At 40.8% G+C, this 72,089-nt stretch overlaps 1 protein-coding gene across 1 annotated transcript; it reads left to right on the top strand.

Moving 5' to 3' along the window:
- Window positions 1–34,610: 34,610 nt before the first annotated feature.
- LOC110686575 lies at window positions 34,611–36,113 on the top strand. The gene has a single exon (XM_021863186.1). It carries the CDS (start codon window positions 34,611–34,613, stop codon window positions 36,111–36,113), a length of 1,503 nt encoding a protein of 500 aa, XP_021718878.1.
- The last annotated feature ends 35,976 nt before the right edge of the window (window positions 36,114–72,089 follow it).

Raw genomic sequence — 72,089 nt, forward strand, 5'->3', positions numbered from 1 at the left:
GAGTCGCCAAATTGTAGGCGTCGCTCGAAGTGCGCCTACGTTAAAGAATGTGTGAATATGCTTGGTACTCATAGGAAGTGGGAATTGACATTATACGATTAGGGACAAGGAAAGTAGGGAGCCGCCAACAAGTTTTTAAGGAACTTGTAAACCGTTCACGGATCATAAAAGGCAACCACGAATAAGAGACAACAAAGGCAACAACGATTGACCCGTGAAGGTTACACCCCATTCATAATCCATGAGATTACTAACTTCATATGGTTCGGAACCACGAAAGGAGGATCGGGGATGATGGTAGGAAGTGAGTTATGGAGTCACATTCGCCCGTATTGGCCTCTACTCGATTCTTATAGTGAAAAGTGATTCCTGCGATCTCAAAGGAATACAAACAAAATATTCAATTTTTTCCAAATTATTATTAAGCTAAATTGGTTGAACATTAATGCAACATATAATTCTAAAATATTTGTGATCACTTTAATTAAAAACAAGATTAAAAGGGATCCTAAACCGGTTGTCCAAATTATCTTATTAGGCGTGATTTTCAATTACATATTCCCTTTAATATGCAATATGGTGATCATAATAACAATAGATTAAACATTAATATTGGAAGCAATTTAACCATGATATCGTTAGTCAAAATAAATATATAATAACCTTATCATGACGCAAGCAAAAAGAATAAAAATGAGAGTAATCAAATCATTAACTACTCACTTTCCGTATTTCCTTGAATTGCTACATCATGAATAAATTGTTAGTAACTTCAATAAAAATATAAATCAAAAGAAAATTAAATTAAATAAATATAGATTTGATTTGGTCCAAACCCTCATTTAATTATAACTTTCACACCTTGGTTTAAGTATAAAACTCCGAGCATTGTATGAACTCCTTGGAGTGCTTAATTAGGGGAAGTATTTTGAGAGAATAGGGTGGCTAGTATTTAAGCTAAAGAAGGAGAAGAGAATTATTTTATGATCAAGTTTGTTGATGATTGGAAAAGGGGTGATATAACCTCTATTTGTAGAGAAAAAAAGAAGGGTCGAAAAAATAAGATAAGATCCTAATTAAATCGAAAATAAAACTCGATAGACTACAGTTTTTGCGGTTTTTATTTTTATCATATCTTTTGATCCAGAAATTTGAATAAGATAAATAAAATATTGTTGGAAATCTCTTGAAGTTTAAATTCTAACTCAATTAAAATAAGATTAAAATATTTTATAGAATAAAAGATATGGTCGAAATAGTGAGACAGTGTCAGTTTTGGGTAGAGTTTGATATCTTATTCATATCTTTTCCGTTATAGCTCGGAATTGACATTATAATATATCATTGGAAAGATAATTTCAAGGGATATCCAATCAAAAAAAATTTGAATAAAAAATATGAGGCACGAAAATAATATCTGTCTAACTTTTAATGTCTTTCAATTCGAATATAAATAGGAAAAAGAAAAGTTTTATTCAATTTCAAACTCTTTAATTTTATCTTTTAAAAAAGGATAATTAGGATCTTTTAGAAACTTATAGAAGCTTCTAATCAATCCTAATTGGTTTAGGAATTGGATTAAATTATTTGGACCCTCCACATGATCATTGAGCCGTAGGTAAGGTGGGCTTAGGTTAGGTTTGAGCTCAGTTTAATATTTTGGTCATAACTTATTCGTTATAACTCGAATTTGGGCTTATAATATATCGTTGGAAAGCTATTTTAAATCCCCATCCAATTATTAAATCATTAGACCCAGATTATGGACCAAAATAAACTAGATTAAACATTTTTATAAAAAGGACACGAAATGAATGATTTTAAAGGACACGAAATGAATTATTTTGGGTTTAAAGGCACGAAAAGAAGAAAATAAGTTATGGTTTGGGGAAATGGGATAGGAGTTGGGTTGGTTTATGAAATGGAAATATGGATTTAAGCACCCCAAGATTAAATACTCAACCCGACCAATAATGGTGGTGAAAGGTTGTTCATCATCGGGTTTGGTTTTGGGGAGACATTTTTAGGTGTCTACAGCGCCAGACGCTGGACATTAGCGCTAGATGCCAAGCCTTAGCGCCAGGCGCTAATCGTGTCGTCAGGCGCTAGAAACCAGCTTCACTCGCTTTCTTAATTTTGATAAAATTTAGCCGTACAGAAGGGCAAAATCGTATTTTCCTTAAAACACTTTTTTTTATTCTGATTAAAACTCTAAAAAGTCAACCAAAGTCAATTTATCAATGCTAATTAAATTAGGAATGAAAAGAACCTTCTAGAAGGATCTAGAAGACTAAAATCAATTCTAATTGCATTAGGAATGATAAATCAATATTAGGCCATCCTCTAGATCATTGGGCCGCATATAAGGATCAAATCGGGCCCAGTTTAGTAATTTGGCAATAACTTACTCATTATTCATCGGAATTGTGCTTATAATATATCGTTGGAAAGCTCTTTTCGAACTGACCCAACTACACTATTTTTGGACCCCTGCCATGGACCAAACCAAACTGGATTGGCTATTTTCTAAAAATAGATTTTTAAAAACAGAGAGAAAGAAAAGAAATAAAAACTAGGCGCAACACAAGACTTTTTACACTTTCACTTCATCCGATTATGATTCGACGTGAAAGGTACTCATCACTGGGTTTGGTTTTGGGGAGACACATATGGGTGTCTACAGATATTGAGATGGACCTATGTATAAATTCCAATTTTTTGTTTTGAGATTTTTTAGACAATGACATGGTTTTCGCATTTTAGTTAAAGTTATGTTCAAGAAAGCAAGTTAGTTCTTTGCTCGTTTACAAACAAAAAACAATTTTGCGTTTAAGGTTTAGTAATCTTTGCCTAATGTCAAAATATTCGCAGAGATCATTGCGATAATATTATTCTTCAAAGTTGATTTTAACATAAAATGATTTCATTGTTCTTATCAATATTTGATTTTGGTCTGTAGGTGGTTCGTTTACCATCCCTAAGCAAATATTCACACGATAACTAGGCGAGAACAAGATGGAGTCAAGAAGAAGTCGATTCTTTATTCATTTCTTTTGGAAATATTTATATATATGCATGTATTATCCAAACAGTTATTGAGAAAATGAAAAATTCAGAAATGAAATTTTGAGACTATATTTTTTAGGGAGTAAGATAATAGGAATGGTGTCCTTCAAACAAGTGTATTATTACAATAGAGGGTTCGAAATTATTAGAAAGCTAATTATTCAGTGAGGTAAAGTGATCGAATGCTGTTTTGGCTAGCAAGCCGCGCACCCCAAGTGTGTGCTGCTACCGAGACCTAGTGCCGAGGGCTGCTGCCTTGTGCATGCACTTGGCTGCGGCAGCCATGCTAGCATTGGTTGTTAACACGCACCAGCCAGCTAAGGCTCGGTTTGGTGCGCATGCTAGCCACAATGCTATTCATTGTGCCCCTAGCACTCGGTTTTCTTGGGGAATTTCGATGATAGGGTTATTTTGGGAAATACGTTGATTTATTACTATTTGCACTTCTCGTCGTTTACTATTTTTGACTCGACTTCCGACGCTCGGTTTCGTCGCTCTAAGCTCGAATTTCCGACGTCTAAATATTTATTGCTCGGTCGACTCATTAATTCCTTTTGAACTAATTTGTCGCTTCAGTTCGTTAGTTGCTTGGGTGTGACCCGAAGGGTTCAGTTAAGAATAAACTATAATTTTAATTATGCATTAATATTACTAATCGGAAGTGGCCTCCACCCAGGCATTCCGATCACTTGACCTTACTGAATATATTAGCTTTTTAATAATTACGACCCCCATATCGGAATAATACACTTGTTCGAAGGGCAATATTCCTTTCAATGGCCAATAAGTTCTTTAAGAGTCAAAAGAAAACCCATAGCCTTTTGAGTGAGTTCATTGAGAATTCTTCATGGGAGAGAGATGATTTTGAAATGAATTTGCATCCATTCATGCATGGTTTCGAGACTTTAGGCTTTAAGGAAGTTGAGGGAGTTTTTGTTCATGAATGTAGTAGAGGAGATTATGTGGTTACTGTTTGGAGTTGGATATTTGAGGGAGATGGTGATCATGAGTGTTCTTCTTTTGAGGATTCTATAATTGATTTTCATGCCCTATGGTGATTTGAGGCATGGTGGTGAGGAAGAGTTCATTTTCTATACCATAGCCCCTATTCCCTCCTTTCATGTCCCTTTTTCAAGGCGCTTCAACCATATTCCCTACACTCCTATATCCCTCCCTTCCTTCGTTAATGAGCCTATTGGGGACCCCTTCTTCTATGATGATTTTCATGTCCCCCATTTGTCTTCTATTGAGGAAAAGGGTGATTTTGCCACCCAAAAAGATATTTGGAAATAGAGTTTGCCTTACTATTCTTCATCTTATTTTCTTGATTTTTCTTTTGATTCTTTTTCTACTTGGCAACTCCCTCTTCATTTTATTTTGCGTGCACTAATCTTGTTGCATGCCCTTCTTATATCATTTTCCTACTTGTTATCTTACGAAATGTGTAGTAGTACATTTGACAAGCTTTTGCGTGCGTTGAATTATTATTTTCTAGAGCGGTCAAGCTTGGACCTTAAACCTTTCTCGGGAAGTAACCCGTGTTTTATTGCTTTCATTTTCTTTTCTTTTAAAATAGATTTTCTCTCATGGAAATGTCTGTGTGCCTTTTGCTAGGTACATGACATGATATACTTTGGTGCTTCGATTTGGATTAAGAATCAAGGAAGTTTGACTCCTATCTTTGCTAGCATATGGAAGGCAAGGTTCAATTCTTGAGGAAATTAGCTTTGAAAGGTTTAATTGGTTCATTTGCAGGTATTTACACCCACCTATTATTCGGTAATATCCTTCTTTGATATTTCTCAAGTGGATGATGACTTGTTGGATATATGTTGGTTTGTTGGATTGATCTCTCTGTTTTCCCCTTCCATGGTTTCTATGATTTATGTTTGAGTGAATTGTCTCATTCAAGCTTGGGGGAGGGTATTCTATCATGTTTGATGGGATGTTGATTCATATATTCCATGCACATTTGTATATGCATTTCCATGTTCTATATCTTGAAAAACTCCAAAAAGATTTTTGTTTCTATCAAGGCAAATTTGCATTGTGTTTTGTTTTGTTCTTGCTTTAGACATAATACTTTTTGACTTGTAATGGTTTTCTTATTAATGCTTTTCTTCTTAAATGGTAATGGTGTGCACGATTTGAGAGTATGTTTGGTTGATTCTAGGATAGAGTGTGCTAAGGTAGTCGTTTAGAACTTTTGGGACCTTAAAGCAGGATTCTATTTTTTTTTTGAAAATTTGCAAATGCTCCCTCTTGTGCATGATTGTAATTCTTCTATCCATGAGTATTTGGACTTGTTTGAGGTTCTGTTGGGGTTTGGTGTGTCCGTCTCACCGCGATAACAAACCCAAAAACAAGACCGCACTCGCAATAAATTAAACCATAAACATAATTAACTTAATGACAAGATTAAGATAATAAAATTACCTTTGAAGCGTGCTTCGCCCGACCACTAGGGCTCTTACTTGAAAGCTAGCCTCAGTAATAGGAAGGCCTCCAATGATGATCCACCCGCAACACGATCATCGACAAGGTCCAATGCCTTGGGGTTAGCAAGGCCCAACCGAAAACCCCGAGTAATTGAGTTCAAAGGTTTTCACAAAGGTGATACCTTTTTCAACCCTTGAGTTCAAAGGTTTTCACTAATAGTGATCCATTTTCCAACTCTTACTCAAGCATCATTTCAAATGCCCCAACTTGGGTATTTATAGGGAATGATGAGAGTATGTTTATCTCTCCCATCAATGTGGGACAATGAGATTTTCACATTTTATTTTAAAGATAAAAAATAAAATTATTTAAGCAAACTAGTAATAAATGAACAAGTGTCAACCATACATGAGAGTGTAAGTGAGGAGCACTTGGAGATGGGGGACCAAACTTTCTCCCCACTCTCTCCCTCACCTTGCACCACATGGGAACCCCCAATTGGGCACTAGGGCACCCAAGTGGGCTTCTCATTTTTCTTCTACCCCTAGTCGCGGCCCAGCCATCCCCGCACCACAAAGTGAGGGCTGCTGCTGTTCTCGGCAAGATAGCCTCGCACCCTAAGTGCGTGCTGTTGCCAAGACCTGGTGTCGAGGGTTGCTTCCTTGTGCACGCACTTGGCAACGACAGCCATGCTAGCATTGGTGCGCTAGCATGTCTAGCCAGCTAAGGCTCGGCTTGATGCGCATGCTAGCCACCATGCTATGCATTGTGTCCCTAGCACTCGGTTTGCTCGGGGCATTCCGATGCTAGAATTATTTTGGGAAATACGTTGATTTATTACTATTTGCACGTCTCGTCATAAACTATTTTTTGCTCGACTTCCGACGCTCTAAGCTCGAATTTCCGACGTCTAAATATTTATTACTCGATCAACTTATTAATTCCTTTCGAATTAATTTGTCTCTTCGGTTCGTTAGTTGCTTGGGTGTGACCCGAAGGGTTCAGTTAAGATTAAGCTGTAATATTAATTATGCATTAATATTAATTTTCGAAAGCGGCCTCCATCCAGGCATTCCGATCACTTGACCTTACTGAATATATTATCTTTCTAATAATTCTAAACCCTATATCAGATTAATACACTTGTTCGAAGGACACTATTCCTTTCAATCTCCCACTTGTTCTTCCAAACAAGTGTGCTTTTAGTATATAGCCCTTTTCCTATGTCTCTTAATGCCTCTTCATGATCTATAAGGTATGATTTATTTGTCATCCTTATTACTTCCCGAAGTATTTCTTGATTCCCAGTCCGATTGTCAATAAACAGATGATTTCTTAAATCCATCCGAGCACGGCCATGCATTTTACAGTCTCGCTCTACGAGAGTCCTTATAAACAACAAAGACATCTTCCCTATTTTAGTAGGGGGAAATTTCCAGTCTTGTAATGTATCTTCTCTTACTGAGATGACCTAGCCGCCCGAGTGATGCCGTTATAATCCCCTATTACGGCAGGCGTTTGACAATCATCAAAGCGGACTAGTACTCAAACAAGAATGATCACAATACTCATGATCGAGGAAAAAGGTTCCGATAGCAATAATGAGAAGTATACTTATGACGATTTTTAATCTCTTAAAGTATTCTCATAGGTCGATCCAGGATGGTTCTTAACCAATACCTGTGCAAATGATTCATGACGATCATGTCCTTGTAGCACAAGAAACGGTGCTATAAATCAAACTACACACTAATATCAAATGGTCATTAGTCGTCCATCGTTTAAATGACCTCGATTAGGGATAATTTTCGATTATAATATTTAATAGTCACTTAATAGTTGTTTCCTTACCAAGACTGGTCTTGATAATCCAAAGTGGACATCTAATGAACCTGTTGCTTTAGTCTTAGAGACTCTTGGGTTTTTCCCATTCACAAAGAAGGGTGAAATTCTATGCTGCATTTCATGGGAAGATTGAAGATCGGTACACGGTTGGCTAGCATCACATTTTGGACGCATTTCATGACTATTTTGGGCGTGTGGATCCTAGGCCATTTACTATCTATTATTAACTTATGTGCTAGTTAATGTTGCTGAAATAATGCCAAGAATCTAGCTCTTGGCCGGTTGTAATGGGGGGGTTATCAATAGGCTTTATTATGCTTTCATTACTTAGCTTAAATCAAGGCTTAAATCAAGGAGGAAACCCTTGGCTGTTGGCCTTTCATTCTTGGACGGTTTCCTTGGCTTTTGGTGTGCTTTTGCTGCTCCTTTCCTCTATAAAAGGGAGAGCAAAACAGAAATTAAAAGGCAGTTTTGAGATTTGATAAAAAACCTTGTGTTTATAGCATTTTAACTTAGAGTTTGTCTCAAGTTCAAGTGTTCCCTTATTGCTTTGAGTGAGTCTTGAGTGATAAGCTTAGGAGAGATTGAGTGAGTCTTATCTCTGGCCTTAAACCCCAAAACTTTGAGTGTGTCCTTGAGTTTTGGCCCTTTTATCTTGTTCCATGATATTTGAGTATTCTAACTATAAGTATTTTTAAATCCATCAACCCATATTCGGGAGGGGGTATTTAGATTTACATCATCTGGTATCAGAGCCAGGTTAAGGGTTTTCTTAAAAAAAATCGAGTTTGAAGGCGTTTGGAGCAAAACGGCAGAATTCAATCAGTTTGGAGTTGCGGTTTGAGAAGGACATATCTCCTTCGTTTTCTGTCCAAATCGAGTTATTTCTTTTTTGAATCTGGATATTTTTTTGCGTAGATTACTCACAAAAATTTTCAGATATTTTGGAATCTTTCTTCTAATAAACTGGGCAGGTTTTTCGCAGCAGCGCAGAAAAGAGGCAAAACCGGGAAGGCAGAATTCAATTGAAGATTTCTCCCTCATCCGAAAAGCTTTTGAGGAATTTCTTTTTTGCAAATTGGTTGTTTTGATCTGAATATTCTGAATTTGTAAGCCTTTGAGAGTCTAGAGGCAATTTTCGTTTTTCATTTTGTCTCTAATTTCGGCAGTTTTCATTGTACTTGTAATATCCAAGCAAAAATAGTGGAAATCATGTCTAGTGAGGAGCTTGCTAGAATGTTGCAAGTAATCACTGAAAAATTGGAGAATTTGGAGAAAAAAACAGAAGAGAGTGAAGTCTCTAGGGCACAACAAGATACTAGGATGGATGCCATATCTGATATGCTCCTTAAAGCCACTAGGAAAATAAATGAATTAGAGGAGGAGGATGAAAATAGTGGTAACAATTTTAGACAATTTGATGAAGATAGGGGTCTAAAAATTGATATGCATGAATTTGATGGAGGGCATGATTGTGAGGCTTTCTTAGATTGGGTTAGGCAAATTGAAACCGTTTTTGATTACAAGGGGTATGATGATAGGAAACGGTTCAAGTTGGATGTCCTTAAACTCACTAAACTAGCTGCATTGTGGTATGAAAACCTCAAGTCAAATAGAAGAAGAGAAGGGAAAGATAAGATAGACTCGTGGGAAAAAATAAAAAAGAAAATGAGGAAAAAATGGGTAAGTAAAGAGTATGAACAAGATCAATACTTAAAATTAACCCACCTATCACAAGAAAACATGAGTGTGGAGGATTACATAAAAGAATTTGAAAGGTTAGGCTTGACTTGCGACTTGCAAGAAAAGGAGGCTTACAAAATTGCTAGATTTGTCAAGGGGTTGACCAAAGAAATTAATAGGAAAGTGGAAGTTACTCATTATGCCACTTTTAGTGATGTATGCAAACTAGCTTTGAAGTATGAGTCTCAACTTAAAGAAGAAAGGGAGAAAGAGAAGCCCAAAACTTCTTCTTTCAAGAATACTTCGAAATTTACTCCTTTCAACTCTAAAGGGAGTACTTTTCAAAGTAAAACCTTTTCACCTAGCTCATCAAAAGGGAAAGAAAAACAAGTAGTTTCTCCTAGTGAGCTTTCAACTAGGAGAAAATGCTTCAAGTGTCATGGGAGAGGACATATTGCATCGGAATGTCCTAGTAAGAGTGTGTTAACAGCCTCTCAATGTGCTCTCATGGATGAGGAAGAAAAGGTCTATAACTTTGTGGCTCATGAGGAGGGTTGCGAGTTTGATGAAGAGTATGAGGAAGAGATTCAACCCGAAGATGAGTTCAACATGATGGTGGTTCGTAGAATCTTGTATAATGAACCCGAAATTGATCTTAAACAACGAAACAACTTGTTCCACACTAGATGCAAGATAGGAGAGAAGACTTGCAATGTGATTGTTGATAGTGGTGCCCAAACAGATGTTGTTTCATCCGAGGCTGTGAGTAAATTGAAGCTACCCACTAGACACCATGGTGAACCTTACAAGCTCAATTGGTTGAATGATGGCACAAGCATTAGAGTCAAGAAGCAAGCATTGGTGTCTTATTCCATTGGAGGGTTCGAAGATGAGCGTTGGTGTGATATTCTTCCTATGGATGCGTGTCATTTGTTGCTTGGAAGACCGTGGCAGTTTGATCATGAGTCGGAGCATAAAGGGAAAACTAATGTGTATATTGTAACTACCAAAAATGGTAGAAAAGTTAAGTTAGTGCCTTTACCTCCTAAAGTTGCTAAGAAAGAAAAAGAGAAAAGCAACTATCTTGTAACTTGTAATGAATATGAACGAATAATGAAAGAAATAGGGGGAGGGTATGCTTTGGTGGTAAGGACCAAAGATGATAATGGTACTACTTGTATTAACTCATCCATAATAAATGAGTTATTAGAAGAGTACCAAGATGTGTTCCCCAATGACTTGCCCAAAGGCCTACCTCCAATTAGAGGCATTGAGCACGCCATTGACTTAATTCCAGGAGCACCTTTGCCCAACAAGGCTGCCTATAGGTGTAATCCGGAAGAGAGTAAGGAACTTGAAAAGCAAGTGAACGAATTACTTGAGAGAGGTTATGTGAGAGAAAGCCTTAGTCCTTGCGCGGTTCCAGCCCTCTTAGTACCAAAAAAAGATGGTACTTGGAGAATGTGTGTTGATAGTCGTTCCATTAACAATATAACGGTCAAATACCGTTTTCCTATGCCTCGATTGCAAGATATGTTAGATGAGTTGAGTGGTGCCTTAGTCTTTTCCAAAATAGATTTAAGGAGTGGGTACCATCAAATGAGAATTCGAGAGGGGGATGAGTGGAAGACGGCTTTCAAAACAAAACAAGGGTTGTATGAGTGGTTAGTGATGCCATTTGGGCTTTGCAACGCCCCAAGCTCCTTCATGAGATTGATGAATGAAGTTCTCCGTCCTTTTCTTAATGATTTTGTTGTTGTTTACTTAGATGACATTCTTGTGTATAGTAAAAACAATGATGATCATGTAATTCATTTGAGGAGATTGTTTGAAAAATTGAGGGAGGTGAAGTTGTATGGTAAGCTTGAAAAATGTGTATTCATGACTCCTAGTGTTGTATTCTTAGGATACATTGTAACAGGAGAGGGGGTTCATGTAGATCCGGAGAAGGTAAAAGCAGTCCAGTCTTGGTTGGCTCCAACCAATGTGCACGAAGTTAGAAGTTTTCATGGACTTGCCTCCTTCTATAGGCGGTTCATCAAAAACTTCTCTACCATCATGGCTCCAATCAACGAGTTGACCAAAAAGGGTGAGTTCGTATGGGAAGAAAATGCTCAACGAGCCTTTGAGAAGGTTAAACATATGCTTTGCAACGCTCCTATACTTGTGCTACCAGATTTCAACAAAGTGTTTGAGGTAGAGTGTGATGCAAGTGGGATTGGAATAGGTGTTGTTTTGATTCAAGAGAAGAAGCCCGTGAGTTACTTTAGTGAGAAGTTGAATGGGGCTAAGTTGAACTATTCCACTTATGACCGTGAGTTCTATGCCATAGTTAGAGCACTTGATCATTGGTCTCACTACCTTAGACCAAAACCATTTGTTCTTCATTCCGATCATGAGGCTCTGAAATTTATTCATGGGCAACAAAAACTCAACAAGAGACATGCTAAATGGGTGGAGTTTCTCCAATCATTTACCTTTAGCTCCAAGTACAAGGATGGAAAGAGTAATGTTGTGGCCGATGCATTGTCTGGTCGGAGTTACTTACTTTCCATGGTGGATGCTAAGATCTTGGGTTTTGAACAACTCAAGGAATGTTACATAAATGATCCCGACTTTGCTAGCGAGATAGAGAATCCTACCAAAGAGTTTGTGAGACAAGATGGCTACCTCTTTAAAGGTAACAAGCTATGTGTTCCGAAGAGTGGGGTTAGGGAGTTATTAGTGAGAGAAGTGCATGGTGGAGGTTTAGCCGGTCATTTTGGGATACAAAAGACTCTTGATATTCTAGGTGAACACTTCTATTGGCCTAGAATGATCAAGGATGTTACTCATGTTGTGGAGAGATGTGCTACTTGTCAAAAGGCTAAGGGACACTTCACAAAGGGTCTTTATACTCCGTTGCCAGTTCCGGATGCTCCATGGGAAAGTGTTAGCATGGATTTCATTGTTGGATTGCCTCGCACTCAAAGGGGAAGAGATAGCATCATGGTTGTTGTAGATAGATTCTCTAAAATGGCACACTTTGTAGCTTGTATTAAAACTGATGATGCCGTGAAAGTGGCCGAGCTGTACTTCAAGGAAATTGTCAAACTCCATGGCATTCCTCGAAGTATAGTATCTGATAGGGACTCCAAATTCCTTAGTCACTTTTGGAGAACCCTATGGAAACTTGTGGGTACCAAGTTACTATTTAGTACCTCTCATCATCCCCAAACCGATGGGCAAACCGAGGTCATTAATAGAACTTTGGGTACTTTGTTACGAGGTCTTGTGAGCAAAACGCAAAAAGATTGGGACATGAAATTAGCCCATGCGGAGTTTGCTTACAATAGAGCTCATTCCCTAACTACTTCCCGTTCTCCATTTGAAGTAGTTTACGGAGTGAACCCATTTGTGCCGATTGATCTTGTTCCCATGGTTAGGAGTGACATGGTAGAGAAAGATGCTAAAAAGAGGGTGGAAACCTTTCAAAAACCCTGTGAGCAAGTGAAGAAAAGAATTGAGGAGATGAATAAAAAATACCAAGAGCGAGCCAATAAGAAACGCAAACAGCCTATTTTTCATCCCGGGGACTTGGTTTGGGTGCATTTGAGGAAGGAGAGGTTCCCTAAGCTTCGCAAAAACAAGCTTATGCCTCGTTCTGATGGTCCTTTTAAGGTTCTTGAGAGGGTGAACGATAGTGCTTACAAAATTGAGCTACCAGATAAATTGATGAGTGTTAGTGCGACTTTCAATGTAGGGGATTTATCACCATACTTTGATGATTCAAGTTTGAGGACAAACTCTTTTGAAGAAGGGGGGAATGATCCAAAGTGGACATCTAATGAACCTGTTGTTTTAGTCTTAGAGACTCTTGGGTTTTTCCCATTCACAAAGAAGGGTGAAATTCTATGCTGCATTTCATGGGAAGATTGAAGATTGGTACACGGTTGGCTAGCATCACATTTTGGACGCATTTCATGACTATTTTGGGCGTGTGGATCCTAGGCCATTTACTATCTATTATTAACTTATGTGCTAGTTAATGTTGCTGAAATAATGCCAAGAATCTAGCTCTTGGCCGGTTGTAATGGGGGGGTTATCAATAGGCTTTATTATGCTTTCATTACTTAGCTTAAATCAAGGCTTAAATCAAGGAGGAAACCATTGGCTGTTGGCCTTTCATTCTTGAACGGTTTCCTTGACTTTTGGTGTGCTTTTGCTGCTCCTTTCCTCTATAAAAGGGAGAGCAAAAAAGAAATTAAAAGGCAGTTTTGAGATTTGATAAAAAACCTTGTGTTTATAGCATTTTAACTTAGAGTTTGTCTCAAGTTCAAGTGTTCCCTTATTGCTTTGAGTGAGTCTTGAGTGATAAGCTTAGGAGAGATTGAGTGAGTCTTATCTCTGGCCTAAAACCCCAAAACTTTGAGTGTGTCCTTGAGTTTTGGCCCTTTTATCTTGTTCCATGATATTTGAGTATTCTAACTATAAGTATTTTTAAATCCATCAACCCATATTCGGGAGGGGGTATTTAGATTTACATCACTTGTAGCACAAGAAACGGTGCTATAAATCAAACTACACACTAATCTCAAATGGTCATTAGTCGTCCATCGTTTAAATGACCTCGATTAGGGATAATTTTCGATTATAATATTTAATAGTCACTTAATAGTTGTTTCCTTACCAAGACTGGTCTTGATACCCTATTTTGAATATTCCAAGAATCGAATGGACTCATTATTTATTTCTAAAACACAATTAAATAGCCAATGGAGTGATTTAAATCGCATGAAAAATTTAATTACTCCAAAGCTGAATGGTTCATCATAGTACTTTACATTTAAATATTCCAAAATTAATTAAAGTACTAAAATAACGAAATCAAAGCCAATCTCCGATGTGCCTGATTCCCATTGCCTTAACGTGCTTGTTGCGCTTCACTTGAGGCAAAGGTTTAGTTAGTGGATTGGCTTCATTATCATCCGTTCCAACTTTACAAATTCCGATTTCACCTTTCTGATTTCTATTCTCAAATCATGTGAAACCGCCGCTTGACATGTTTGACCTTCTAATGTTCTCTTGGCTCTCTGGCCTGAGCAATAGCTCCATTTATGTCACAATAGAGGTATATTGGTCCCTCGATGGAGGGTACAACACCAAGTTCACTAATGAACTTGCGAATCCAAACTGCCTCCTTAGCTACCTCAAATGCTGCCAAGTATTAGGCTTCAATTGTAAAATCTGCAGTTGTGCTTTATTTAGCACTCTTCCAACTAAAAGCTCCTCCATTGAGACATAATATGTACCCAGACTGTGACTTGAAGTCGTCTCTATATGTCTGGAAGCTTTTGTTGGTATAACCCTCAACAACTAATTCATCTCTGCCACCATAGACCATGAATTTTTCCTTGTTCCTTTTGAGGTACTTTAGGATATTCTTGGCCGCAGTCCAATGCGTCTCTCCTGGATCTGATTGGTATCGGCTTGTAGCTCTTTAGGAATACGACACATCTGTCCTACTACATATCACGACATACATGATCATCAATAAGTGAAGCATATGGAATCTGATTCATCCTTTCTCGCTCATCAAGTGTCTTTGGACACTGCTTCTTGCTTAGGGTTATGCCATGCGACATGGGTAGGTGGCCTCTCTTGGCTCTTTTCATATTGAATCGAGCTAGTACCTTATCAATATAAGTACTTTGACTTAATCCTATCATCCTTTTTTATCTATCCCTATAGATCTTAATGTCTAGTATGTACTGAGCCTCTCCCAAGTCTTTCATTGAAAAACATTTTCTAAGCCAAGCCTTTACAGACTCTAACAATGGAATGTTGTTTCCAATAAGAAAAATGTCATCGACATATAAGACTAGGAACACGATGTCACTCCCACTGACCTTCTTGTAATCACAAGACTCATCTAGATTCTTGATAAAACCAAACTTACTGATGGCTTCATCGAATCAGAGATTCCAACTTCTGCTTGCTTGCTTTAATCCATAAATGGATTTCTTAAGCTTGCATACCTTTCCAGCGTTGTTTTGGTCGACAAAACCTTCAGGCTGTGTCATATACACAGTTTCTTCCGAAATACCATTTAGGAAGGTCGTTTAACGTCCATCTGCCATATTTTAAAATTGTAATATGAAAAAATCTCTAGGAGGATTCGAACGGATTTAAGCATTGCGACTAGAGAAAAGGTTTCATTGTAATCAATACCATGAATTTGTCTATAACCTTTTGCTACCAATCTAGCTTTGTGAATGAATACATTTCCATCTTTGTCGGTTTTCAACTTGAAAATCCATCTTTGTCCCAGACTTGATTTTCAAACATGGAATCCATTTCAGATCTCATGGCCTCTTGCCATTTAGTAGAGTCGGTGCTTGCCATCACTTGCTTGTAGGTTGCCGGTTCATCCCCATCCATGATTAGGATGTCCTGGTTCTCAGTTAAAAATAAAACAAGATATCTACTAGGTTGAGATCTCGGCCTCTGACACCTACATAGGGTAATGGCCATATTGAGCATTTGCATTGTCGGTTCGACTTTACATATTTGATCACTTTGACATTCGTCAACAAATGCTGTTTGAGCACTTTAACTGTCATTCTGAGTTTGTTGCTCATCTTCACAAACTTCGTCGAGTTTATTTTTCCTCCCACTTGTCATTTTAGAAAGGTGCTCCTTCTCTAAAACGACACCATCGCAAGCAACAAACACTTCGTTCTCTGATTTGTTGTAGAAGTAATACCTTTTGAGTTATTTTGGGCAGCCCACAACGTATACCTTATCAGATTTGGGATGAATTATGTCAGAAATTAATTTCTTGACATATGCTTCGCATCCCCAAATCTTTAGAAAAGACAACCTAGGAGGTTTCTTTGTCCATAACTCGTATGGAGTCTTTTCTACAACTTTTGATGGAGCACGGTTCAGTGTTAGTGCCGCAATTAAAAGTGCGTGTCCCCAGAAAGAGATATGAAGATCACTAAGACCCATGGTTGATCGTACCATGTCTAACAAGGTTCGATTTCTCCGTTTGGATACTCCGTTCCATTGTGGAGTTCCTAGAGGTGTCAGTTATGAAAGTATACCATGATCTTTCGGATGGTCATCGAATTCTTGGCTTATGTATTCACCACCTCGATCCGATCGAAGGGCTTTGATTTTCTTGCCAAGCTGATTTTCCACTTCACTCTGAAATTCTTTGAACTTGTCAAACAATTCAGATTTATGCGACATTAGGTAAACATAGCCATATCTACTATAGTCGTCTGTGAAAGTGATGAAATATCGATGTCCGTTTCTTGTGGCGGAGCTCATTGGTCCACATACATTGGTATGTATTAGACCTAATAAGTCACATGCTCTTTCTCCCAACTTGGAGAATGGTTGCTTTATCATCTTTCCTAATAAACTTACTTTGCAATTCTCAAAAGATTCTAAATCGAAAGAGTCAAGAACGCCTTCTTGTAGAAGCTTCTTGATGGTTTGATGTTTATGTGGCCAAGACGACAATGCCACAAGTAAGTTTGGTTTGACTCCATGGTCTTAGATCTTTTGGTATCATAATAAACAATTTTGTCTAAACACACACAAGTGTCATTTCCATAAATATAAACAAGACATGAAACAAATGTCTTGCGATCAAGGTTAAAATGACGTCCAACGTCACAAGATCAAAGTATGGTGGATAAAACTCAACAAGTTTTATATTTTAGAAAAAACACACGAGATTACAAGCTTTCTTTGGATAGATTATTTTCATCTTCCACTTGTGTAATCATGTCCACTTGATAAGCGTCGCTCACTTTGTTCCTGAAATAGGAGCATAAAGTAAGTCAATTTTCCGGTATCTAATACCTTATAAATTGCTTGTATTCAAGTGTCAAGATGATACCTGAGACCGAGGCTTCTTTTTCTATCGCCTCATCTTCCAGATACTCGCTACATTCTCTTTTGTAGTGACCTTGCTTATGACAATAGAAGCAGCGCATCTTAGCCTTGTTCTTGAACTCCTTCTTCTCGGGCCTTATTGCAAACCTAGGCGTCTTGCAAGAATAGGTTTTCTGGAGCTCTTGAAAAATTTCCTTATAGGACTGTTTTTTCCGATTGTTGGAAAGTTGCATCTTAATTGCAACGTACCCCGAGTGGAGTGAGCTTAAAAGCATATGAGCCGCTTGCTCATCCTCCACTTGTCTACCAATCAGTTCCAGATGGTTAAATAACCTTGTCATCTTTTGCACATAGGCTTGAAGTGGCATCCCGGGTCTAAGTCTTGCATTATAGACCTGTAGACACCCATTTGTGTCTCCCCAAAACCAAACCCAGTGATGAGTACCTTTCGCGTCGAATCATAGTTTTAATTTCTTTACTCTTCTCTGTGTTTTTGAAAACTTATTTAATGTCTTCCTTAATTTAATGTTTAGGGTGACAACAATAAATTCCTAGTATCATGTCTAGGGTAACTTTAATGCCAAGTATGATTAAAAGTATGAGGATTTCTATGTTCTTCCTAATATTTATTCATGTTAGGGTTAAAACTTTGATTTTTATTGCTTAGTGACATGCTAGGGTTTGTTATTAATCTTGTTAGTATCATGCCCATGATCTTGCTATTATTATGCTTTATCATTAACATGATTTATGATTATTAATTATGATTATGTTTATTTTTATGATTGATGATTATGGTTATGATTATTATTATTGTTATCATGATTATAATTATTGTTATTATAATTATTGTTATAATTATTGTGCTTATTATTATGTTGCTTGATTATATTTATTGTTATTTCTTGATTACGCCTTTTAATTGCATGTTTAAAGGGAATTTGTACTTGTAATCACGCTTAATAAGATAATTAATAATCTTGTTAGGGTTAATTTGATTATAATTCAAGTGATCGCCAATAATAGATTTATTTGTGCATTAATATTCAACCAACATAGATAAACAAGTTTAGGTTAATCCTATTGCTTGCATGTTAGTCAGAAAGCGCATATGAATACGATCTGAATAAAGTAGAGGCCTATTATTAGGGCAAGTTCAATCTCTTTTAGGTTAGATTTGTACCTTCATCCCCGAACCCTATTTGGTTCAAGACCTTATGGAGTTGACGATCTCTTGGATCGTTAAAGGGTGTAACCTTCACCTCGTGAACGGTTTACAAGTTCCTATAAAACTTGTTGGCGACTCTTTTGCTCTATCTTCTTCCCTTTTGGATGCCACCGTACTTTAGTGTATGATCACAGTGGGGTTCAAGCTAGGGGATTAATGCTTGAAATATTCCCTACAGGTTTTGGCGACTCCACTGGGGAGGATTTCTATTTTAATTCCTGAATTTGTTTCGGCAATGATTTAGAATGAGTGGATGAGACTCAAAACGTTCTAAGTATTTCATGTGCGTAATTTTGATTAAAATTATTGTCATATGCATAAAAAAAAAGAACTCATTGGAAAGACCATCCGTAATGAGGTAAAACATAGGATTTTACATGTAGGAAATTTGAGAAATATCTTTCACAACTAGGACCGAAATAACACTACGCGAAACTGAAAAATTTTATCGAGCACAGAAAGCTGCTGAGGCATGTAGGAATTAGCGTCAGCGACCAGAGCATTGGCGCCAGACATTTAACTGTAGCGCCAGACGACATGCTTGTCGCCAGGCGCTACAGCTAAAACCTAGCGCCAAGCTCTGTTTGCTGGCGCCAAATTCTTCTAATACCGAGCCAGAAATATGCGTTCTAATTTCGACCAGTTTTTCGCATTGTTTGCTCAATCCTACTTCCTGATTAAGTTTTTCTCACTTTTCTAAAACCCATATGTGTTCTACATATGGATATAACCCTCTGGGAATTCATGCTCCATCTACCTGATTGAACGCTCTGAGCAACAAAGGGTACATCCGAGAATGTTGAATTCACCAAATCATGGAAGCGAGTTTTTCTAAAACTCGCGGTGTCCCATCCACTCGCGCCAACTCTTCTTCACGGTTAGGCTTCCGCGCGGTGCATCCGGACAATTAACCATGGACCCTCTATTGACTAAACCATATCTCGAACTTTAGAGAACTAGAGCCATGGTTAGGTTGCGAACTCATTGCATCATATTGTGCCTACTTGACTAATTGTGCATTATTTGTTGTGCATATATATGTTTTCTTAACCGTTTGTTTGACTTGTGTTGAGATTAAATAAATTAATGACTTAAAGAACTTTGCCTAATTAATTAATTAGAGTCAATAAAGTCTAATTTTTTAATCAGAATTAACCTAGTACGACTTTCGGCATACCCCTGTTGATTAATAACACCGAAACACAGTCCCTGATTGAAGCTCCAGCATTGGCGCCAAAGTCTGGACTGCAGCGCCACTCTGTGGAATGTGGCGCCTGGCGACAACTCTGTCGTCTAAGGCTACACTACACACTGCGACGCCAGTCCTGTTGTTTTGCCGACGGTTCGGATTATTTATTAAGTCATCACCTAGTGTCTAATTAACCCGTTTGCTAATTAATTCGGTTAAATTTCGCTGTCTATAACACTTTGTCAAGTCATTAATAGATTCTAGGCACTAAGTCCCATGGTCTTACTGATGAGTGGCATTTATGCCACTCTTTTATCCTTTTTCTCTAAGGATTCTCCTCTCATTTGCACTTGTTCGGCCCTTTTTTTAATCATTTTTACTTAGTTTTTCTTCCTCTTTTCTTTCTCCTTTATCTTCCCTTTTCTTAGTCTTCTCGCTTTGTTCTTATTGTGATTTTCATGCTTATGCTTTATAGGAACCATCGAGATTTTCAAGAGGAGGAAGCTAAGCTCAAGGGAAGCTGGAGGAAGCATGATTCCGAAGAGGTTCGGCCGAACCTCCTGAAGATGTGGCAGAACCAAGGTGTGGCCGAACCTGCTCAGTGGTTCGGCCGAACGTTGAGGCAGGGTGATATACGTGTTTTATACAATGGTTTTCCCCGGTTTTATTGCATGATTTTGTATGGTTTTGAGCTCTACAGAGCTATTTCTTGCTAACAATCTCTTCTTTAGTGTATTCGATTGTTTTAGTAAGCTTTTCAGGAATATGAAGCGTTTCTAGGCAATTGGACGTGTTTTTAGTAGATTCGGAAGAGTTGATAGCCAAGAACTGAAATTTATGTGGAATGCCCGATCGGGCAGGCTTCGCCCGGTCAGACCGGGCGATGAAGAAATCAAGTTATGAGATGCAATTTTGGAAACGTGTTACGCGCGCCCGACCGGGCGAGGTTCGCCCGGTCAGACCGGGCAAAGAAGGAAAACTGTCGTATTTTACGCAGCCTTCCTCCGCCCGATCGGGCGAGGTCCGCCCGGTCAGACCGGGCAAAGCTCAAGAACGCGTATTTTCTTATTTTTCCGAAATATTATCTTTTGGGGGTATAAATACCCTTTTGTAATTAACTTTTAGACAGTTAGTTTTTCATTAGTTTTCTCCTTAAGCCCTAGAAAACTCTCAAGAACCCTAGTTTTATTTTCTTAAGCAATTTCAATCTTTAATCCTAGTTTTATTAATTGTTCCTCAAGAATTCAAGATCATCAATTGAAGTATTTGGTATTTCTTACTTTCCATCTCTTTTATTTATTTTATAGTTCTTTAATTATGTGTTCTCTATTAGATCTTGTTTTTGATTTAATTATGATTTGTGAGTAGTTTCCTTAATCCGGGATCTTGCTAAGCCCGATTATGATTGATGTATAAAGTAGATCTTTAAATTCCCCAATAATAATCCCAATTGACATGCTTAATTGATTGTGTTTATGCCAATACTAGATTAGGGATAATTAGTATTGTTATCATCCCTTTGTTCTTATTGCAACGGAAGTTGGGTATTAACGGGATTAGGTTATTTCAATTAAGGGTTTGAAAATCATCACGGAAGTAGATGATTGAATAATTAGGAATCTAGGCATGGTGTTTAATGTCCCTTATTCGCTTGATTCCACGGAAGTAGGCTTGATAGTTAATTTGGGAAGCCATTGATAACTCGGAAGAGACCTTTGGTATTATTATTAGGGATTGCTTTTCTTCTTGTCAATTGATTTATATATTGGGGGTAGATTTATTAGTTTATCAATCATAATCGTGGTGATGCTTGATCTTGGATGCTTTAGTTTATTGATTAATATTTCCTCTAGTTAATTGTGTTATTTAATAAATTAGTTGATTATTATCATCCATTATTGATTGGTCACGTGCTTAGTGATTAATTGAGTCTGATTAATTGAATGAACCATAGTCTCTTGGGATTCGATCCTTACTTGCCCTACTACACAGTTAGAAGGAATAGTTAGGTTATTTTTGTTAGGTACGCGATAAGCCTATCAAATTTTGGCGCCGTTGCCGGGGACTAACGGTTTTCATCTAATTATTTGTGATTCGTTTTTTTTGCTAAGCTTTTGGTTTGTTGCTTTGGCTATTATTAACTTCTTTTTATCTTATGAGTTGATGATATACATGCCTTGGAGATGGATGATTTATTGTCACGTCTTGCATCTGGCCATTGTTCTTGTTATTATCTTTATCATGAAAACCCTGATTGCCCTTATAGTGAGTATTTTGTTCGAGCTCCGGATGATTTTAGAATCTTTCCATTCGTATATGATTATTCTGAAAAACAGTTTGTTCTAAATGAAATTTATTGGAGGATTCATGATGAATATTATCATAATTTGTATAATACGTCGGAGGAAGAATCATTTGTTGAAAAACCGATGGTTAAAGAGTCATTGGTTATAGAATCAGTGGTTGAGGTATCATTGGTTCCAATAGAAGAAGAATCATTAGTTGTAGAACCATTGGTTGAAAAGTCATTGGTTGTAGAACCAATGGTTGAAAATTCTTTTTCCTTTGGTAATGAACTTATTCGTGAGCGTAAAATAATAGAGTCGTTATTGGGTGATGATACAGAACAAGACTACCTCCATGTTCGTTCTATTAATTCTAAATTTTTAGCGGAGGAAGCAGAAGGTTGTGGTGTATCTTCATCTTTTTCTTTTGATTTTTCTTTTTACCTTGAGTTTTCTTTGTGTGCTCCTAATCTTTTCTATGTAAGGATTACTGTGCTTGCAATTGAGCCCTATATAGTGCTTAATGAAATGTTTGCAGGAGCGTATGATAAGTTACTCAAGGCGTTAAGTTCTTCTGATGGAAGGAGAATGGTCAAGCTTAAGACCTTGATAAACTAGCGCTTTACGGGAGGCAACCCGTATTTCATTATTTTTATTTTAGTCTTTTCTAATTTTTGTGTTTTCGTTTGTTTTATTTTAGAGAGGTAAGGAGAGGATATTTTATTCTTGTGGGAGTTTCTATATGTGTAGGTTTTGATCTAGAAAGGTTTCGATTTTAAAGGAGAAGAAAGCTGGATTGTACTCGGGATTCGCTCGGGCAGAGCTCGCCCGATCGGGCGCGCGTACGGATCAGCAAAACTGCTCAAGTTCAACAGGCCGTAACTTTTACGTTTCTTATCGGATTTTTGCGTGTGACCTATCGTTGGAAAGCTCTTCAAGTCTACTTTCCAACACAATTAGAATCACTGCATTATAATTTATACAAAAAAAGTTATGATCAGAATAGTACGCATAACTCAATTTTTATATTTTTCCCACTAACACTTTGTTTCATTCTTGCCCAAATTTGTTCCAAAGAGATGCATTGAAATCCTCGAGGCTTTGGTGACATTGTTGTGGTGATGATGATAAGTAGTAGTCGCCTTGACTACTAGCTTCCCTTTAAGACAATGAGGACATTGTCTGATTTTGGCTTGGGGGAGATTTTTGGATTAAGGTATCTTTCTTTTCTCTCTCTTTTTGTTTTTTGACGTATTCAGTTTAGTTTTATTTCTTTCATAGTCTAGATTTTATTGCTTTCTAGGTTAGATTTTATTGCTTTGAAAAAGAAAAAAAAAATACAAAAAATACGATCCAATGAATAATAAATCATGCTTCCCTGTGCCCCATTCATGAAAATTGTTTTAATTCTTGGTATATGATGACGAGTATTGTGGATAGGTTAGCCATGATTTGATGTTTGATTGCTTGGATGTCTTAACATGAGTCAATTTTGCCCAACTACTTGTGAATATAGTGCTTGACTAGTTGATTTGGTTAGGAATGTGTGTTAGTTCCTGGTATGTCAATGAAGTTGAGTATTGGTTTATAACTTTGAGTAACGTTTGCATGACTCATTAATATGCACATTGAGGAGGACGAAGGCATTTGTTCCTCTAGGTGGCCTTCAGACGATATTAGATACATTTGTTCCCTTCTTGCTACCCATGTTGTTGCTTGTGCCCTTTTATTGTTTATTTTGCCACATTACAAGCCTATTTAAGCCCCATTGGTTACTAGTCCCAAGCTTGGCTTGGGGGAGCTAATAGTGAGTGAGGTGAGGGAGTTGTAGTGTGCATGTAATTTGCACAATTTTGGGTGGATTTGAGAAGTTTTTTATTTGTTCTTATTGTTGTGGATTGAAAAAAAATTGAAAATTTATTGTGCAAAGAAAAAAAAAATTCCAATGTGAGATAAAAAAAAAGAAAAAGAAAGAGCAAAAGAAAAAAAATTGTTTCAATGTTCAAGTGTTCTAATTGAAGGCTGCTCAAGAAAAAAAAGAGAGTTCAAAGTTTGTTTGTTCACTCAAGTTCTATAATTTTATATTTTGTATATATGAGTGAAATTTTAAGTGTTGGAAATTTTTAATATAATTGGATGTTTGGTGAATTTTTGGTAGAGTTGAGTTGTGTTGGAGATGATTTGGTCATTAATTTATTTTGACCTTGGTTTTATTTATTAGGATTTTGGCTCCCTTAAGCATAGCTTTACTCTTACATTTTCCCAAATATTTCCTACCTTTTACCCTAGCCTTACATTACAAGCTTTGAAGACCTTCTGACCTTTGTGCATAGAGTTGTGTGAATGTGAAATTAGTTGTTTTCCAATGCAAAGAATGATTTGATATATTTCGAGTCGACTGCTAGGTTGAGTGCTTGTTTTCTTAAAACACACGAGTGCGTGAGTTTGGGAGGGCATTGTTCACATTTAAAGGAGTTGGATGGAGAGCGATCGAGTATATCTTTTACTCGCCACATAAATGAGAGTTGAGTGTGTGAACACTAGTCTTGAATTCTATATGCTCTTGTGGTTTGCTCTATTTGACCATTGTCAGACAGGATGAGTAGTTAGATGGATTTGATTGGTTGACTTTGATGCATAACTGTCGAGTTTACCTTTAATCGTATTTATTGATTTGAATTGCTTTTGGGGTGAAGTATTGATTTATTTATTCATTGCTTTGCTTAGGGACAAGCAAAGGTTTAGCTTGGGGGAATTTGATATACGTGTTTTATACAATGGTTTTCCCCGGTTTTATTGCATGATTTTGTATGGTTTTGAGCTCTACGGAGCTATTTCTTGCTAACAATCTCTTCTTTAGTGTATTCGATTGTTTTAGTAAGCTTTTCAGGAATATGAAGCGTTTCTAGGCAATTGGACGTGTTTTTAGTAGATTCGGAAGAGTTGATAGCCAAGAACTGAAATTTATGTGGAATGCCCGATCGGGCAGGCTTCGCCCGGTCAGACCGGGCGATGAAGAAATCAAGTTATGAGATGCAATTTTGGAAACGTGTTACGCGCGCCCGACCGGGCGAGGTTCGCCCGGTCAGACCGGGCAAAGAAGGAAAACTGTCGTATTTTACGCAGCCTTCCTCCGCCCGATCGGGCGAGGTCCGCCCGGTCAGACCGGGCAAAGCTCAAGAACGCGTATTTTCTTATTTTTCCGAAATATTATCTTTTGGGGGTATAAATACCCTTTTGTAATTAACTTTTAGACAGTTAGTTTTTCATTAGTTTTCTCCTTAAGCCCTAGAAAACTCTCAAGAACCCTAGTTTTATTTTCTTAAGCAATTTCAATCTTTAATCCTAGTTTTATTAATTGTTCCTCAAGAATTCAAGATCATCAATTGAAGTATTTGGTATTTCTTACTTTCCATCTCTTTTATTTATTTTATAGTTCTTTAATTATGTGTTCTCTATTAGATCTTGTTTTTGATTTAATTATGATTTGTGAGTAGTTTCCTTAATCCGGGATCTTGCTAAGCCCGATTATGATTGATGTATAAAGTAGATCTTTAAATTCCCCAATAATAATCCCAATTGACATGCTTAATTGATTGTGTTTATGCCAATACTAGATTAGGGATAATTAGTATTGTTATCATCCCTTTGTTCTTATTGCAACGGAAGTTGGGTATTAACGGGATTAGGTTATTTCAATTAAGGGTTTGAAGATCATCACGGAAGTAGATGATTGAATAATTAGGAATCTAGGCATGGTGTTTAATGTCCCTTATTCGCTTGATTCCACGGAAGTAGGCTTGATAGTTAATTTGGGAAGCCATTGATAACTCGGAAGAGACCTTTGGTATTATTATTAGGGATTGCTTTTCTTCTTGTCAATTGATTTATATATTGGGGGTAGATTTATTAGTTTATCAATCATAATCGTGGTGATGCTTGATCTTGGATGCTTTAGTTTATTGATTAATATTTCCTCTAGTTAATTGTGTTATTTAATAAATTAGTTGATTATTATCATCCATTATTGATTGGTCACGTGCTTAGTGATTAATTGAGTCTGATTAATTGAATGAACCATAGTCTCTTGGGATTCGATCCTTACTTGCCCTACTACACAGTTAGAAGGAATAGTTAGGTTATTTTTGTTAGGTACGCGATAAGCCTATCACAGGGGCAAGATGAAATTTGGCAGTTTTACAGGAGTGGCCGAACCACAGGAGTTCGACCAGACCAGGATCAGGAAGGTTCGACCGAAGCTACCCATGGTTCGGCCGAACCTACCTTGTAGTCTGGCCGAACCTACCATGTAGTCTGGCCGAACCTTCCCATTTGTTCGGTCGGACCTCTCTTTTTATCAGTTGGCTCTGTACGGACTATATAAGTCTCATCTTAGAACGTTTTGAAGATTAGATTAACTTAGTTTTAATTTTTATACATTTTAGCTTAATCTAGAGAGAGAAACACTATTAATCTTCATTGGTAGAGAAAGAAAGTGTGGTTTTCTTCATTGATGAACTTGGATTTTGAAGAAGGAGTTTTGTTCAATCCTTTGTAGACCTTCTTCTTCAATTAATGAGCAATCTCTTACTCTTCCTCTTTACCTTTGTTTTTGATTTTGCTTATTTGCTTTGATTTTTCTTCTTTGCTTATTAATCATGTTGATGCTTATTGATTTGATGATTGTTTTCAATATGATTTGTGAGTAGTCACCTAGCCAAGGGTGTGGGGATGGTGTAGTTGCTAATTTTTCATGCTTATAATGTTGGGGTTATGTTAATGGTGATTAAAGTCTTTTCATGCTTGATATTCTTTGGTCTTTCTGGCAAGTGAACATTGTTAGTTGATCAAAGATGAGTCTTTACTAACAAGTAACGGAAGTTGACTTAGTTGAGATTCATTACTATCGATAATTCTGATGTAAATCTAAATACCCCCTCCCGAATATGGGTTGATGGATTTAAAAATACTTATAGTTAGAATACTCAAATATCATGGAACAAGATAAAAGGGCCAAAACTCAAGGACACACTCAAAGTTTTAGGGTTTTAGGCCAGAGATAAGACTCACTCAATCTCTCCTAAGCTTATCACTCAAGACTCACTCAAAGCAATAAGGGAACACTTGAACTTGAGACAAACTCTAAGTTAAAATGCTATAAACACAAGGTTTTTTATCAAATCTCAAAACTGCCTTTTAATTTCTGTTTTGCTCTCCCTTTTATAGAGGAAAGGAGCAGCAAAAGCACACCAAAAGCCAAGGAAAACCGTCCAAGAATGAAAGGCCAACAGCCAATGGTTTCCTCCTTGATTTAAGCCTTGATTTAACCTAAGTAATGAAAGCATAATAAAACCTATTGATAACCCCCCCATTACAACCGGCCAAGAGCTAGATTCTTGGCATTATTTCAGCAACATTAACTAGCACATAAGTTAATAATAGATAGTAAATGGCCTAGGATCCACACGCCCAAAATAGTCATGAAATGCGTCCAAAATGTGATGCTAGCCAACCGTGTACCAATCTTCAATCTTCCCATGAAATGCAGCATAGAATTTCACCCTTCTTTGTGAATGGGAAAAACCCAAGAGTCTCTAAGACTAAAGCAACAGGTTCATTAGATGTCCACTTTGGATCATTCCCCCCTTCTTCAAAAGAGTTTGCCCTCAAACTTGAATCATCAAAGTATGGTGATAAATCCCCTACAATGAAAGTCGCACTAACACCCATCAATTTGTCTGGTAGCTCAATTTTGTAAGCACTATCGTTCACCCTCTCAAGAACCTTAAAAGGACCATCAGAACGAGGCATAAGCTTGTTTTTGCGAAGCTTAGGGAACCTCTCCTTCCTCAAATGCACCCAAACCAAGTCCCCGGGATGAAAAATAGGTTGTTTGCGTTTCTTATTGGCTCGCTCTTGGTATTTTTTATTCATCTCCTCAATTCTTTTCTTCAATTGCTCACAGGTTTTTTGAAAGGTTTCCACCCTCTTTTTAGCATCTTTCTCTACCATGTCACTCTTAACCATAGGAACAAGATCAATCGGCACAAATGGGTTCACTCCATAAACTACTTCAAATGGAGAACGGGAAGTAGTTAGGGAATGATCTATTGTAAGCAAACTCCGCATGGGCTAATTTCATGTCCCAATCTTTTTGCGTTTTGCTCACAAGACCTCGTAACAAAGTACCCAAAGTTCTATTAGTGACCTCGGTTTGCCCATCGGTTTGGGGATGATGAGAGGTACTAAATAGTAACTTGGTACCCACAAGTTTCCATAGGGTTCTCCAAAAGTGACTAAGGAATTTGGAGTCCCTATCAGATACTATAATTCGAGGAATGCCATGGAGTTTGACAATTTCCTTGAAGTACAGCTCGACCACTTTCACGGCATCATCAGTTTTATTACAAGCTACAAAGTGTGCCATTTCAGAGAATCTATCTACAACAACCATGATGCTATCTCTTCCCCTTTGAGTGCGAGGCAATCCAACAATGAAATCCATGCTAACACTTTCCCATGGAACATCCGGAACTGGCAACGGAGTATAAAGACCCTTTGTGAAGTGTCCCTTAGCCTTTTGACAAGTAGCACATCTCTCCACAACATGAGTAACATCCTTGATCATTCTAGGCCAATAGAAGTGTTCACCTAGAATATCAAGAGTCTTTTGTATCCCAAAATGACTGGCTAAACCTCCACCATGCACTTCTCTCACTAATAACTCCCTAACCCCACTCTTCGGAACACATAGCTTGTTACCTTTAAAGAGGTAGCCATCCTGTCTCAGAAACTCTTTGGTAGGATTCTCTATCTCGCTAGCAAAGTCGGGATCATTTATGTAACATTCCTTGAGTTGTTCAAAACCCAAGATCTTAGCATCCACCATGGAAAGTAAGTAGCTCCGACGAGACAATGCATCGGCCACAACATTACTCTTTCCATCCTTGTACTTGGAGCTAAAGGTAAATGATTGGAGAAACTCCACCCATTTAGCATGTCTCTTGTTGAGTTTTTGTTGCCCATGAATAAATTTCAGAGCCTCATGATCGGAATGAAGAACAAATGGTTTTGGTCTAAGGTAGTGAGACCAATGATCAAGTGCTCTAACTATGGCATAGAACTCACGGTCATAAGTGGAATAGTTCAACTTAGCCCCATTCAACTTCTCACTAAAGTAACTCACGGGCTTCTTCTCTTGAATCAAAACAGCACCTATTCCAATCCCACTTGCATCACACTCCACCTCAAACACTTTGTTGAAATCTGGTAGCACAAGTATAGGAGCGTTGCAAAGCATATGTTTAACTTTCTCAAAGGCTCGTTGAGCATTTTCTTCCCATACGAACTCACCCTTTTTGGTCAACTCGGTGATTGGAGCCATGATGGTAGAGAAGTTTTTGATGAACCGCCTATAGAAAGAGGCAAGTCCATGAAAACTTCTAACTTCGTGCACATTGGTTGGAGCCAACCAAGACTGGACTGCTTTTAACTTCTCTGGATCTACATGAACCCCCTCTCCTGTTACAATGTATCCTAAGAATACAACACTAGGAGTCATGAATACACATTTTTCAAGCTTACCATACAACTTCACCTCCCTCAATTTTTCAAACAATCTCCTTAAATGAATTACATGATCATCATTATTTTTACTATACACAAGAATGTCATCTAAGTAAACAACAACAAAATCATTAAGAAAAGGACGGAGAACTTCATTCATCAATCTCATGAAGGAGCTTGGGGCGTTGCAAAGCCCAAATGGCATCACTAACCACTCATACAACCCTTGTTTTGTTTTGAAAGTCGTCTTCCACTCATCCCCCTCTCGAATTCTCATTTGATGGTACCCACTCCTTAAATCTATTTTGGAAAAGACTAAGGCACCACTCAACTCATCTAACATATCTTGCAATCGAGGCATAGGAAAACGGTATTTGACCATTATATTGTTAATGGAACGACTATCAACACACATTCTCCAAGTACCATCTTTTTTTGGTACTAAGAGGGCTGGAACCGCGCAAGGACTAAGGCTTTCTCTCACATAACCTCTCTCATGTAATTCGTTCACTTGCTTTTCAAGTTCCTTACTCTCTTCCGGATTACACCTATAGGCAGCCTTGTTGGGCAAAGGTGCTCCTGGAATTAAGTCAATGGCGTGCTCAATGCCTCTAATTGGAGGTAGGCCTTTGGGAAAGTCATTGGGGAACACATCTTGGTACTCTTCTAATAACTCATTTAGCATGGATGAGTTAATACAAGTAGTACCATTATCATCTTTGGTCCTTACCACCAAAGCATACCCTCCCCCCATTTCTTTCATTATTCGTTCATATTCATTACAAGTTACAAGATAGTTGCTTTTCTCTTTTTCTTTCTTAGCAACTTTAGGAGGTAAAGGCACTAACTTCACTTTTCTACCATTTTTGGTAGTTACAATATACACATTAGTTTTCCCTTTATGCTCCGAATCATGATCAAACTGCCACGGTCTTCCAAGCAACAAATGACACGCATCCATAGGAAGAATATCACACCAACGCTCATCTTCGAACCCTCTAATGGAATAAGACACCAATGCTTGCTTCTTGACTCTAATGCTTGTGCCATCATTCAACCAATTGAGCTTGTAAGGTTCACCATGGTCTCTAGTGGGTAGCTTCAATTTACTCACAGCCTCGGATGAAACAACATCTGTTTGGGCACCACTATCAACAATCACATTGCAAGTCTTCTCTCCTATCTTGCATCTAGTGTGGAACAAGTTGTTTCGTTGTTTAAGATCAATTTCGGGTTCATTATACAAGATTCTACGAACCACCATCATGTTGAACTCATCTTCGGGTTGAATCTCTTCCTCATACTCTTCATCAAACTCGCAACCCTCCTCATGAGCCACAAAGTTATAGACCTTTTCTTCCTCATCCATGAGAGCACATTGAGAGGCTGTTAACACACTCTTACTAGGACATTCCGATGCAATATGTCCTCTCCCATGACACTTGAAGCATTTTCTCCTAGTTGAAAGCTCACTAGGCGAAACTACTTGTTTTTCTTTCCCTTTTGATGAGCTAGGTGAAAAGGTTTTACTTTGAAAAGTACTCCCTTTAGAGTTGAAAGGAGTAAATTTCGAAGTATTCTTGAAAGAAGAAGTTTTGGGCTTCTCTTTCTCCCTTTCTTCTTTAAGTTGAGACTCATACTTCAAAGCTAGTTTGCATACATCACTAAAAGTGGCATAATGAGTAACTTCCACTTTCCTATTAATTTCTTTGGTCAACCCCTTGACAAATCTCGCAATTTTGTAAGCCTCCTTTTCTTGCAAGTCGCAAGTCAAGCCTAACCTTTCAAATTCTTTTATGTAATCCTCCACACTCGTGTTTTCTTGTGATAGGTGGGTTAATTTTAAGTATTGATCTTGTTCATACTCTTTACTTACCCATTTTTCCCTCATTTTCTTTTTTAATTTTTCCCACGAGTCCATCTTATCTTTCCCTTCTCTTCTTCTATTTGACTTGAGGTTTTCATACCACAATGCAGCTAGTTTAGTGAGTTTAAGGACAGCCAACTTGAACCGTTTCCTATCATCATACCCCTTGTAATCAAAAACGGTTTCAATTTGCCTAACCCAATCTAAGAAAACCTCACAATCATGCCCTCCATCAAATTCATGCATATCAATTTTTAGACCCCTATCTTCATCAAATTGTCTAAAATTGTTACCACTATTTTCATCCTCCTCCTCTAATTCATTTATTTTCCTAGTGGCTCTAAGGAGCATATCAGATATGGCATCCATCCTAGTATCTTGTTGTGCCCTAGAGACTTCACTCTCTTCTGTTTTTTTCTCCAAATTCTTCAATTTTTTAGTGATTACTTGCAACATTCTAGCAAGCTCCTCACTAGACATGATTTCCACTATTTTTGCTTGGATATTACAAGTACAATGAAAACTGCCGAAATTAGAGACAAAATGAAAAACGAAAATTGCCTCTAGACTCTCAAAGGCTTACAAATTCAGAATATTCAGATCAAAACAACCAATTTGCAAAAAAGAAATTCCTCAAAAGCTTTTCGGATGAGGGAGAAATCTTCAATTGAATTCTGCCTTCCCGGTTTTGCCTCTTTTCTGCGCTGCTGCGAAAAACCTGCCCAGTTTATTAGCAGAAAGATTCCAAAATATCTGAAAATTTTTGTGAATCTAAATACCAGATGATGTAAATCTAAATACCCCCTCCCGAATATGGGTTGATGGATTTAGAAATACTTATAGTTAGAATACTCAAATATCATGGAACAAGATAAAACGGCCAAAACTCAAGGACACACTCAAAGTTTTGGGGTTTTAGGCCAGAGATAAGACTCACTCAATCTCTCCTAAGCTTATCACTCAAGACTCACTCAAAGCAATAAGGGAACACTTGAACTTGAGACAAACTCTAAGTTAAAATGCTATAAACACAAGGTTTTTTATCAAATCTCAAAACTGCCTTTTAATTTCTGTTTTGCTCTCCCTTTTATAGAGGAAAGGAGCAGCAAAAGCACACCAAAAGCCAAGGAAAACCGTCCAAGAATGAAAGGCCAACAGCCAATGGTTTCCTCCTTGATTTAAGCCTTGATTTAACCTAAGTAATGAAAGCATAATAAAACCTATTGATAACCCCCCCATTACAACCGGCCAAGAGCTAGATTCTTGGCATTATTTCAGCAACATTAACTAGCACATAAGTTAATAATAGATAGTAAATGGCCTAGGATCCACACGCCCAAAATAGTCATGAAATGCGTCCAAAATGTGATGCTAGCCAACCGTGTACCAATCTTCAATCTTCCCATGAAATGCAGCATAGAATTTCACCCTTCTTTGTGAATGGGAAAAACCCAAGAGTCTCTAAGACTAAAGCAACAGGTTCATTAGATGTCCACTTTGGATCAAATTCTTTGTTTGCACCTTCTAATATATGGTTCTAATGTGGAAACATAGAGCCTATGTTAGGAGAAACCAATTAACCCCGGAAGGCGGTTAGATTGGACCCCTTTACTTCGGTATTCATGCATGTTTAGTTTACCATTGATATGCTACTTTGTTATTGCATGATCAAGAGTCAACTTCACCTACCCATTTCCCTTGGTGCCTAGCTATATTAATTTTAATCCATTTCGTTCTTAGTTTAACCTTCTAGTTATTCACACTTCTTGTTCCGAGATACCTTAGACCCTAGGTAATGAATGCAGTGCTTAAGCATTTCTCCCTGTGGTTCGACCCCTCTATTTACCCTATACACGTATTAGGTCAGTAGAGCGTTATAAATTCATTTGATTTAGGTGTAGTCGCTTAACGACACGATTATTGCCTTGTCAAATTGGCGCCGTTGCCGGGGATACGGTTTCCATTGCTATTTCATTGCTTGGTTGAGACTATCTCATCTTTATTTGTTAGTGTTTGATACTTTTGTTACTTGTCAGTGCTTACGTTCTTCTTAGCTTTGTTGTATGAAAAGAGGACAAAACCGCTCAAGATCTTTGATTCCCATTGATCTAGAGCTAGAGAGGTCTTTGTCCCTACTTCGAAGAGAAGAAAGAGCAAGGAGTAGAAATTCCCACACTCCAACGAGAGGAGTAAGAGAATTAGAAGATACTCCACCCTCTTCACCCTCAAGTGAAGAATTAGATAGCCCTAAATCATCTTCGAGTTCAGAAATCAACCCTTTCTAAACCTATAAGTTTGAGAGTGAAGAAGGTTCTAAAATGGGAGAGAATACGCCTTTGAGTCATATTGGGGCCCTCGAAGCTTTTAGAGCGCAAAGTGGGATCCTAACTCCTACTACTCAAGCCAACAATTTCAAAATCAAGCCTAATTTGATTGCCTTAATTGAGAGGAAACAATTCTCGGGTGGAAAGTTTGAGAGTCCTCATGAGCACCTAAAAGAGTTTGAGAAATACTGTGACACAATAAAGGCCAATGGAGTGACTCAAGAATATATTCGCCTCAAAATGTTTCCATTTTCGCTAATTGGGAGAGGTCTAGAATGGCTAGAGAAGGAGGTGCCCCCTAATTCTCTCACAACATGGGACCAAGTGACTACGACTTTCTTGAGGAGGTTTTATAACCATAGGAAGACCGCCGAGGCTCGGTCTTTGATTCAAGGTTTTCGCCAAAAGAGTGGTGAGTCTCTAAGTGAGGCATGGGAACGATACAAAGAGCTTCAAAGTCAATGCCCACACCATGGGATACCCAAGTATCAACTCATTCACACTTTCTATGGAGGTCTCACACCTCAAGGAAGAATAACCCTAGACGCCGCGGCCGGTGGTCCAATCATGAACAAAGGAGAGCATGAAGTGGAGTGTATTATAGAGGAGGCCGCAAAGCACTATGATGATTGGTACGAAGGAGAAAGGGATGCTACTTCTAGCAAGGGTGTTTATGCATTGGAGCAAGCCAACGCAATCAACAAACTTTCTACCCAAATCTCCAAAATGACCAAGCAAATGGATGAATTGATGAAAGAAAGGTCCAACCCTCATGGTAATACCTCCCCTTCAACCAAGGGAGGCAATGGTCTGGATACTTCCTCCCCCTCTTCTTACAATACAATGCCCCAAGGATGCATGTTTTGTTCTAATTATGAAACCTATGATCATGATACCTCTCATTGTGTATATGCTTATGAAGTTCAAACCCTTCCCATGAACATGATGGTAATATGGAAAATGTCAATGCTATGAATTTTGCTCCTAGAATGGGAAATGTAGGAAACTTGAGGCCAAACTCCAATCAAATGGGGAATTGGAATCAAGGTGGAAACCGTGGTTGGAACCAAAGTGGTGGTGGTTATGATAACCAATACCATGGTGGGGGAGGCCCTTCCAATTTCAATGGAAGAGGCTACTCTAACCAAAGGGGTATGGTAATAAAAACCAACAACCTAATTCCCGATACCATGACCATCAAAATCAAAATTTTGGTGACCAAGGTAACATGGGAAATAATCAACAAAGAAATGTTCCTAACCAAGGCACCAGAGGCAATAGGGGCCAATTTGTTTCTAACTATGCCCAAACTAATAGGCCTCTGGGTTTCCATCAACCCCAACTTCCTCCACCTCAACAACCTCTTCAACTTGAAGCCCCTCCAATAGATCCCGTGATGGCTAAATTAGATGCTCTTTTAAAAATGCGTGAGGAAGATCAAAAGAAACATGAAGAGGCCCAAAAACGAACCAATGCTCATATGAAAATGCTTGAGACCCAAATTTCTCAACTTGCATCTAATTCATCCCTTTCTTCTTCTTCTTCTTCTTCTCACATCCCAAGTCAAGGAGTCAACCCAAAACCTTTGTATGCCGTGACAACAAGGAGTGGGAAGGTAGCAGGGAGTGAACCTTTAATTGAGGAAGAACCCCAAGAAGAGGTGGAGTTAGAGAATGAGGGTGAAAAACCCAATGAGCCATTAAGTGTTGAAAAGGAAAAACATGTTGAGGTGCCCAAGGAAAAAGAAGCCACCCCTTTGCCCCTAAATCGCCAACTTAGAGAGGAGAAGCTACCCTTTCCACAACGATTTGTGAGAGCTAAACTTGATGCCCAATTTGGGAAGTTTTTGGAAGTCATTAAGGATTTGCATATCTCCGTCCCTTTTATTGATGCTATGAAGCAAATGCCCCACTATTCCAAATATTTGAAAGATCTTTTGAGTGGGAGAAGGGAGTATGAGACGGTGAGTTTGACCGCCAATTGTAGTGCAATTATTTCCAACAAACTACCTACCAAATTGAAAGATCCGTGTAACTTTTCCATCCCTTGTTCTATCAATGGCATTGAATTTGATAAAGCCTTGTGTGATTTAGGAGCAAGTGTGAGTCTCATGCCCTATTCTGTCTACCAAAAGCTTAGTGCAGGAACCCTCTCTCCCACTAACATTACTCTCCAACTAGCGGACCGTTCCGTTAAGTTCCCCATGGGCAAAGTTGAGGACATTCCCCTTAGGGTAGGAAAGTTCACATTCCCCGTGGATTTCTGTGTGCTAGAGATGGATGAGGATGAGAGGATTCCTATAATTTTGGGTAGGCCATTTCTAGCTACTTCTAGAGCTATCATCGATGTGAAGGAGGGGAAGATATCCTTGAAAATTGACAATGATTCTATTGAGTTTGATTTGAATAATGTCATGCAACAACCCTCCTCAAGTGGTGAATGCTTTAGGGTAGATGTTCTTGATACGGTTCTTGATGAATTTTCTCGCTCCCACTTGCATTCTACTAATGATCCTCTTGAAAGTGTGTTGTTGAATGAATCAAATATAGGTACTAACAAAGAAGTCATACAATTCTATGAGAATTTGCTTGAGGAAAGCAAGAAGGAGTGCAAGGGCGCGAGCATGGAAGAAGAGGCTCCTTACATTCATGACCTCTTTCAAGTTGAAGAAAGAGAAGAGAGCCCCAATGGTAAGGGAGCACCAAAGGTAGACTTGAAACCTCTAGCTTGAGGTATGCATTTCTTGGTCCCGATGAGTCTTTCCCCGTGATTGTAAATTCTAACCTAACGGAAGAGCAAACCTCCCTCTTGATCAATGTTTTGAGAAAACACAAGAAAGCTTTGGGTTATACCATTGATGATATCAAAGGTATTAGTCCATCTTTAAGTATGCACAAAATTGATCTAGAGGGAGATGCCAAATCCGTTAGGCAAAGGCAAAGAAAGCTTAACCCTTCCACGCAAGAGGTTGTGCGGAAGGAAGTGGCTAAGCTTCTTGATGCGGGAATTATTTACCCAATTGCTCATAGTGATTGGGTATCTCCCGTGCAAGTTGTGCCTAAGAAAGGGGGCATGACGGTAGTGAACTAGTACCCACTAGACTCGTTACCGGTTGGCGCATGTGTATTGACTATCGCCAACTTAACACAAGTACATGCAAAGATCATTTTCCACTACCGTTCATTGATCAAATGTTGGAAAAGCTTACAAAGCATTCCTTCTATTGTTTCCTTGATGGTTACTCGGGATTTTTCCAAATCCCGATTGACCCCAAGGATCAAGAGAAGATGACTTTCACATGCCCCTACGGTACTTATGCGTATCGTAGGATGCCTTTCGGGCTTTATAATGCCCCCGCTACATTCCAACGTTGCATGATGTCCATTTTTAGTGATATGATTGAGGATGAGATATAAGTCTTCATGGATGACTTCTCCGTTGGAGGAGCCACCTATGAAGATTGTCTATCTAATTTATCTCGTTGCTTAGAAAGGTGTGAGAGGGCTAACCTCGTGTTGAATTGGGAAAAGTGCCACTTTATGGTGGAAAGTGGGATTGTTCTGGGGCATAAAATTTCCCATGCTGACATTGAGGTTGATAGAGCCAAGGTTGAGGTCATCGAAAAACTTCCTCCCCCCACCAACGTGAGGGAAGTGAGGTCTTTTCTTGGCCATGCCGGGTTCTATCGGCGCTTTATTGAAGATTTTTCAATGATCGCTAAGCCTCTCACATCCCTATTGCAACAAGATAAGGAGTTTGTGTTTGATGATTCTTGTCATAAGTCCTTTTGTAGGTTGAAAGAAGCCCTTTGCACCGCTTCTATTTTCCAAGGTCCGGATTGGTCTCTTTCATTTGAGCTCATGTGCGACGCAAGCGAAGAGGCCATTGGATCAATTCTTGGACAACGAAAGGATGGGAAAATTCATGTCATACATTATTTGTCTAAAACTCTCAATGATGCCCAACGAAACTACACAACTACCGAGAAGGAGTTCCTAGCGGTTATCCATTCTTTCGAGAAGTTTAGAACCTACCTCATTGGTTCTAAGACAATTGTGTATACCGACCACTCGGCTCTCAAATATTTGATAGGGAAGAAGGAAGCTAAACCAAGGTTGTTGAGATGGGTTTTAGGCTTCCAAGACTTCGATTATGAGATGAGAGAAAAGAAGGGAGCCGAGAATGTGGTGGCGGATCACCTCTCAAGGTTGGGCGGTGCAAGGTTTGAAGATGATGGCTTGCCAATAGAGGACGCTCTAAGAGATGATGTGCTTTATGTCCTTGAAGTGAAATCGGAGCCGTGGTATGCGGATATTGTGAATTACTTAGCTTTTAGTGCCATACCGCCGGATTTCACTTCGCAACAACGTCAAAAACTCAAGCATGAGGCCAAGAGATACATTTGGGATGATCCCATTTTATTGAAAAGAGGGGTCGATGGTTTGTTGAGGAGATGCGTCCCCAACGAAGAGGTTCAAAGTGTTCTCCATATGTGCCACTCTTCTCCTTGTGGTGGGCATATGAGTGCTCAAAAGACCGCCTCAAAGGTCCTTCAATCTATGCTCTTTTGGCCTTCTCTATTCAAGGATGCGTGGATATTTGTCAAAACTTGTGATAGATGTCAACGGATAGGGAATATTTCTAGAAGGGATGAAATGCCGCAAAACCCCATCCTTGAGCTTGAAGTTTTTGATGTGTGGGCTATAGACTTCATGAGCCCTTTCATTTCATCACATGGGAACAAGTATATTTTGGTCGCCTTTGATTATGTGTCTAAGTGGGCGGAGGCTGTGGCTTCTCCAACGAATGACTCTAAGGTGGTGGTCAATCTTTTCAAGAAAGTGATCTTCCCGAGATTTGGTGTTCCAAGAGCAATAATTAGTGATGGGGTATCGCATTTCAAGCACCACACCTTCGTTCAACTACTTGATAAGTATGGGGTGTCTAACAAGCGAGGGCTTGCTTACCACCCTCAAACGAGTGGTCAAGCGGAGGTCACCAATAGAGAGCTCAAGGTGATTTTGGAGAAGACGGTTGTTAGGACAAGGAAGGATTGGTCCTCCAAACTCATTTATTCACTATGGGCTTATGGGACCGCCTTCAAAACTCCAGTAGGGACCACTCCCTACAAGCTTGTCTATGGGAAAAATTGTCATTTGCCCGTGGAGATGGAGCATCGAACGCATTGGGCAATCAAGCAAATCAACTATGATCTCCATAGTGCGGGTGAGCAAAGGCTTCTAAAGCTACATGAGTTAGAGGAGTTGAGGATGAATGCCTACAATAGCGCAAGCATGTATAAGGCGCGGACTAAGGCTTGGCACGATGCTCAAATTGTCAAGAAGGAATTCGTCAAAGGCCAAAAAGTCCTCCTATTCAACTCCCGCTTGAAGCTTTTCCCGGGCAAACTTAGGTCAAGGTGGAGTGGGCCGTACATTGTCACGAAAGTGTTTCCATATGGAGCCTACGAAATCTCCCAAGACAGCCACTCTCCTTTCAAAGTCAACGGTCACCGTCTCAAGCCCTATTATGAAGGATTCCCAAGTGATGAACCAATTTCTATGACACTTCTTGATGTGCATCGTCAATTCGACCCTCCTTGAGCAACTCAAGGAACGTCAAGCTAACGACGTTAACTAAAAGCGCTCCCGGGAGGCAACCCGAGTCTCTAACCCTTTTCTACTTTTTCTTTTCATGTTGCTTCTATTTTTCCATCTACAACTTTGGATTGTTGGGATTTTTGAGTTTTGATTGTGCTTGGGTTTTTGATATACTTTGCATCTAGCATGATTGTATGGTGTTTAGATGTGTGTTAATGACTATTTTTACTTGCGTGATTCTTTATGGGAGTTTGGCCTAACCACTTTATGTTCGGCCACTGCAGCATTTTCAAGGATTTATGGCAACATTCTGCCAAAAACAAAAATATTGCATTCTGGCAGAAGGTTCGACCGAACCCCTGGGAGGTTCGACCGAACTTATACTGTAGTGCGGCCGAACTTTCCTGGGTTCGGTCACTCCTTAATTTTTAGAAAATTTCAGCAACTTTCTGCCAGAATTTGCAAACTTGAAGTTCCAGCATAGGTTCGACCGAACTTATACTGTAGTGCGGCCGAACTTTCCTGGGTTCGGTCACTCCTCTCTTTTTGCGATTTTGCTGGAACTTTCTGCCCGGATTTCAGAAAGTTGAGTTTTGGCAATGGTTCGACCGAACCAAAGGGGAGTTCGACCGAACTTTCACTGTGGTTCGACCGAACATACCCTTGGTTCGGCCGAACCTCTCTTCAGATTTGAAAAAAAAAGTTGCTGCCATAAGTTCTATTTTGTTGTATTTTCATGACCACCACTCCCATTTTCGTCACCTACCTCTTTCTTCTCCTTCTCACTCTAAACCTCCATTACACCTCCCCTTACAACCTCAAATATCCATCAAAATCACTCCAATCTTCACCCTTTCTCACTTATTTTCCATCCTCTACTCAATTTCTACGATATCCACCAAACATTCCTCACAAAAAAAACCCATCTTTCCATTTTCCCCAATTTCAAGGGTTTAAGTACTTTGGTGTTTTTGGGTTTTTACTTCCTTCCAATAAATTGTGGTATATTTTTCCTAGATTTTGCAAGTTTATTTCTTTAATTTCTTATAGTTTTACCATGTTTTACATATTAAAGTATGAATTGTGGTATTCTAGAAATTATTAGTAATAACTTGTTTGATTCATGTGGTTCTTTGGATTGACTTGTTGCAATTGATTGGTTGTTGATAGTAGAACATGTTGTTATGATGATTATGCATGTTTGCCTTGGTTTTATTTTGATCTCAATGTATTTGCTTAAGATTGTTGATTTCATACTAGGGTGTTCATGTTACCATTTTATGATAGAGAAATGCATGAGTTGGATGTTGTTGGATATTGTTATTCATTGTTTTGGTTTGATTTTGATGGTTTGATGAATGGATATCATGAAAATTAGGGGACATCATGCCAAATTTCACCTAGACTTTGTTAGGACTAATATAGGAATGACATAGGAATTCTTATTCAAACCTTGGTTCAAATGTATTCATGCATGCCTTGAATTGTATACTCTCATGCATACACTTTTACCTTGGCAAGCTACTTGGCTTCTTATGTCATTTCTTATCAATTTGTTCTAATGATATGCTCTTGGTGAATTTGTAGAATCAAGATGTTCGGCAAGGGAAAAGGAAAGTCAATGAGGAAGAGGGTGGGAGAATCTTCAGGACCGCAATTCCCACCTCCTCCCGGCATCAATGATCATGGCATTATTGCTTCGGAAGAGCAATTTTAGCCCATATATGAATCACTCGTCAAGCGTCCGATTCGGTCTACAAGATTCTTTTGCCCTCAAACTTTTAGGAAGCTGGGAATATTGGATGAGGTGACAAGGTTAGCTCAAAACTTTGGATGGGGTGACTTCATTCACCTCCACGCTTACACTTACGAGCGTGTGACTTTGGAATTCATTGCCTCTCTTCGCAAGGAAGTTTTTGAGCCGGAAGATGTCGATGAGGATCCTCAACTCATGATTCACTTCAGAATGTTCAACGAGGATCACTCTCTAACGGAAAGTGATCTAAATGAGATCTTCTTTTGGCACGCCACCGGCCTTGATCACCCGTCCGAAATGACCTCCTCTCACCGCATTCCTTACAACGAGCAAGAGTGGTGGAGGAGTATCACAAACAAGGATAGGTTCCAAACCAATACCTCAAAGGTCAACAACATCATTCATATAGCCTTGAGGTATTTTTTACGGCTTCTCCAATATGCCGTGTTCTTCAAAGCCAACCTCGGCTCCATGGTAAAAGACGAGGTTGCTTGCCTATTCTTGGCCGATAATCCTCAACGGCTCAAATTTCAATGCTCCTCCACCTTCATCCAACGGCTCTTGGATACTAGGGACAACCGTCTCGGTGATGAGATATTTATGGGTGTCATGATTACTATCATTGCTCTTTCTTTGAAGAATTGAGCATACAAAGATCAAATTGAATTGCTCCCACCCGTGCACCAAACCCGAGAAGAGCTCACTAATGAGTTCCCTGCCTATGCTCTTTCCATAAGCGCCCTCCGTCACAGCCGCTTCCTCAACTACACTAATAGCAAGCGTCGTTTCATCCTCTTGGTCGATAGGGAGATCGAATGGTGTTTCCTCCCGGACCCCGACCTCACTACGGTGGACCACTCCGCTCCTCTCAAGTGGAAGATCCCTCAGCAAAACATCCCCAATGAGCTGAGGCGAACTAGAGCCCGGGGTGGAGTTCCTCAACCTCCACCATTAAGAGGAAATCATACCCCCCCTTAGCAGGGGAGGTGAGGCATCTTATTCTTCTTCCATTCCACCTTTTGATTTCAATGCCCTTCGTAGTACCCTCGATGATATCCGTTGAGACAATCAAGCTTCAATTGAGCAATGGGGGTACTACGCGAGGGCAAATTATGACAATCTTGTGCAAGCGGGCATTCAAGCGCCCTATGTGAACTACCCTTACCACCCTCCTCAAGAGGGTCCGGTCAATCATTGGGGACCCTATGACCCTCAACACCCCACCCCCCCTTGCTACGCTATTGGGAAGGTCCCATCGACTCTACCCAACGCGTTGGCACCCCCCATACGACCCCTATCGTCCGGGTGGCTGTGATGCGGCTTATGACCCGGCATCCACATCCACCCCCGCTCCTTTTGATGGTGGTTGGGGTGCCCAAGGGTGGCTCTATGAGCACTTTAACCAACCCTTCCACCCTTTCATGGACACTCCCGGGTTTGATCCTAATAACCCCCCTCAACCTAGGGGGCGAGGAGATGATAACCAGTGATGAGGGATCTTTTCCCTCCCCCCCGATCTTCTCACTTGTCACTTTTTCTCGGGACGAGCAAAAGAATAGTGTGGGGGAGGATGTCCTTTTGGTTGGTTGAAGTGTACATAGGAAGGTAGAGTGGTAGGGTAGTTGCTTGCACATAAGGAGGATAGTGAGGATAGTGGCCTTGTGGTATTGATGTGGCGTTGTGACGGTGGTGATGATGTTGGTGATGTGATGAGATGGTGATGTTGTGATGATATTGAAGTGGTGATGTGATGATGATGTTTTATGATTATTTTTGCTGATTTCTAATGATTTTCTTTGATGAAGCCTGAGTTTTTGTAGATGAAGATGCTCCCGAGAAAAAAATCCAAATTTCCCGAAAATCCAAATCCCCTTAATCCAAACTTTGTAGATAGCTTTTTATTTTTTTTTCTTCTTTTTGTTTATTTCTTTAGTCTTTTTCTTTGTTTTCTAACCTTTTATTGTTTTGTTGTAGTTTCTTTTGTTTGGATCATCTTTATTGAAGCTTGAAGCGGAGATGTAGGACGTTAAGGAGCAACACTAGCTCCCTTGGTGAGATTGGATATATTACTTTGTCTTATATTTCAAGCGACATTCGGTGAGACCTTTCCTCTCTTTCTTTTTCTTATTCTTTGAGTGCTTAGTTTAGGTCTAGTTTAGGAAGAGTTGAATGGTTCGAGGTTGATTGATTTTGGTCCCAAGGAACCTGGGATCGTTGATGTTGATATCAACGATCACTTGTACGTCGATTGGGATTTATTTGATTTACATGCCTCGATTATGAACCTTTTTAATTTCTTCCTCCTTTTTGTGTGTTTTTCTTGTTCTCTTTTGTGTAACAAGCATGACTATGGCAAGTTGAAATACTTTTGATGTGGATTTGCTCATTCATTAGGATTCGAGAATTTGTGTGCCTTTTTTATGACATGACTTTGAATGCTTACCTTCCTAGTTGATGAGGGTTTACACGGTTTAAGAATGCTTAAGGTTGAATTAGACACATTATAAGCTAAGGTAGCCCGGTTTAGAACTTTTGATGACGTTTGAACCCCCTAGTTCACGGGAAAGTGGTAAGATGGTGTTGCTCTCCGTAGTGAATAGGATTCCCTTGGTTAATATTCGCTTATTTTTATCCCGTGTGAGCGTCATTTGTTCTAGCCTTCATCATTCTTGTGAGCGGCGCTTTGGATACTTAACTATGCATGTCTTAATCTTTGTGTTGGTATTTAGCTCCCGAGATCGTGACCAAACAACTTTAAAGGAGGAAGAGGGCATTTCTTCTCATTTTTCTTTGTTTTCTTTGTGTTTTGTTACAAATTTGGTTTTCATTTTTACATCCACCCACTTGCTAACCAATTTGGGCCTCATTCCCCTTTCTTGATCTAGCCATATTACAAACCTATCAGCCTATGTTCTACCAACCCTTGTAGTTAGTGAAGCATTGGCTTTTGAGGTTCGAATTCGAGAGTGTTGGTTTTAGGGAAAGAAAGTTGTGAATATTGGTTCAAGTGAGATTTTGAAAGTTGTTCATGAAAGAAAATATTTGCAAAACGTTTATGAGGAAGGATGCAACGTATGAAGTCCAAAAGAAAAAAAAAGAGGAAAAATAGAAAAAAAAAAGGAGAATAAAAAAAAAAGAAAGAAAAGTTGAAAAAAAAAGAAAAGAAAGAGAAAATGATGAGAGAAATGAAGTAATGTTGTGAAATTTTGTATTGAAGGTTGTAATTTGAATTTAGGTTCAATTCTTAGGTTGTTCTTGAGAGATGGCCACTCTTTTGCTTCACTTAGGATTTGCCACCAAAATTTTCAAATTAATTCCCAACCTTAACCCCTAGTTATGACATTAAAATCCAAGTTAAGACCCTTGGACTTGGAGAAGTGCGGTAAAAGAACGGTGGAGGGAGATAGATTTCAACCCTATGGAAAGAGTGTGCATAGTTGAGATGTCGGGATAACCTTATGACTCCACATAAAATTTCTTTTTCCGGTTCCCTCGAGGAATCATGAGGAGCTAACTTGGGGATGATTTGAAGCTAGTGGAGAGAACGCGGACCGTCTTGGTTAGAGCTAGGGCAGAGGATGAAATCATTAGTTCTCTATGCTTAGCTTAGGTTTGTCTCCTTCAACCATGAGAATCTTAGAACGTGTTCCCCCTCTTTGAGTTGAGAAAAGTAAGAATTCTTTGATTCATGTCCCTATGTTAGAGTCCATTTGGAGCATTTCCCATCGTGAAGCTTGATTGATTTCTTAACCCTTGTCTTTTTGTTTTAGTATTCCTTGCTTGAGGACAAGAAAAAGGCAAGTGTGGGGGATTTTGATGAGTGGCATTTATGCCACTCTTTTATCCTTTTTCTCTAAGGATTCTCCCCTCATTTGCACTTGTTTAGCCCTTTTTCTAAGCATTTTTACTTAGTTTTGCTTCCTCTTTTCTTTCTCCTTTATCTTCCCTTTTCTTAGTCTTCTCTCTTTGTTCTTATTGTGATTTTCATGCTTATGCTTTGTAGGAACCATCGGGATTTTCAAGAGGAGGAAGCTAAGCTCAAGGGAAGCTGGAGGAAGCATGATTCAGAAGAGGTTCGATTGAACCTCATGAAGGTGTTGCCGAACCTGCTCAGTGGTTCGGCCGAACGTTGAGGCAGGGGCAAGATGAAATTTGGCAGTTTTGCAGGAGTGGCCGAACCATAGGAGTTCGACCAGACCAGGATCAGGGAGGTTCGACCGAACCTACCCATGGTTCGGCCGAACCTACCCTGTAGTCCGGCCGAACCTTCCCATTTGTTCGGTCGAACCTCTCCTTTTATCAGCTGGCTCTGTACGGACTATATAAGTCCCATCTTAGAACGTTTTGAAGATTAGATTAACTTAGTTTTAATTTTTCTACATTTTAGCTTAATCTAGAGAGAGAAACACTATTAGTCTTCAATGGTAGAGAGAGAAAGTGTGGTTTTCTTCATTGATGAACTTGGATTTTGAAGAAGGAGTTTTGTTCAATCCTTTGTAGACCTTCATCTTCAATTAATGAGCAATCTCTTTCTCTTTCTGTTTACCTTTGTTTTTTATTTTGCTTATTTGCTTTGATTTTTCTTCTTTGCTTATTAATCATGTTGATGCTTATTGATTTGATGATTGATATTGTTTTCAATATGATTTGTGAGTAGTCACCTAGCCAAGGGTGTGGGGATGGTGTAGTTGCTAATTGTTCATGCTTATAATGTTGGGGTTATGTTAATGGTGATTAAAGTCTTTGCATGCTTGATATTCTTTGGTCTTTCTTGCAAGTGCACATTTTTAGTTGATCAAAGATGAGTCTTTACTAACAAGTAGCGGAAGTTGACTTAGTTGAGATTCATTACTATCGATAATTCTTTGTTTGCACCTTCTAATATATGGTTCAAATGTGGAAACATAGAGGCTATGTTAGGAGAAACCAATTAACCCCGGAAGGCGGTTATATTGGACCCCTTTACTTCGGTATTCATGCATGTTTAGTTTACCATTGATATGCTACTTTGTCATTGCATGATCAAGCGTCAACTTCACCTACCCATTTCCCTTGGTGCCTAGCTATATTAATTTTAATCCATTTCGTTCTTAGTTTAACCTTCTAGTTATTCACACTTCTTGTTCCGAGATAGCTTAGACCCTAGGTAATGAATGCAGTGCTTAAGCATTTCTCCCTGTGGTTCGACCCCTTTATTTACCCTATACACGTATTAGGTCAGTAGAGCGTTATAAATTCATTTGATTTAGGTGTAGTCGCTTAACGACACGATTATTGCCTTGTCACTTACACACGAGTCTTAACATATCACCTACACTCACTAGTCTTAGAACATGCTTCGAGTATATGTCATCACGACCATGTCTTAGGTTCATGCATGAGTCGGTTTTTTTCCGTCATTTAAGTTGGGGGTACATTCTATTCCTTATTCTTCATATCCTTCCATCTACATTATTTTTCTTCACATTCTATTCGATCTTTCCTCACTTCCTCCATCCATTACATGTTGAATAAAGTTTGAGTAAAATAATTAACAATAAATATCCCCAAATTCCTTTTCCACAGTACTTGGTTGACGAGAGAAGGGCGATTAATCAAGGACAACCTCTCTATTCAAGTATTACTTTTTGATAAACCGATTCGTCAAAAGAGGAAGGCTAAAAAGATAATGGCAAGTCAAGAAGAGGTCAATGAACTTAGGATCCAATTGAATGACGTGACTGAGGTTTTAAAGGCTTTAATCCTCAAAATTGATGACCCTATGAAGCAACAACAAATGAACCTTATGCAAGAAAGCTTGAGCAAGCTATCTAGTGACTATAAATTTCAGGGCATGAGTTCATAAAGGGGTCTCGCTGGACGAGGAACTTCTTCCTCATAAGTTCAACGCCATTGACATCCCTAAATTCAAGGCAACAGATAACCCTTACTTTCATCTAAGAGCTTTTGAAACTATGATGAGCATTAAGGGTGTCGATAAGAAGGTTTTCCCCTCTCTGTTCCCACTATCTCTTGAGACCGTTTGTCAACAATGGTTCTTTTCCCTTGACAAAGAGAAAACCTCTTCTTGGGAGTCGATAACAAACTCCTTCATAGATAGATATAAGTGTAACATCCAAGACGAAACAGACCATAGACAACTTTAGATGTTAAAACAAAAAGAAAACGAAGGGTTCACTTCTTTCTTCAACAAATGGAGGGAAACTTCCGCTAATATGGTCAAGGCTCCTACCGAAAAAGAATATGTTAGGATGTTTGTCAAGAATCTCCAAGGGAAATATTCAAAGCACTTAAAATACCAACACAACTTGAAAACTTTCAAGGCTGTGTATAATATAGGCATTGACATTGAAGATGACCTTCTGAAAGATAATAGTGCGAGAGCAAAGAAGAACGACCATCCTTCTCCTTCCTCTCCCATTAATGAGGTACATGCTACGAACGCCTCTAAACCGCGAATCCAAAGGTCAAAAAGAGTGTTCACTCCACTCGGTATGAGTTATGAAACAGCTTTCGAGAAGCTACATCATAAAGGACTAGTCATGCCCATAGAGCCCATCAAAGATCCAGTTCCAGAAGCCAGGCCACCTAAGTGGGACCCTAATAAGCACTACAAATATCACCAAGGAAAGGGTCACGACACTAAGGAGTGTTGGAAACTCAAAGAAGCTATTCAAGTTCTGATCGATAACAATGAAACTTCCGAAATTCTAGCCATCGAAGATGACCAAGCATCCTTCGATCCATCACTTCTTATCACACCTGTAGGAGAGCCCATGATCGAGACAGCTTATATAACCTCTCTCGATGAAGTGGCGATGATTGAGGAGGATGAAAGTCTTTTCTTAGATAATACTAGGGAAGACTCGTCAAGTCTAAAAGAAGACGTCCGAAAACTGCAAGATGTCGTTGCCATGCTCTTGAATGTAGTAGAATGATTAGCAAATCGAGTGATGGTCATCGAACAGAATCCTCGCCAAGGGTTTAATAAAGAACTCAATGCTCCTAAGCCACGGGCAAAACGGACCATTGAAGAATATACGCCAATAGGAATGACTTATGATTAGGGGATTTTGCTCCCACCAATCGGAATGCGCCACGTGGGCCAATCAGGTCCTGCCAAGTGTCCCCCAGTTGGACCTCTCAGGGCTTGCCACGTGGCACACTCTTATTCGTCCACCACTGGACTTATTATGTCATGACACGTGGCATACTCCATGCCTAATGGAGAAGCCGACCACCTAGGCCCAACTTCCGAGGGAAGCCCAATCAGCCCAAGGTTAACCTAAACCTAGGATTGACACGTTTCCCGAGGTTATAAATACCTCCCTTAATCCTCATTAAGGGGGAAGACGCAGATTACACACATTAAACACTCTCACCTAGAGAGACTCAATCACTTTAATTTCCGCATTAATTACTCCTTAATCAAGTACTAACTTGACCGTCGGAGGCGGATCTCCAATCATCCGGAGCATCCGTTTGTTTGCAGGTACAGGCGTCCGGTTCCAGTCTCGGAATTGTGATTCTCCCGCAGGACATCAGAAAACCCCGAAACATTTTGGCGCCGTCTGTGGGGAGAGTACTTCTGAGATGGCATCCACGTTTGTACCTGCTCTTGAAGAGAGACGTCCCCTGGACGACCCTCTAGTTCAGTCGGACCACAATACTGAGAATGAATTTGAAATTGAAGCTCACACAGCTTCAGACGGGACCCTAAGGGCCCGACGTACCCGTCATACCGAAAGGAGGGAACGGGAACATCTTCAAACTGGAAGTGAGCAAGCAGGCGCACCGCCTGTTCGGCAGCAGCCGACTGATGGGTCTGCTCCCATCACACGGAACGAACTCATGATCTTCATGAGGAACTTCAAGGGAGAAATTCAAGAGTTGATCAACAAGAAGCCGCCTGCTATGGACAAGGAGCAGTCGGCTAAGAAACCCTCCACTTCACGGAAGAGGAAGCCAGTTCAAGGGCGAGAGGCGACCCCTCATCCTAAATCTAGGAAGTGGGAGCCACCTGCCCTTGATTTCACAAAATACCGTTTTCCTACTCTAGGAAATAGGAAACCTGTTCGTCATATTCAGGCGGACGGGTCGAGGAAAACATACATAGACGCTCGGCTACTGCTAGAGCAGAAGAAGAGTGACCGATTGTCAGAGTCGGCCTCTACTTCAAACTTCCAAGACAGTCTGCGAAATACCTCGATGAGGCATACTCAGTCGTATCATGAGAGTCAGTCAGGCGGCACCTCCCGTCAGTCCGGCTTTCATAGCGACCAGGCGGTACCAAACTTACCGTTTGTACCGCAACAACAGTATTTTTTGCAGCTACCTCCGTTTGGTGGACATGCAGCAAAAAATGTCCAACCTATGGACAGGCAGCTGCGGTTGCTTAGACTTGGCGAACAGCCGTCGGCCTTCTCCAAGGAAATTACTGAAGCCGCTCAGCCGGCCAAAGTGAAAAATGTATTAGTAGGCGCCTATGACGGCACTACTAACCCAGAAGACCATCTGATGGCATTCACCAACCTGATGTACCTTCAAGGGTTGGATGATCCCACTTGGTGCAAGTATTTCCCAGCGACTCTCAAAGGAATCGCACAACAATGGTTCGGCAACCTGCCGACTGGTTGTGTAAATAACTTCAAGACGCTTGCTTACTTATTCACCTCCAACTTCGCCATGAACATCCCTGCGAAGAAGACGACCCTTGATTTAGGAACAATTCAGCAGGGCAAGAAGGAGGGGCTTCGTTCTTACATCAGGCGGTTTAACCTGATGAGAATACAGATTCAAGGGTTACCGGATGAAGTAGCCTGTACTGACTTTTTCAGAGGTCTCAAAGACGGGTCGACCTTCAAATTTGATTTGGTCCGAAAGAGGGTGGCGACTCTTCAAGAGGACTTGATTGAAGCGGAAGCCTATATACAGGCGACTGATCTTTGTAGTACGGTAAAACAGTCAGACGGGAAAAGGTCCGACAAAAGAGAAGGACGACATAAACAGTCGTCAAACAAAGATGAGAAGAGAAAAGAATTCAAACCATACTTCCCAAAGTATGCGTTTAACAAGGATAGCCAATTTATCCTAAAGGAAATCAAGGGACGAATCTCAATTGAGAACCCGGTCCCCATGAAGGGTTCTGCAAACAATCGGAACCAAGAAAAATTTTGTGATTATCATGAAGATGTTGGTCATCACACCAATGAATGCATTAGTCTCATGCGGTATCTGGACCGTCTGGCTGAGCAAGGTGATCTTGACACTTATGTTAAGAAATCTACGGGGAACACTTCCTCGAAAAAGCAGTCGACCAAAAAGAATCAACAGGCCGACAGCTCCGATACAGATGATGCAGTCGTCTACACCATTGCAGGCGGCTTCTCAGGAGGCGGTCCCACTATTAGGGGCAACAAAGACAATATCAGACGGCTAGATGTAAATTCCGTTCACCAAGATTGTCATCCTTGAAGAAGATCTAGGAGGGGTAAGAAGGCCGCATGACGATCCTATCGTTATTGAATGTAAAGTGGCCAACCAGAGAGTTGGCCGAATCCTCATAGATACCGGAAGCTCCTCAGATCTCATCAGTAGCAAATGTCTGTCGAAACTGAAATATCAGACTGATTGCATACATCCGGCATCCCACCCTTGAGTAGGGTTTGGTGGAGGAGTCGTCCACCCAGTGGGACGAGTGGATTTACCCATCCGCCTGGATCAAAAAGGGGAAGGACGACACATGGTAGTCCGGTTCTTGGTAGTAGAAGAACTCTCGGCCTACAACATGATTCTGGGACGACCAACCCTGAATAATTCCAAGGCTGTTATAATCCCATCTCTTATGTTGCTCAAGTTTGAGAGGGATAATGGAACAGTCGGGTCCCTAAGGGGAGATCAGAGGATGGCCCGAGAGTGCTATCTCTCGGATGTCAAGCCCACTGTTATGGCCGCTGGGTCGAGTGGGGGAAAAATAGACCTTGACAATGTCAAGGAGAGTGCGCCTGTTCAAGAAGCAGGCGGCAAGAAGAGAAAGGCATCCCAGACGGGGGCCGCAAGAAAAGACAGAAAATAGCAATCATTGGCAGAGGAGCGGCGGATGAATTCCGCCCTCAGCCGGCTGGTGAGCATACGGACCTGATCTTAGATGACTCGCGTCCTGACAGAACAGTTAAAGTTGGGACGACTACTCTAAAGGTCCTGGGTGACGATTTTCACAAACTATTTAAAGAATACAAGGACATCTTTGCATTCGAAGTCCATGAAATGCCAGGCATCAATCCTGATCTGTCGGTACATAAACTGGTCGTGGATCCGAAAAAGAAGCCGGTAAGGCAGAAGAAGCGGAACCATGGCGAAGAAAGAAGTCAGGCGGCAGCCGCCGAAGTTAAAAAATTACTTGATGCAGGGTTCATCCGGCAATGTTACTTCCCAGACTGGGTTGCAAATGTGGTGCTTGTTAAAAAGCCAAATGGCACCTGACGAATGTGTGTAGACTACACAGACTTAAACAAGGCGTGCCCCAAAGACAGTTACCCTCTGCCTAAAATTGATAACCTGGTCGACTCAACAGCCGGCCATGCTTTGATGAGCTTTATGGACGCCTACTCTGGTTTCCATCAAATTCCTTTACGGAAGAAAGATCAGGAGAAGACGGCCTTTGTCACTGATCAAGGGTTGTTCTGTTACACGGTCATGCCGTTTGGTCTTAAGAATGCCCCGGCCACTTTCCAGCGAATGATAAACACTGTGTTCTTTGATCAGATTGGGAGAAATGTCGAGGCATATATTGATGATATGATTGTCAAGTCTAAACTTCAGAAAGATCATCTGTCGGACCTCCGAGAAACTTTCGCCACACTCAGGCGGCACCATGTCGTGCTCAATCCCAAGAAATGTGTCTTTGGAGTTGAGTCTGGGAAATTTCTCGGATTCCTTATCAATCAGAGAGGAATAGAGGCGAACCCTGAGAAGGTGCAGGCGGTCATCGACATGCAGTCGCCTCGTACCATCCGAGAGGTTCAGAAGTTAACAGGTTGTCTGGCGGCCTTGGGAAGATTCCTAAGCCGATCAGGCGACAAATGCCTATACTTTTTCCAGGCAATTAAGAAAAAGGCAAGGTTTGAATGTGGGCCGAATGCTGAGGCGGCCTTCCAGAAATTGAAAGTTCACTTGCATTCCTTGCCGAGGCTGGTCTGCCCTTTGCCCAAAGAAGTACTCTACATGTACCTAGCCGTCTCTGATCATGCGTTAAGCGTTATTCTCCTTGCTGAAAGACACGGTTGTCAGCTCCTGGTCTACTTTGTCAGTCATGTACTGAAAAATGCCGAGTTGAGGTATCCCTTAGTGGAGAAATTTGGTCTTGCACTCTTCATGGCTGTTAAAAAATTGAAGCCCTACTTTTTGGCACATGCAGTCGTCGTGTATACAGACCAACCTATCAAGCGGCCACTGACCCTCATGGAGTCGTCAGGCCGAATGATCAAATGGGCCATAGAAATACAGAGCCTCGAAGTTACTTTCGAGCCTAGAAAAGCAGTGAAGGGGCAAGCCTTTGCTGACTTTATTGTTGAGATGACTCGTCCTCCTGACTCTCAAGTTCCAGACCAAGTCTGGAAGGTATATGTGGATGGAAGCTCTACTTCAAATGGTTGTGGAGCAGGCGTCATATGTCAGTCGCCAGAGGGCGACAGGTACGAGTATGCTCTACGCTTCAGTTTTCAAGCCTCAAATAATGAGGCAGAATATGAAGCTTTACTAGCCGGAATCCGCATGTGCAAGGCGGCAGGGGCAAGAAAAATAGACGCCTTTTCCGATTCACAATTGATAGTGAGTCAGTACAATGGCGAATACGAAGCAACCCATCCGGCCATGATCAAGTATTTACAGGCGGTCCGACAAGCAGTCGGCTCCCTTGAGGATTTCCATCTGACCCAAGTGCCGAGATCAGAAAATAACCAGGCGGATGCACTTTCGAAATTAGCATCATCCGCTTCTTGTGATACTCCTCGAACTGTTTTTTTGGGAAGTAATGGAGAAGAGAAGCATCGAGGAAGACCCTATTGGAATCCTAGACAGAAGCTCAACCTGGATGGATCCAATCAGGGCATATCTGACAAACGGTAACCTGCCGGATGATCATCAACAGGCGGCAGCACTGAAAAAACGAGCAACCAGTTTTGAAATGATAAAGGGAGAACTTCACAAAAGGGGGTACCTTCAACCCTTCTTGAAGTGTGTTACTCCAGAAAAGGGGCGAGAGATATTAGACGATCTTCACTCTGGTTATTGTGCTTCCCATATTGGCGGTAGGACGCTTGCTCAACGGGCAAGGCGGCAGGGCTACTTTTGGCCTACTTTAGAAGCAGATGCGATGGAGATGGTGAAAAAATGTACAAGTGCCAAAGGTTTGGCAAACTAATTCACCGTCCGGCTACTGACCTCACTACCATTCATAGCCCACTACCGTTTGCTAAGTGGGGCATGGATATTCTGGGTCCATATACGCTTGCTACAGGCGGAAGGAGGTACATATTTGTTGCAGTCGACTACTTCACTAAATGGGTAGAGGCCGAGGCTGTAAAGGGAATCAAGACGAAGGATGTAATTTCATTCATTTGGAAAAATGTCATCACTCGGTTCGGGGTTCCCATGTCTATGGTTTTTGATAATGGTCCCCAATTTGAGACGCCTGTTCTCAAAAGCTGGTTGGGTGACCAAGGAATTGCACACTACTTTGCATCTGTCGGCCGTCCACAAGCAAACGGCCAGGTAGAAGCCTTTAATAAAATCATCTCAGACGGTCTCAAGAAAAAGATTGAACGAGCAGGCGGCCTATGAGCGGATGAATTACCACATGTTCTCTGGGCCATTAGGACGACTGAAAAAGGGGCGACTGGAGAAACTCCATTCCTCCTAACTTATGGTGCGGAAGCTGTTCTTCCAATAGAACACTACGAGCCGACTCTTCGAGTAATGCTATATGACGAAGAGGCAAACTGGGAAGCCATGCGCCTGGCATTAGACTCACTCCCTGAAAGGAGGGGCAATGCTGCCTTGCGCCATGAAATTTACCGCCTGAGAATGACTAGATCATACAACAAAAAAGTACACAGGCGTCCACTCAAAGTGGGGGACTTTGTACTTAGAAAAATGGAAGCAGTTGGTAGGGCTAATGAGTCTGGCAAACTAACTCCCAACTGGGAAGGACCCTACCGAATCTGTGAAGAGGTCAGGGACGGTACCTAGCGTCTGGAAACACCAGACGGCCAACCGTTGCCTCGAACTTGGAACGTAGATAATCTTAAGAAATATTTCTTTTGAATGATGTAAATAGTCAAGGGCTACTTAATAAAAAATTTGCTGTTTCATTCAATTTTGTACTAAGAGGGGCATGCCTACTAACAAACAGTCGGCTACTCTCCATATTTAGTTTTTATTTTTACCTAAGAGGGGCATGCCTACTGACAAACAGTCGACTACTCTCCATGTTTAATTTTAATTCTTACTTAAGAGGGGCACGCCGCTTGTTTCACTCAACCGGCTACTCTCCCATAATACAGTTCACCAAAAACTATCAAAGGCTCATGGCTAAAATGATCAGACAAGGCGTCCAGCCAACTGATCAAAATATAAAAATTCAATTCGACCTGTCCCAACGTTATAGCAGGCGTCCGACGGCATCCATCCGGATGAAATTCGTTGCAGAGAGCAGCTCCCTTTTGGCTGGAACATTGTTCTATAAAATCATTACACGGCACCTATACGACTGTCTAACCAAGACAAACACGTAGCCGTTTCCCGGACAAGGATATCTCTCACTTAACTGACTAATCACGTCAAGCAAGTGTTCGCCGTAACTATCCGGGTCAACCGACCGACTGAACTACTTAGGATAAGAACAGTTGGTATTTTATGAGTTAATAGCCAACAAACATTGGCGAATAAAGGGGAACAACCGGTACCCAGCGCTTGATACCTCTACTACTCAGTTACTTGGCGACTAGGTAACAATCATGTTTACTTGGTCACTCCTTAAAAATTTAGTATGAAACAAAAAGGTGTCCATACAGCGCCTGTTCACACTAGATTAAATGTGGCGGGGAACAGTCGGCCTAGACAGCCTAAAGTCTCTAGCCTAAAAACATGACAAGTAGGAAACCACTTTCCTACTTGGTTAATTTTACAAATGACAGGACCGCCTGCCTAAAGGGGATCCAGTCTTTAAAATGGTTCGAATACCGATTTGATAAATGGTCGACTGATCGTCTAGCCTGGAAACAGACAACCATTCGTCCAGGGGCATAGGCGGCGTGACTAACTATCCGTACCTGTCTGCAACTATCGGCCATGTAAAACAGTCGGTATAGTGTACAATTGGATATCAGAATATTCAATACTTAAACAAATTTGAAGCAAAACAAAAATATTCATTAAAAGGAAGCCGGTCATTAAAGACCGGCCAAATATTCAGAGCCCCGGGCCCCTGACCGGGTAAATACAAACAAACGGCACGCAGGCCGTGGAAAGAAGACATAAAGCTTAAGAAGGGGGCAGATCTTCAATATTAGCAGCTGCCGCCTAGTCAGCACTCTTCTTGCTGGACTCGGCTTCAGCTGCATCCTTCTTTGATGCATTACCCCCAAGCGGCACAAGCGCCACTACTGGCTGCTCCTCCTCCTCCAACGCCTCTTCCTCAGCAGCCGCCAGGATCTCTTGATTATATCTATCAGAACACTGGCGGTACGTTTTTTCCTAGGAGGCAAAGTCGGCATTGGGGAAGAGGCGGCCCCAAGTCATGCGCTGGATTTGAGCAGAGTCTTCCATCATCTCCCGGACCAGCTCTTTCTTTTCTTGCTCGGCCTTTTCCGAGAGCTCCTGAGTAAGACTCTTCTCCTGGGTCACCAGGCGTTCCTTTACGCTCGCCAATGATTTCTCCAAGGTTTCGTATGAGGACATCTTTTGGCGAAGAGGTCTCAACTCGGCCTTGAGGTTGTTGATGGTCGCCTCCAGCTCGCTATTCCTCTTTTGGGCCGCCTCTAACTGAGCCCGGATAGCGGCGGTAGCCTGCGCCTGATAATAAAGAATATCAATTGTCAGAACTTCATTTTGGGCAATTTGAAACATTGCCTTATCACAGTCAGAGGCGGCCATAGCTTTTGCAGCCTTTACCTCTTTGTTCTTCCGGTCAAGCGGCTTGCGAAGGCCGTTCACTCGGAGCAGGGCCTAAGTAAAAAGGGAACAGGCATCAGTTTCCAAACAAAAAAGAAAACAGGCGTCCTGGAATTCAAATACTCAAAAATATGCTAAGTATACCTCAGCAAGGACCCCTGCAATCCCGTCTAGGTCAAGGGTGCCGACACCCCTGACCGCCTCCCTTTCAGTTGGAGGAACGACCTTGATCATAGACTTGGCCACCTCGACCAAGTCAGGCTCCTGAGGGCCGGCTGCATCAAGCATAAACAAACGGATTAGACCTAGTAAAGAAGGGAGCAAGTCTAAAATTTACAAGGACGATATCATACTTCTAGGTGGCCCAGTTGGAGTTTTAGATGGAGTGGCCGACTGTTTCTCAGCTGCCGCATATTTCCTGGCAGAACCAGGAGAGCTCGCAACAGTAGTCCTCCGGGCCTTGGGGTCCGGCTGTTGGGAAGAAGAAGCTCTTGGAGCGCCCGTCTAAAAAAGAAGAAAAGAGTCTGTATATGCATAAACACAACTCCAAAAAGAGTGAAAGGTTCGAAGCCCACCAAGGGTGCCCCCTTGTTGGGGGAGTCGGTTGAAGACTGTTGCATAATGGAGGCCCGCAACATGGCCGCCGCAGTCTTGGAGGCGGTAATTTTGCTCATGGCATCCGCTGCAAAAACAAATAGCAAATTTAATAAAAGTCATAACAAGAAATGCACGGAACAACAGAGTATTCGACAGGTCGGCTACCTTTTGAGCACCGACTACTGAGGCCATATGCGGGCAAAAAGTACTCGTCGTAGAGCCATTTGAAGCTCGGGACGCAGTGCAGGGGTACTTGCTCTCGTACCCCTGAAGTAGAGTTCACCTTCGACTCTACTTTGAAGAGTCCTTTGTCTAGGATCTCTTTCTTAGCCTTGGGGGGAACAGGCGGCATGCTGCGGCCGCCTGCAAGAAGGGGCGGATTCCTGTTCCACCTGTGGAAGCGCTTGTTCAGCTCTGTGTCTGAACTCTCAATGATAAGGAAGGTGCTCCGACAGTCCTTCCATTTGTTTGCTTTACCTCTTGTCATGAGGTAGCCCCTGTGGCTTGTCAATTGATAACAGCCGGTACCGCCTGCCTTAGGGGTCCGGCTGAGGTAGTTCATGTGGGCGAAAGCCTCGAAGTTCGGCTCCACCCCGTGCAGTTCGCACCCGGCCACATAGCCGAGTACGTTAACCCAGGATTTCGGGGCTAACTGTCATAACCCCAACTCATACCCATCCAATATCCGCTGAACAGCCGGATGTAGTGGGAACCGCAGCCCAGCCTTGATGGCCGCCTAGTAGCAGCCAACGCAGGCGCCATCATAGCTAGTACCAGCCGGCTAGACGACTGTGTCTTCTGGATCCGGCACGAACACTAAAAAGTCGGGGCCCATTTTGTGGTTTGCGATAAAGCTCCCCACTTTCTCTTGCATGGCCGTGATCCGGCCCCGAGGTACCGTGTAGTAGTAGGGGGTATTTTGCTCTCGGTGAGAGGCGGATGGCTCCGCCCAATTGTCCCCCTTCTCAACTGCGTGAGAAAGCCTCGCCTCTTGTAGGCGACTGTTTTTCTCTTCTGTGTCCAGAGAAGCATGGCCAGAAGAGCTAGACTCGGATTCGTCCTCTGACGAGTCCAAAAAGGACGACTCCTCCCCTCTCCCAGAGGGGCCCGCCTCCTCTCCTTTAAAAGGAGCAGGAGAGAATGTAGAATTGTCAACTGTAAAATGGGAAGGGCCGGCTTTCAAGCCGTTTTGTTTCACTTCCACATCTGGCGCCTGGTCAGATGTTTCACTAATCGGCACCCTGTGGGAGGAGCCGTCTGAGTTTGAGATCCTGGCAGTCTTTTTTGTTCTGGCCATCATGTTCTGCATAGACACAGATACAGTCGGACTTTGTATAAAGGGCAAAGATGTGTCCAGAAAAGGGCAGGCGGCACTCCTAGTCCTAGATTCAGCCGTCCCCGGTGACCGGCTGATCACTAACCTAGGTCGTGTCGTGTGTTTCCGTGGTGCCATTTCAAAAAAGAATAAAGTAAAGAGAAAATTAAGAGTAAGAGAACCGACGGTTACCTGAACAAGTGACGATTGATGAAGTTCTGAAAATCCTTTGTAGTCGGCTTGTCAGAGCAGGCGGTAGGCGGAAAGGGTCCAAAATGTCAGAGCAAGTTCAGGGGTCCGAATGTTCTCTCACAAAGTTCTTAAGTGTGAAAATGACCGAAGTCAACACTCCTTTATATAGGCGAAGGGTCACTTCCAGAATTCAAAATTTTGGCGGGAGAATCTCTCGGCCTTTCGTTGAGTGACACCTGTAGCAGGTCGTCGCCTGTTACAGGGCGACACCTGTCACAGGTAACACGTGACCAGTCACGTGCCACCTGTGAGGGGCAAATGATTAGGGGATTTTGCTCCCACCAATCGGAATACGCCACGTGGGCCAATCAGGTCCTGCCAAGTGTCCCCCAGTTGGACCTCTCAGGACTTGCCACGTGGCACACTCTTATTTGTCCACCACTGGACTTATTATGTCATGACACGTGGCATACTCCATGCCTAATGGAGAAGCCGGCCGCCTAGGCCCAACTTCCGAGGGAAGCCCAATCAGCCCAAGGTTAACCTAAACCTAGGATTGGCACGTTTCCCGAGGTTATAAATACCTCCCTTAATCCTCATTAAGGGGGAGGACGCAGATTACACACATTAAACACTCTCACCTAGAGAGACTCAATCACTTTAATTTCCGCATTAATTACTCCTTAATCAAGTACTAACTTGACCGTTAGAGGCGGATCTCCAATCATCCGGAGCATCCGTTTGTTTTGCAGGTACAGGCATCCGGTTCCAGTCTCGGAATTGTAACTCTCCCGCGGGACATCAGAAAACCCTGAAACAACTTACACTTTAGCTTTTGACTGTCTTCATGATCAAGGTCGTATTCACTCAATTGGTCCCAGTCAAGACCCTCCACCTAAAAACAGTTTTCCCAATTGGGATCCAAATTTCTATTGTCGATACCATAGAGGTCGCGGTCACACTACCGAAAAATGTCTCGCCCTCAAGGACCGTGTTCAAGACTTCATTGATTCAAATCTCCTTCATGTTCCTCCGCGCGACAAGAAGGCCAAGATCAGTAACAATAACAACAGTGGCTGTAAAGGGAAGAAGAAAGACTATCCTTCTCCTTCCAGAAACATCTACTCTAGCAGCAGTGTTGGTACTTTCGACCTTAATGAGATCTTAGGATTTAGAAAGCAATCGAAAAGGGAATTTACCCCTATTTGAATTAGTTACGATGATGCTTTCGATCGACTCCATGCCAAGGGAATCATTACTCCTATTGGACCTCTCCAAGATCCCCCGCTTGAGAAGAGAGTGCCTAGTTGGAATCCAAATGTGCCCTGCAAGTACCATCAAGGTAGGAGTCATGCTACTGAGAGCTGTTGGAAGCTGAAGAAGGCTATCCAACATTTGATTGATAATAACAAGCTTCCTATACCTCCAGTTAACAAGAAAAGCGAGTGATGATAAAGCAAACAACACAAGACAAGAGGCGAGCTTCAACGACAAGATTTCATGACATCTTTTTTCTTTTTCTCTATTTACCCTTTCCCCAATAAGTCTAGCATAGGCACCATTCTTTTCCCTTAGATTAATTTTGTAGATTCTTTCTTTTCCTTTAATAAAATGAGCATTTATTTTTTTACATATGATCATTTCATTATATTGCATTAAAAAAAAAAAAAACCATGTCGAATTAAGCACAAGGTATACCAATGATTTGAGGCACCCCTTGTAGCCACATCATATTACCTTTCACCCTTCAATTATACATCCTTTTTTGGTAAACCACTTTGAGCCTCGTCTAACGATAGACCCTTCATTTTTTCAACCCATATCTACCTAACCTTGGGATGGGATGGTGTGTAACTTATGCAATTTAAAAAGGATTGAGTGAATTCAAAGAATTAAAATAGCAAAAATAAGCAATAGCAAAAAATAAATACAAGTGTACAAAAGGGCAAGTGTTCTAATGTCATTGACATAAACATGTCTTTGATATGAACACGTCTCAGAGTGCGTCTCTTATCGAGTGCTCAGTACCGTGCCTGAGAAACACGAATGTCAAGTGAGTGATAGACCGCATGATCGAGATTGCCCACATTTATAAAAATATAAAGTGCAAAAGCAAAAAAAAAAAAGAGCAGAAATAAATAAAGCAAAAAAAAAAAAGAGAGCTAAAAAAGAATAGAAACTCAAGCATAAAAATATAAAGATTCAAAAGCAAAGTTATACACCTTGGGGGCTTATTTAGGGTCTTGAGCCTTTATCCCCTTCTTCTTCATAACCTTTAGCCTAACCACGTTACAACCTTTAAAAAGACCGTTTTGAGGTATACACATACTTGTGCGAGGTTCAGCTAGAGCTATGTTCGGCCTGATTCCTAACGGATACGTAGGTAACCTCACATCGAGGTGCGGCCGTAATAAACATGCATTCATATTCATATTCACACACTTACACCATGATAATATCAAGGGATCTCCTTTGCTCATCCCTATTTATTTAGAGCTAGACTTAGGGGCTTGATCCCTATATCATTAGCTTACCTAGCCTAAGAGTCACCACCATTTGACTCTTTTTAAAAATAATATTTTCTCCATACACTTAACCCTTGCGACCTAACTATAGAATCACTTTCATACACATCACAGATACATGACCAAATATACCTTCCCTTAGGAACCCTTTGTCATGGAATCTTAACACAATGTTGAAGCATGCCTCGTCATAAAAAAAACACTCATCAATCATATTCATCATTGCATCACAAAGTATGAAGTGCTTAGCCTCCGTGCCTAAGTTACTCAAATACTTTCATCATTGAGTCAACCATTGAGATAGCCTAGGATAGATTAATCCTTGCACCTTGAGAGATAGTATCAAACAACATTTGACTAAGCTCATTCAACATGCATTAGAAAACTTCGATTCTTTTCCGCGTCTTTCTTTTTTGGGAGAAAGTCGGTACCCTCCACAAAAATGACGGAAATTTTTTTCTTTTTTGCAATTTTGAGTCACATTGAATCAACACTATGCACACATGGGTCATGAGTCACATGTGTTAACCACTTTGAGTCGAGTCAACCTCGAGTCAATCACAGCGAGTCAAGTTTATACCTTGAGTCATGTTAAGTCAATGAGTCAAGCAACGCTAAACCTTAGGTCAACCCTAAGATAATTAAAGAGATTAGCAAAGTTCTATAGTCAAAAATAAATACAGGTGCAGCAAAATAGGGAAGACCCTACTCCAGCGCCAGACGACAACATCTAACGTATGGAAATAGATTTCAGCGCTTGGCACTAGATCTCAGCGTCTGGCGGCAGAGTCAATTCTTGGCGCCAGAGATATTTCAGCAGCGACAGAGCTCGAAGACTCTCAGAAGGGTGATTTCGACCTCATACAACAATTTTGGGTTCCTTGGTAGGCTAGTTAGCCTTTATAAGCAATTTGACATGATTACGTAGTCAGTTTGATTACAATCACAATAAGTGATCGACCTGATGTAAGATCGTCTCACTTAGCTTAAAGCGCCTAAGGATTGGCTCATCACGGAGACACCGATGTACTAGTTTTAGCGGAAATAAAGTTCAAGCGAGCTTTAGAGATCGACAAGCGTTGGTCTTCAGAAATTTTCTTCGGAATATTATCGCAACAAACATTCAATCATCGAAGCTCTTTTGTTCAGAGATGCGTGGACATATAATTCAAGCTCTTTTGTTTAGAGACGCGTGGACATATCATTCAAAGCTCTTTTGTTCAAAGACGCGTGGACATTTCATTCAAGCTCTATTGCTCAGAGACGCGTGGGCATCCTATTTTCAAGCTCTTTTGTTCAGAGACACGTGGACATTTCCTTCAAGCTCTTTTGTTCAGAGACGCGTGTACATTTCTTTCAAAGCTCTTTGCTCCAGAGACGCGTGGGCATATCATTCAAGCTCTTTTGTTCAAAGACGCGTAGGCATATCATCAAAGCTCTTTGCTCTAGAGACGCGTGGACAATCCTTTTAAGCTCTTTGTTCAGAGACTCGTGGACATATTAAAAAAAGAAGATCTTTGTTTAGAGGCGCATGAACATATCCGAAAAAAAAGAAGCTCTTTGTTTTGAGACGAGAGAACATCGAAACAACAAGATGTCATTCCCTAGATTGTGGAGATTTGTCATAAACAATTGAAGGTAATTTCAAGAAAAGTTGTCTTCGATCATGTTCCCTTAGACGTGGAAGATGGTTATAAAGCGGAAGGGGATTGTTTCAAGCGAAGCAATCTTCGATAGTGTTCCCTTGGACGTGGAATATTATCAAAGCGGGGGAGGATAGTTTCATGCGAAGCAGTCTTCAATATTGGACGCAGTTACAAGCGTAGCGGTTTTCAGCGGGATGACATTCTCCTGGCAGGAGGTCATCAAAACAATAGCAATGCGACGTGTGTTCAACGGTGCAAGATACGCGTTTCTTAACTCTTTTATCTGTTTAACTAAGGCTAGTTTTGCAGGTATCGGCGTTACAAGAGTGATTTAGGATCGCAGAACGTTCTGAGTCATTCTTCGTCCCTATCGATACTTTGACTTTTGTTTTCGAAACTTGTGTTTCTCCAAACTCAGTTAAAGTGGGGGCTTATATAGACATCCATTTGTGTCTCCCCAAAACCAAACCCAGTGATGAGTACCTTTTGCGTCGAATCATAATCGAATGAAGTGAAAGTGTGGAAAGTCTAGTATTGCGGATAGTTTTAATTTCTTTTCTTTTCTCTTTGTTTTTGAAAACTTATTTTAAGAAAACAGCCAATCCGGTTTGGTTGGTCCATGATATTGGTCCAATAATAGTGAAGTTTGATGGGGCTTAACAAGAGATTTCCAACGATATATTATAAGCCCAATTCCGATGAATATTGAGGAAGTTATGGCCAATTTACTAAACTGGGCCCGGTTTGAGCCTTATATGCGGCCCAATGATCTAGAGGAGGGCCTAATATAGATTTATCATTCCTAATGCAATTAGGAATGGTCTTAGTCTTCTAGATTCTTCTAGAAGGTTCTTTTCATTCCTAATTCAATTAGCATTGATAAATTGACTTTTATTGACTTTTCACAGTTTTAATTAAAATCAAAGAGCATTTTTGAGGGAAATACGATTTAATCCTCCTACACAGCAATTTCTATCTTATTTTAAGAAAAAGCGTGAATTTCCAGATCAGCGCCAAACGCCAGCTATAACGCATGGTGCTACGCTTGGCGCCTGGCGCCAGGATTGGCGCCTGGCGCTAGTGTTGGCGTCTGGCGCCAATAGCCAGCGTTGGCGCTGATCAGATTTTATGTGCGCCAGAACTCTTTTTTGATATTATATCTTATGTGAATCAAGAGGCTAATTCTTTTGAAGGGTCCAAGACACTTTTAGAAGGTCCAAATAGCTTCATTATGGGCTGCCCAAACAAGAAAATAAACAAGATAATAAACAAGGAAAGATCCAATAGCTTAAATTGGAAAGAAACAAGCACGAATTACAAAGAAGAAGAAATTGCGAAGTTCACTTCCGACGAGCACACATGCTGCCACGCGCCAACTCCTGGCCCACGCGCCGACTCCCTAGCTCCGCCTTGGACCCACCTTGACATTGGTCAGGCGCGTGCACCACCTTGGTGGCACGTGCAAAGAGTTTCGGCGACAGAACGAAAAGCATGATTTTCTTTACTTAGTTTTTTCTAGAGTTTTTGCTTGCAAGTTTTTACCTTTCACTTGAAAGGGTTTTTCTTGGTTTAAGCAATTAGGAATCATCTTAATTTCTGTTATTTTATTTTAAAATAATTTCTAAGTCAATTAGGAATTGTTTTAAGAAGTTTTAGGTTAATTAGAACTAGTCTTATTACTAGTTTCCTAGTTCCATTAGAATTGGTTTTCCTATTCTATCTAGGATACTTTGGGATCAAGGCTAGGGTTTTTTCTAGTTTGAATAGACTTAGGAATAGTTAGTTTTAGTCTATAAATAAGGGATTTTTCGTGGCTTTGTACACAACAACAAAAACCAGAAAATTCAATACAAGTTTATTGTTTGTTTTGCTTAATTGCTTACAAATTCTTTTGCTAGTTTTCAATTCAAGGAGTTGTTTTGATAATTAGAACGTTCAATTCTTAGTTCTAGGAGTAGTCTAAGTTTTGTTCACCAAAGTACTTAGTTCCAGGAGTGGTCTAGGTAATTTGAGAGGCGTTGAATTCGTTCCAGGAGTGGTCGTTTTCAAAGTCATATCCGGTTTGTTATCTTTAAGTTGTTCGTTTTCTAACGAAATTCGAAGGGCTTGTGTTACTTGTGTGATTTTAGATTCTTTATTAAGTTAAGGGGTTTAAATACACATCAAATTGGTATCAGATTTCAGGGGTTTTTGATCGTTCAACAATTCGTTCATCAAATCGCACTTGTTCTCGGATAACCAGTTTTTCTGTCAACTTCAGAAGGCTCGTTCTCCTTCGTTACAAGGTCTTTTCAGGTGATTCGTTTTTTGATTTTGGGTGAAAGTTTGTCTACTTTCTTCCTGTGAATTTTCGGAATTTTTCGAGTTCGTTTGCTATTAAACTGGACTGTTTTCCGCAACTGTGTCAGTTTTGGTCCGATTTAATACTTACTGCTCGTTGTGTGCGATTTTGTTCCAAGTTGTGTTGCGATTTTTGCGGGATATACCTGTGTGGATAAGGGTTCTTTTAAGTCTGTTTTTGTCTTATAATTATGGAGGAAGCTTTGAGCAAACTCATGGATGAATTTGCAAGATTGCAAGATAATACGGAGGCACGTTTTAATGCTTTTTCACAACTATTGCTTGATAAAAAGAAAAAGAAGAAAAAACGGCATGATAGTGATAGTGATGCTTCTAGCAGTGATGATGATACTCATTATAATAAAAATATCGATGATAAAGGTATCAAGCTTGATGATTTTACGGGTCTAGGAAGCCCCGAAGATTTTCTTGAGTGGGCGAGACAATTAGAGAAAATTTCAGATTATAAAGGTTTTGATGATTCTCAACGTTTCAAAATTGCTTATATACGAATCACTAAGAATGCGGGAATTTGGTTCGATAATTTAAAGGCTCGACGTGCTAGAGCAGGGAAGGATAAGATCAAGACATGGACAGTTTTGAAGAAGAAGATGCGTTCTAAATACCTTCCACATGATTTCGAACAAATTCTATATGTGAAACTCACTATGTTGACACAAGATACTAAGAGTGTTAATGAATATATTGCTGAATTTGATAAACTAACCTCTCTTTGTGATTTGGAGGAGAAAGAACCATTGCGGATTGCTCGATTCCTTAAGGGTCTTAATCGACCTATTGCTAAGAAGATTGAATTGAGTACTTATGAGTCATTCAATGATGTGTGCAAATTAGCTTTGAAGATTGAAAGTCATTGGCTCGAGGATAAGAAAAAAACCGAGGCAAATAAAAGTTTTTCGAAACCTTTCAAGCCTACTTCCACAAATTTTTCTAACGAGCACAAGGGAGAAAGTTCGACGAGTGGAGAAAAGAAGGTTGTCAAGGTGTCTAAAGAGGAATTTGAAAGTCGAATTAGGTGCTTCAAGTGTCAAGGAAAGGGACATAGGTCGGATCAATGTCCTACTAAGAAAGCTCTTACAATCAAACAATATCAACAAATGGAAGAAGAAGAGGAACACATAACCTTTGAGTGTGAAGAGGAGTCAATTCATAATAAGGAGGAAAAGGTTGTTGACTCGGAAGAAGAGGATGAGGTTGTCTATGCCGAAGATGAAGATAAGCTGCTTGTTTTAAGGAAGATATTACACACCGAAGTCACTTCTGTTCAAGATCAACGTGAGAATTTGTTCCATACTCGATGCAAAGTTGGTGAAAGTACTTGCAACGTGATCATTGATAGTGGCTCTTGCACGAATGTTGCTTCAACTAGCATGGTGAGTAAACTGAACCTCTCTATTCGTGATCATTCAAAACCATATAAAGTAAACTGGCTTGATGATTCAAAGGGTTTTCAAATTAAGAAGCAAGCACTAGTAAATTTCTCCATAGGAAATTACAAAGATGAAATATGGTGTGATGTGATTCCAATGAGTGCTTGTCACTTACTTTTGGGAAGACCATGGCAATTTGATAGAAAGGTTAAACATGATGGCAAGACCAATGTGTATTCCGTGAAGGATGGAAACAAACGTTTTAGTCTACAACCTTTGTCTCATAAAGGACATAGTAATTGCTCCAATGTTAATCGAAGTTCAAGTTTGTTTCTAAGGGAAAAGGTATTCAAGGAAGAGATCGATAGAAGACCCAAGACATGTCTTCTTAATAAAGAAGATGACAATTATGAAGATGGTGAGTACCAAGAAGACTTTTTTAGTAAGAATGGCGATGAAGATTCTACCTATAACATTGAAAACCTCTTTACTTGTTTTGATGATGTGAATTTGAGGGCAAATTCTTTTGAAGAAGGGGAGAATGATGTGAATCAAGAGGCTAATTCTTTTGAAGGGTCCAAGACACTTGTAAAAGGTCCAAATAGCTTCATTATGGGCTGCCCAAACAAGAAAATAAACAAGATAATAAACAAGGAAAGATTCAATAGCTTAAATTGGAAAGAAACAAGCACGAATTACAAAGAAGAAGAAATTGCGAAGTTCACTTCCGACGAGCACACATGCTGCCACGCGCCGACTCCTGGCCCATGCGCCGACTCCCTAGCTCCGACTTGGACCCACCTTGACATTGGTCAGACGCGTGCACCACCTTGGTGGCGCGTGCAAAGAGTTTCGGCGACAGAACGAAAAGCATGATTTTCTTTACTTAGTTTTTTCTAGAGTTTTTGCTTGCAAGTTTTTACCTTTCACTTGAAAGGGTTTTTCTTGGTTTAAGCAATTAGGAATCTTCTTAATTTCTGTTATTTTATTTTAAAATAATTTCTAAGTCAATTAGGAATTGTTTTAAGAAGTTTTAGGTTAATTAGAACTAGTCTTATTACTAGTTTCCTAGTTCCATTAGAATTGGTTTTCCTATTCTATCTAGGATACTTTGGGATCAAGGCTAGGGTTTTTTCTAGTTTGAATAGACTTAGGAATAGTTAGTTTTAGTCTATAAATAAGGGATTTTTCGTGGCTTTGTACACAACAACAAAAACCAGAAAATTCAATACAAGTTTATTGTTTGTTTTGCTTAATTGCTTACAAATTTTTTTGCTAGTTTTCAATTCAAGGAGTTGTTTTGATAATTAGAACGTTCAATTCTTAGTTCTAGGAGTAGTCTAAGTTTTGTTCACCAAAGTACTTAGTTCCAGGAGTGGTCTAGGTAATTTGAGAGGCGTTGAATTCGTTCCAAGAGTGGTCGTTTTCAAAGTCATATCCGGTTTGTTATCTTTAAGTTGTTCGATTTTCTAACGAAATTCGAAGGGCTTGTGTTACTTGTGTGATTTTAGATTCTTTATTAAGTTAAGGGGTTTAAATACACATCAAATTGGTATCAGATTTCAGGGGTTTTTGATCGTTCAACAATTCGTTCATCAAATCGCACTTGTTCTCGGATAACCAGTTTTTCTGTCAACTTCAGAAGGCTCGTTCTCCTTCGTTACAAGGTCTTTTCAGGTGATTCGTTTTTTGATTTTGGGTGAAAGTTTGTCTACTTTCTGCCTGTGAATATTCGGAATTTTTCGAGTTCGTTTGCTATTAAACTGGACTGTTTTCCGCAACTGTGTCAGTTTTGGTCCGATTTAATACTTACTGCTCGTTGTGTGCGATTTTGTTCCAAGTTGTGTTGCGATTTTTTTGGGATATACCTGTGTGGATAAGGGTTCTTTTAAGTCTATTTTTGTCTTATAATTATGGAGGAAGCTTTGAGCAAACTCATGGATGAATTTGCAAGATTGCAAGATAATACGGAGGCACGTTTTAATGCTTTTTCACAACTATTGCTTGATAAAAAGAAAAAGAAGAAAAAACGGCATGATAGTGATAGTGATGCTTCTAGCAGTGATGATGATACTCATTATAATAAAAAGATCGATGATAAAGGTATCAAGCTTGATGATTTTACGGGTCTAGGAAGCCCCGAAGATTTTCTTGAGTGGGCGAGACAATTAGAGAAAATTTTAGATTATAAAGGTTTTGATGATTCTCAACGTTTCAAAATTGCTTATATACGACTCACTAAGAATGCGGGAATTTGGTTCGATAATTTAAAGGCTCGACGTGCTAGAGCAGGGAAGGATAAGATCAAGACATGGACAGTTTTGAAGAAGAAGATGCGTTCTAAATACCTTCCACATGATTTCGAACAAATTCTATATGTGAAACTCACTATGTTGACACAAGATACTAAGAGTGTTAATGAATATATTGCTGAATTTGATAAACTAACCTCTCTTTGTGATTTGGAGGAGAAAGAACAATTGCGGATTGCTCGATTCCTTAAGGGTCTTAATCGACCTATTGCTAAGAAGATTGAATTGAGTACTTATGAGTCATTCAATGATGTGTGCAAATTAGCTTTGAAGATTGAAAGTCATTGGCTCGAGGATAAGAAAAAAACCGAGGCAAATAAAAGTTTTTCGAAACCTTTCAAGCCTAGTGTTTCGGGGTTTTCTGATGTCCTGCGGGAGAGTTACAATTCCGAGACTGGAACCGGACACCTGTACCTGCAAAATAACGGAGACTCCTGAGAGCTCCGCCTCCAACGGTCAAGTTAGTACCCGATTAAGGAGTAATCAATACAGAAATTAAAGTAATGAGATCTCTCTAGGTGAGAGTGCTTAGTGTTGGTAATCTGCGTTGTTAGCGAGATTAGCCGGTTGTTAATAACTCTGTTCTTCTCTGCTTGATCTCTTAATTATTCGATTCCGTGATTAATGAGGATTAATCGAGTATTTATAGCCTTGGGAAGCGTGCAACTCTCTAGGTTTAAGGTAAACCTAGGGCTGATCGGGCCTCTAGACTGAATTGGGCCTTGATGGCCGGTTGTCCCATTTGGCATGGGTGGACACGTGGCGTGTCTTAAGTGGTCCGTGGAGGACGTATCTGTGATTGACACGTGGCAGGTTCCTGTTGGCCTTCGTAAAGAACACGTGGCGGAACCTGGTTGGTCCACTTGTCAGACGGTGATTGGTGGATAAAAATCCCCTAATCATTTGCCCCTCACAGGTGGCACGCGACTGGTCACGTGTCGCCTGTGACAGGTGTCGCACGGTGACAGGCGACGGCCTGTTACAGGTGTCACCTTGCAGACGGCCGAGAGATTTTCCCGCCCAAATTTTGAATTTGGAAGCGACCCTTCGCCTTCTCACTTTGCCTATAAAAGGAAGTGCTGACTTCGGTCGTTTTCACATTTGAGAACTTTTGCGAGAACATTCGGACCCCTGAACTTGCTCTGACATTTCGGACTTTTTCTGCCTACCGCCTGTTCTGACAAGCCGACTGACCCGAACTTTCAGGACTTCATCAACCGTCACTCGTTCAGGTAACTCAGTTCTCTTACTCTTAATTTTCTTTTTATTTTTTTGAAATGGCACCATGGAAGCACACGACACGCCCTAAGTTAGTGATCAGCCGGTCACCGGGGACGGCTGAATCTAGGACTAGGAGTGCCGCCTGCCCTTTTCTGGACCCATCTTTGCCCTTTATACAAAGTCCGACTGTATCTGTGTCTATGCAGAACGTGATGGCCAGAACAAAAAAGACTGCTATGATATCAAACTCAGACGGCTCCTCCCAAAGGGTGCTCCTTAGTGAAACATCTGACCAGGCGCCAGATGTAGAACGAGGCGACTGTCAAGCTGACAGTTCTGAGAGAGGGACCAAGGTGTTCCCTTCCCATCTTACCGTGGACATGTCTAATTTTCCTTCTGCTCCTTCTAAGGGAGAGGAGGCGGGCCCCTCTAGGAGAGGGGAGGAGTCGTCCTCTTCGGACTCGTCAGGGGACGAGTCCGAATCCAGCTCTTCTGGCCACAGTTCTTCTGGCTCAGAAGAAAAACATAGCCGCCTACAAGAGGCGAGACGTTCTCATGCAGTTGAGAAGGGGGATAATTGGGCAGAGCCGTCCGCCTCTTACAGAGAGGAAAACGCCCCCTACTACTGCAGGGTACCCCGGGGCCGGATTGCAACCATGCGAGACAACGTGGCGAGCTTTATTGCTAACCACAAAATGGGCCCGGAGTTTTTACTGTTTGTGCCAGATCCAGAAGATACTGTCGTCTGGCCGGCTGGTACCAGCTATGGTGACGGCTGCTTTGGCTGCTATGTGGCGGCCATCAAAGCTGGACTGCGCTTCCCATTACATCCGGCTGTTCAGCGGATTTTAGATGGGTATGATCTGGGGTTATGGCAGTTAGCCCCCAACTCTTGGGTAAACGTACTCGGCTATGTGGCCGGGTGCGAACTGAACGGGGTGGAGCCAAGTTTTGAGGCTTTCGCCACATGAACTATCTCAGCCGGACCCCTAAGTCGGGAGGTACCGGCTGGTATCAATTAACAAGCCATAGGGGTTACCTCATGACGAGAGGTAAGGCAAACAAATGGAAGGATTGGCGGAACACCTTTCTTATTATCGAGAGTTCAGACACGGAGCTGAACAAACGCTTTAACAAGTGGAATAGGGATCCGCCTCTTCTCGCAGGCGGCCGAGGCATGCCGCCTGTTCCCCCAAAGGCTAAAAAAGAGATCCTAGACAAAGGACTCTTCAAAGTAGAGACTAGGGTGAACTCTACTTCAGGGGTACGAGAGCAAGTACCCCTAAACTGCGTCCCGAGCTTCAAGTGGCTCTATGACGAGTACTTCTTGGCCGCCTGTGGCCTCAGCAGTCGGTGCTCTAGAGGTAGCCGGCCTGACGAATACTCTGTTTTTTCACGCCTTGTTTACTAGGGATTTTTACTAACTTTGCTGTTTATTTCTTTCAGCCGACGCCATGAGTAAAATAACAGCATCTAAGACTGCGGCGGCCATGCTGCGGGTCTCGCTGATGAAGCAGTCGTATGCCGACTCCCCCAACAAGGAGGCACCCTTGGTAAGCTTTGAAAATTCTTCTCCTTTTAGTTGTCTTATGCATATACTAACTCTTTTTGTTTTCAGTCTGGCACTCCAAGGGCTTCTTCCTCGCAACAGCCGGACCCCAAGGCCCGGAGGACGACTGTTGCAAGCTCTCCTGGGTCTTCCAGGAAAACAGTGGCGGCTGAGAAGCAGCCGGCCACTTCTTCAAAAACCCAGGCGGGGCCGCCTAGATGTATGGACACTTGCTTGTAAAAACTCACCCTTGCTTCCTTCTTGATTAGGTCTAACTTGTTTTTTTTTTTTTTTTTTTTCTTTCGCTTAATGCAGCCGGCCCCCAGGGACTTGACTTGGTTGAGGTAGCCAAGTCAATGGTTAAAGTAGTTCCTCCATCTGACAGGGAGGCGGTCAAGGGTGCCGGCACCCTTGACCTTGATGGAATTTCAGGGGTCCTTGCTGAGGTATACTTAGTATATTTTTGAGCTTTTGAGTTCTAGGACGCCTGTTAACTTTTTATCTGGAAACCGACGCCTGTTTTTCTTTGTACTTAGGCCCTGCTCCGAGTCAACAGCCTACGCAAGCCGATTGATCGGAAAAACAAAGAGGTAAAGGCCGCAAAGGCTATGGCCGCCTCCAGCTGTGATAAGGCAATGTTTCAAATTGCCCAAAATGAAGTACTGACCATTGATCTTCTTTATTATCAGGCGCAGGCGACCGCCGCTGTTCGGGCTCAGCTAGAGGCGGCCCAAAAGAAGGTTGACGAGCTGGAGGGGACCGTCACCAACCTTAAAGCCGAGCTGAAACCCCTTCGCCAAAAAATGCAAACTTACGAAGCCATGGAGAAATCTTTGGCTAACGTAAAAGAACGCCTGGTGAACCAGGAGAAGAGTCTTACCCAAGAGCTCTCGGATAAGGCCGAGCAAGAGAAACAAGAGCTCGTCCGGGAGATGGTGGAAGACTCCGCTCAAATCCAACGCATGACCTGGGAACGACTGTTCCCCAGTGCCGACTTTGCCTCGTGGGAAAGAACGTACCGCCAGTGTTCGGAAATATATAATCAACAGATCCTGGCGGCTGCTGAAGAAGAGGCGTTGGACGGTGCGTTGG

The sequence above is a fragment of the Chenopodium quinoa genome, unplaced genomic scaffold, assembly GCF_001683475.1.
Source record: "Chenopodium quinoa cultivar QQ74 unplaced genomic scaffold, ASM168347v1, whole genome shotgun sequence".
NCBI classification, from domain to species: domain Eukaryota; kingdom Viridiplantae; phylum Streptophyta; class Magnoliopsida; order Caryophyllales; family Amaranthaceae; genus Chenopodium; species Chenopodium quinoa.

What these genes read in the sequence shown, in the direction of transcription:
- LOC110686575 (XM_021863186.1), top strand. Translation starts at nt 34,611, where the DNA reads ATGGGAAATAATCAACAAAGAAATGTTCCTAACCAAGGCACCAGAGGC.